The sequence below is a fragment of the Trichoplusia ni genome, chromosome 26 (genome assembly GCF_003590095.1).
Source record: "Trichoplusia ni isolate ovarian cell line Hi5 chromosome 26, tn1, whole genome shotgun sequence".
Taxonomy (NCBI): domain Eukaryota; kingdom Metazoa; phylum Arthropoda; class Insecta; order Lepidoptera; family Noctuidae; genus Trichoplusia; species Trichoplusia ni.
In genome coordinates, this window is record NC_039503.1 from 3,103,953 (window position 1) to 3,176,041 (window position 72,089).

At 37.1% G+C, this 72,089-nt stretch overlaps 4 protein-coding genes across 5 annotated transcripts; 1 reads left to right on the forward strand and 3 right to left on the reverse strand.

Moving 5' to 3' along the window:
• The first annotated feature begins 1,206 nt into the window (after positions 1-1,206).
• On the forward strand, positions 1,207-9,623 carry LOC113505546 (serine protease persephone-like). Its single transcript, XM_026888318.1, has 10 exons — positions 1,207-1,367; positions 2,591-2,697; positions 3,750-3,820; positions 4,047-4,144; positions 5,006-5,139; positions 5,860-5,972; positions 6,563-6,715; positions 7,300-7,429; positions 8,508-8,642; positions 9,415-9,623. The coding sequence occupies exons 1-10, from the start codon at positions 1,313-1,315 to the stop codon at positions 9,583-9,585; spliced, it is 1,167 nt and encodes a 388-aa protein (XP_026744119.1). The 5' UTR covers positions 1,207-1,312; the 3' UTR covers positions 9,586-9,623.
• A 3,028-nt stretch (positions 9,624-12,651) lies between these two features.
• LOC113505599 (serine protease persephone-like) lies at positions 12,652-25,952 on the reverse strand. The gene is made up of 10 exons (XM_026888383.1): positions 25,651-25,952; positions 19,530-19,633; positions 18,845-18,924; positions 17,472-17,578; positions 16,828-16,931; positions 16,348-16,460; positions 15,697-15,849; positions 14,920-15,049; positions 14,029-14,163; positions 12,652-12,936 (listed from the first exon to the last, which is right to left on the reverse strand). The coding sequence occupies exons 1-10, from the start codon at positions 25,781-25,783 to the stop codon at positions 12,766-12,768; spliced, it is 1,230 nt and encodes a 409-aa protein (XP_026744184.1). The 5' UTR covers positions 25,784-25,952; the 3' UTR covers positions 12,652-12,765.
• A 3,551-nt stretch (positions 25,953-29,503) lies between these two features.
• On the reverse strand, positions 29,504-53,928 carry LOC113505601 (serine protease persephone-like). 2 transcript variants are annotated; one of them, XM_026888386.1, is made up of 9 exons: positions 53,826-53,928; positions 52,636-52,706; positions 51,921-52,021; positions 50,841-51,037; positions 50,020-50,132; positions 49,510-49,662; positions 48,961-49,090; positions 47,806-47,940; positions 29,504-29,813 (listed from the first exon to the last, which is right to left on the reverse strand). In XM_026888386.1, exons 1-9 carry the CDS (start codon positions 53,916-53,918, stop codon positions 29,643-29,645), a joined length of 1,164 nt encoding a protein of 387 aa, XP_026744187.1. In that variant the 5' UTR covers positions 53,919-53,928; the 3' UTR covers positions 29,504-29,642. The 2 variants fall into 2 exon arrangements, with proteins under 2 accessions (XP_026744187.1, XP_026744186.1); XM_026888385.1 differs by lacking the exon at positions 29,504-29,813 and adding an exon at positions 46,952-47,195.
• LOC113505600 (serine protease snake-like) lies at positions 34,645-45,934 on the reverse strand. Its single transcript, XM_026888384.1, has 10 exons — positions 45,842-45,934; positions 42,649-42,791; positions 41,018-41,091; positions 40,370-40,476; positions 39,709-39,818; positions 38,845-38,957; positions 38,197-38,349; positions 37,290-37,419; positions 36,597-36,731; positions 34,645-35,131 (listed from the first exon to the last, which is right to left on the reverse strand). The coding sequence occupies exons 1-10, from the start codon at positions 45,894-45,896 to the stop codon at positions 34,961-34,963; spliced, it is 1,191 nt and encodes a 396-aa protein (XP_026744185.1). The 5' UTR covers positions 45,897-45,934; the 3' UTR covers positions 34,645-34,960.
• Positions 53,929-72,089: the final 18,161 nt, after the last annotated feature.

The following is a 72,089-nucleotide window of genomic DNA, read 5'->3' on the forward strand; positions in this document are numbered from 1 at the left end:
TTACAAATAAATAAATAAATGCGGACAACATCACATACATTGTTCTGAACCCAAAGTAAGTTGCTAAAGCACTTGTGTTATGGAATTCAGATACAACGAAGGTACCACAAACACCCAGACCCGAGACAATGTATAAATGTGAATTTTTACATTTACCCGACCGGGGATCGAACCCGGGACCTCAGAGCTAGCGACACCTTGAAACCGGTGAGTACGCCACTCGACCACGGAGGTCGTCGATTCGGTAAAATATATCTTTATTATTCTTTATCTTAAAAAAAGATACACCGGCTTGTAAGTCACAAGGCGAGCATTAGTCCCCAAGCTATCTCACAGCTGGTTGGCGCTTTCAGATACAGACTAAGACAAACTACAAAAAAAAAAGAATTTTCAACTCTGTCTTAACGCTGTCCTGGACATATTTCTTTCCTCAGTTGTAACACAACACTCAGCGCAAGACAAAACAAAATATGGAAAAATCAGTGCCGGCGTTAGGGGCGTGATGGGGCGATGTCCCAGGGCGACAAATTCTGGGGGGCGCCATGGTCTGAAGTTGGAGTCTCTTGCCTCTCCTGGCGCAAATCCTCAGAACTGTGCTCTACGCTAGAGGTGGAATACTTCCACCGCCAAACGTAACGCTAAAGGAAAGATGAAATTCTTAATATAATTTTACTTGGGATCAGCATAAAACTAACACTTGATATTGCTTCCGTTAAGTGGGCGCCACAATATTTTGGATCGGGGTGTCAGTGGCCCTTACGGCACTGGGAAAAATAAACATTAAGAAAAACCGTATGACTATAAAATAATAAGTAAGTATGTCAATTTAAAATAATAATACAACCTTAAAATGTCTCAGCAGAGACCACGTTTAGGCAAACGTAGTGTAGGACGCCCTGCGGCACGATGGACCGATGATTTGAAGAAGGTGGCTGGCAGCGGATGGATGCAGGCTGCCCTGGACCGAGATGATTGGCACTCTTTGGGGGAGGCCTACGTTCAGCAGTGGACGGCAATAGGCTGAGATGATGATGATGATGAGAGGCAATACATACTTAGAGTAGGTGTAAACATTGATCATCAGGCTAGCTCATTCTGGCTAATCTAGACTCCCATATACATATAAGAAAAATCCATTTTTCCTCACGAAATTTTAATTCAATTCATTTTTATAATCTTGTTTACACTGTAGTTTGCAATCACCTTTACAAGTAAGTATGAGTCATTTTATAAGTGCTAAGGAGAGTTAGTTTGACTCACAATATTATGTACGACGCTTGTGTTCGGTTTTAATATAAATAAATAAAGTAAAATGCTTGTTTTTGTGTTAATATTTGGACTTTTTGCTGTGTACGTGAATTCTCAAGGTAATGGTATTATGAACTATTTTTATAAGCTTTTAATTTAGATTCATTTATCCTGTTGTGTGTATTAAAACAAGTTTTATTTGACCTACAGAGTATTTGCTTAAGGCCCGATTTTTCAATCGCCAGATAACTTTTATCTGAGGAATAAATATGGCCGTTTGACATATCTATATACTAATATATAAAGCTGACGAGTTTGTTTGTTTGTTTGAACGCGCTAATCTCAGGAACTACTGGTCCAAATTGAAAAATTCTTTTTGTGTTGAGTAGACCATTCATCGAGGAAAGCTTTAGGCTATAAACCATCACGCTGCGACTATTAGGAGCGAAGATACAATGGAAAATGTGAAAAAAACAGGGCAAGTGTAAATCATAACTTAAATATTCTACCCACGGGGACGAAGTCGCGGGCAACAGCTAGTTTTCTATACAAAATCTGTCAAAACGTCAAACATATTCGTCGAATAAAAGTTATCTGGCGATTGAAAAATCGGTCCTTAATCTAATAATTCCAAAAAATATTGATAGTTTGATTTTATATTTTAACATATCATAAAAAAGTTAGGTTAGGTTACATTAAAAGCACTTAAGATGATGGGATGTATAGTGGGGTCTAGTAACATCACTTGCAAGTAAAAAGCGTACTGGTAAGTGACGTCACACGAGATTTTAAATCACTGCATCCAGTCCATTTTTTGTTTTCGATATAAAGAAAAATTACTTATCCAATATTTTTTGAAAGTCTGTGTGACGGACTAGCCAGATAGTTTTAGTAAATAACCTATTTCTCTATTACTGATGGTGCTTATATTAGACAATGGAATATTATGATCATTATAGAGTTTGAGAATAGGAGAAAGACTCCTTAATAGAACTTCTCCAAACCGAGAAAATCAGTTTTACTTTTTTAATTTCTATTTTTGTTTTAATCTCGAGGTCGAATTTTGCACGCATAATTAAACATGCATGCACAAAACACCCAAACTCAGGACAAGCATTCGTGGATCAAACAAATACTTGTCCTGCGCGGGAATCGAACCGAAACACCTCGCATAGTATATTTGGTGGTGACTATTTTCCCACGTTCATGGTAACTTCGAACTGGACGACAATGCAATTTACAACTATAAAAACGGCTGGAACGATTCCGATAAAATTTTAATGGAGTGTCATTAAAAACCGTGGGTATTTCATTTTTTTCTAATTTTTTTTTATTTGTTTAGATCCTGAAGCATGTGTGCACCATGGAAACGGTCAGTCTGGGAAATGTCTTCCAGTTGAGAAGTGTCCTTCAGCCAAACGTGATGAGCGGTTCCATATCAAAAAACAGGTAAGAATACATTATTCTATAGGGATAGTCGTAGTACTGTACATGATTAGCCCGTGGCTAAGCTATAACCGAATAAGTGAATCGATCACAGGTTTAGCTATGCTTGACGCGTTTGGTCCGTAGATGGGTGACCATCTTTGTCATAACGAGTTCCTTCGTGTTTCGGAAGGAACGTTAAATTGTGGGTCCCGGCTGTTATTCTTACATCTTTGACAGTCGTTACAGGTAGCCAAAAGCTTGAAGAGTCTGACAACCAGTCTAACTAAGGGGTATCGTGTTGTTCAGGTAACTGAGGTTGAGGAGGTCAGATAGACAGTCGCTCCTTGTAAAACACTGGTACTTAGCTGAATCTGGTTAGATTGGAAGCCGACCCCAACATAGTTGGGAAAAGGCTAGGCCGATGATGAGTCGTAGTTCTGCTTGGGGAGCTTGTTGTGACGTTTCCTCTAAATGCAAAAATACCTAGGATGTGGTAAAGTTTGGGCTAATATAGGCGTTGTCTCTTATACTTCGACGGTAAGAAGTTATATCTAATATTCTAATTTGAATATATTTGACTGGTTTGTTGTCCTAGTGGTAAGTGGCCTTGACTGCTATACCGGTGGACGTGGGTTCGATTCCCACCCAGGTGAAATGTGTGATGAGCACGATCTTTTGTTCCTTGTCTGGGTGTAATTTATCTATATTAAGTGTGTATTTAGAAATATGTATGCATGTTTATCAGTTGTATTGTGTCCACTTGTATTATGAGTGCAAGACTCATAATACAAGCTTTGCTTAGTTTGATACCTATTTATGTTGATATATATTTGATACCTATTTAGATACCTATATATGCTACGTGGATGTTTATTATATGAGTTTTAATTACGCGCAAAAAACATTTGAATCGGCTGTATTGTATTTGAAGAAGGTGTCTGGCAGCGGATGGATGCGAGCTGCCTAGGACCGGGATGGTTGGCGCTCTTTGGGGGAGGCCTACGTTCAGCAGTGGACGGCGATAGGCTGAGATGATGATGATGATGATAGTGTATTTAATTATTTATTTACAGTTTTGCTCAACCAATGGCACATCAGATATTAAAAGAGTTTGCTGCCTTGACGAAGAAGAATACGGAACTGAGTGAGTCATATTTTAGAAACTAAATAATTTGTAATTCTATTTTTTTTAAAAAAACGTCATTTAACCCATACAAATAATTCAACAATGCTTGTTCTGAGTCTGGATGTCATTGTGCATGTGACTTGAATGTTTGTGAAGCCCCCGCGACACAAAAAGAAAACATCCATACATACAAACTGTCGCGTTTATAATAATAATTGGATTAAATAATTGTCTTTCCTTACAGTTTGATAAAGTTTATAGATTCAGACGAAGAGTGTATGAATCTGAAAGTTCTTAATCGGGAACCAAAAGTGCCATCACAGGGGAGGAAGGCTTTGGAGAGTAAGTTTTAATTTTTTTTGGTATCAATGCTCGTTCTCTATATAAGAGGCCTGCTGTGGTACAGTAACAAGCTGGAATTATTAACAGCTTCAGTAATGGCGCCCAACGTGGGACTCACAAGCGTGGTGATCAATGCTCGTTCTATGTATGAGAGGCCTGCAGTGGGACATTTACAAGCTAGTAAATTGACTGGCCTGTTGGTCTAGTTGTTTGTGGCCCTGACTACTATACCGGAGGTCTCAACTCGATTCCATTTAATCCCTGGGCTAATGTTAGTGTGATGATTGCGACATTGCGCGCTATTTGTTCTACTTAAAGCAGCCCAGTTCGTGTATCCAATGACTAGAACACGTTCATGATAAAAAAATAGGTATTTATGAGATTTGAATAAATTTAAAATGCAATTTTTATTCAATATTATGATGCAATTCGTAATTTTTTAGAAACACCGCTCTGTTGCGAGCGCGGTGTGAGCCTTGTAACAATGTTGAGGGGCGCGGGGCGGCGGCGTTTTTATCATTTTTAAGAGTATATTTCAGATTTTCTCTTGTTTAATTTTTCTTCGTACTCAGTATCTTAGTTGATGATAAAAAATAATAATCGCGCCTAGGGGTATTTTACGTCGGATACATGAACTGGGCTGCTTTTGTAAGACGACTAAAAATCACCGTGTATATCTGGATGTAATTATCTATATTATGTATGTATTTAGAAATATATAAGTATGTTTATCAGTTGTCTAGTACTGATTATACAAGTTGTGCGTAGTTTGACACTAGATGGCGTAGTGTGAAAGTTGTGTCATATTAGTTTTAAATAGTAATTGTATAGAACTGAAACAATCGTTTTGTTTGATTTCAGAATGCCTCTTATACCAAAGGACCGTGATCAAGTGTAATGCAACAAGCGTAAAAACTCCTTGTTATTTCGAACCTGAAATTCATACTGTAGGCGGAGGAGGCGTTAATGCTTTCGAAGGAGAATTTCCTCACATGGTAAAAGGGTAATACCATATACGTGTATACTTATAAGTGTGGTGATAGAACGAACATTTATCACCTCACTTATAAGTCCCACGGTGGGCGCCATTACCGCAGCAATTAATAACACCAGCCTGTAACTGTCTCACTACAGGTTTATCATATACTGAGAATCAGCATTGATCACCAGTTCCCCACTATGAGACTCTAAAGCGTGGGTGAACTATGTACGTCCTGTTTTCCGGGGTGAAATGCTAAAAACTTCAACCAACGTTGACGGTGGGATATTTCGGACTTTTGACGACTGAAAACTACCCGAGCCCCTTCAGCCACCCAAGCTAGAGTCACGCGAAGTCTTGCTCATGCTATACGCGAGTCCCTCGGGCCTAGTACTTTGGAGTCCTTAACGGATGGCTGTAAAAACCCCACCCCTCACTCTTCACAAGACGAGAGATGCAGGAATGTATGTTAGCTGATCGGGTGACAGGGGTATGTGGCCTGCAGTAGTAGCAGGTTGGTGTCATTAACAGCTTCGGTAATGACGCCCAACGTGGGACGCAAAAGCGTGGTGATTAATGCTCGTTCTCTGAATGAGAGGTCTGCAGTGGGACAGTTACAGGCTGGGGTTATTAACAGCTTCGCTAATGGCGCCCTGGTGTGGGGCCACTTACATGCGTGGTGATTAATTCTCCGTCTCCGAATAATCTAAGAATGCTAAAATTATACTTTTTTCAGGCACTATTGGGTTACGGGAAGATTTTTTCTGAAACCGAGTTCAATTGTGGTGGGTCTCTGATCAGCGATCGGTTTGTGTTAACTGCTGGTCACTGCACGCGAGCTTTAAACGTGTAAGTTATCTATACTAATATATAAAGCTGAAGAGTTTGTTTGTTTGTTTATTTGAACGCGCTAATCTCAGGAACTACTGGTCCAAATTGAAAAATTATTTTTGTGTTAAATAGACCACTTATCGAGGAAGGCTTTAGGCTATAAACCATCACGCTGCGACTAATAGGAGCGAAGATACAATGAAAAATGTGAAAAAAAAAACAGGGCAGGTATAAATCATAATTTATATCTTCTACCCACGGGGACGAAGTCGCGGGCAACAGCTAGTATAAAATAAGAATATTGTAAACTGCATGTTTTCCACTCCATCCCATTCCAAACCTATCCAACCCAGTAACCTGGGCAACACGACACCCCTAAGTAGCACAGGTTGTCAGACTTTATAGTTTCTGACTACTCTTAACGACTGTCAAAGATGTGCAAATAACAGCTGAACCCACAATTTTACGTGCCATCCGAAACACGGAGGAACCCATTCATTATGACATTGATGGTCACCCATCCACGGACCGACAGTGTCAAGTATAGTTTACTGATAGTGTTTAGCTGAGCCACAAGCTTTAATGATAATATAATACTTTAATTTCAGGGGAAATGTAACAATCGCCGTTTTTGGACTCCTATCTTTAAAACAGACACCTTCAAAGAGAAATATCTACGGAGTCAAGAATATCATAAAACATCCGATGTACAAGCCCCCGAAAAAGTACCACGACATCGCATTATTGGAAATGGATAGACTGTAAGTGTGTTTACTTTTAGCCACCCAGTTATCGTCTCACTGTGTTTTTCTTCGCCATGTTTTCGGATGCTAAGTAGTTTTAGAATCTACGACCTTTTGACTTGGCAGGCCAATAGTCATGTGTATGAAGGATTTCAACGCATTGCCATATACCGACACCAAAACGCGGATGACATAGCACGGCTTTTCAGGTTTAGACAGTAACAGTTTGACACTACCCATTTCTTCCCCCGAGGGAGTGGGTGTCCATGAGGATTACCGGGCCTTACCAAAAAGAAAGGCCAATGGTCATACCTATGATCAGCTAACAGGCCAAGAAGGAGACGGGCGTGACAAGTGAGGGATGGGTTCCAAAGTCGAAAGCATGCCTGAGCGATCCTGTGACTCTGGTTCAAGCAGTCGAAGAGGCTTGGGGTGTTTTTAGTCAGTCGAGGTTCGATATAATATCCCCTCCCTGCTTTCAACGTAGGAAGCCATTAGCGTTTTATCCCGAAAAACAAAGAAAGGCTATCACAGCTAATATATGATACATCGATTGCTTTCATTTATCTGATTGAACAGTGTCTCAAATTTTATCTTTCCAGGGTCACGTTGGACAAGTTTGTGGTCCCCGCGTGTCTACACGTAGGGGACCTGGTGGACGACAGCAGAGCGTACGCGACAGGCTGGGGCTACCTCGGATATAATCAGGATCGTGCTGCGGTATTACAAAACGTAAATATATTAAAACATCTAAATATTTGCCTCAATGTTCATAATAATGTGTAGAAAATTCTATTAAAATTTACATTCATTAAAATATTTTACAGTTAATAACATAAATAATATTATCTATATACAAAAAAAAACATAAACAATAATTAAATCCTAGTATGTCCTGTCCTAGTATAATGATGCTTTATCAAAAAATTCATCGGCATCGCTGCCGGCTCGGAGTGTGCCCAAAAGGCTGGCAGCATTGCCACGTTGAATGACAATGCTCTGAGCGAGGTAAAAGCCAGCCTTTGGGTCACGAGAAGTGTCAACGAGACGCTTTGCTCGGTCTTTAAAAAGCGTTTTGGCACTCGGCCCCCACGGACCAAAAGTTTCAACCCCAAACGGCTCAAAGAAGTAACTACTAACTAGATTACCATATTTGCGCCGTTTGAGATTTTCAGCAGCCGCGGCAGCAGAGCCAGCGCAGCTCGAAGAGCCGGGAAGGTGAGATGGCGCAAGAGTATCGACACAAGTGGTGCCCACACTAAAGGCCAACATCTAAATCAAAATGGGCTACTAGGATCACTTTTTGAATGTCAAACTCAAAAAATTCAATGGTCATTCAAAAAGTATTCCTTAGTAGACTATTTTGATTATTAAATACCCTGATTCGTCATCTACCACATCACCCTGTTATACGGCGTCCCTATCTTATATGCTAACATACTTCCTGCTCGGCCAGAAGGATTATTCGAAAGGCATATCGCGGCCCCGGTACACAAGGCCAAAAGAAGAAAAATAGATAGGGTTTAGGCAGGTAAAGTCACTCCCTTCTGCTCAACCATTTCTACTTCAACAATTTTCTCTTCTGGAAAAGGGCATATGATATTCTGGGATGATGCGAGATAGTCGAATGCATACTGCCAGCATGAAAAGCTATGCTTAGTTTGCAATGAGACGGCGTTGTTTAAAAGTTGTGGGATATTATGATATTAAATTCCAGTTCAAGACACTTTGAACGATCCATTAGCTCTCGGAGAAATAGAACTTGTCTCATAAATATTTTTGAATTGTAATTTTTGCATTACATTTCCAGATCCCCCTGTGGAAGGTTCCTCATGACACTTGCAGTCTGAAGTTCTCTCCTTACAAACGTCATCTACCTGACGGTATTGTTGACGCGTCGCAGATGTGTTACGGAGACGACGGGACGCCCAGAGATACTTGTCAGGTATCTATTACCCTCTTATTTACGAGTTAAATTCTAAGATACATACTCAAAATCTTGTTAATCCAAAGAAGTCCGTGATTCGTACTATAAATACTTAAATAAATGAAATATATTGGATTCCAGATTAAATTAAATTTAAAAAAGGTGTTATGAAAATTTTCACACGGTTTAAATATACTGCTAAGGTCACTGATTGAGAATTCAAATCTTTCTATTAAACAGGCTTTCTTCGTTTTTCTACTATCCTACTACTATTATAAAGGCGAAAGTTTGTAAGTATGGATGTATGGATGTTTGTTACGCTTTCACGTAAAAACTACTGAATGGATTTGAATGAAACTTTACCACAATATAGCTTATACATCAGAATAACACATAGGCTACAATTTTTGAGGTTTCTAATGTGAGGTCGTAAAAAAACACATTTTTTGCGCTTCCATTGAAAACGCTGACTGAATCCTACAAGATAGATAGAAGACAGATAGATAGATAGAAGGCAGGTATAAATTATAACTTATATCTTCTGACCACGCGGACGAAGTCGCGGGCAACAGCTAGTATAATAATACTTTTCTTTAAATATCTTCTTGTATAACAGTTTTGTCACTACTTTACACGGTGTTCAATCCCCGCGTAGGACAAGCATTTGTGTGATCCACGAATGCTTGTCCTGAGTCTGAGTGTCTTTGTGCTTGTGACCTGAATGTTTGTGAAACCGCGACACAAGGATTAAATTGCGAAGTCGTTTAAAAAAATACACTTAATTCCACAGGGAGACAGCGGTGGTCCAATTCAAATTAAAAGCAAAAACATCTACTGCATGTACATCATCCTCGGCGTGACGTCCTTCGGGTATACAACCTGTGCCACAGTGGGCTACCCCGGAGTGTACACCAGGGTGTCTAACTATGTACCCTGGATAGAGAGCATCGTGTGGCCTTGAGATGGAGACTTGGATTGTGTAGCAAGAAGTCAATGATGAAATAATGTAATTTTTTTAATGAAATAAACCTTCAACTTATGTCTGGAATTTTATTCCTCCATCGCGGTAGCTTTACAAATATTTAAATTACATGCCCAAATACACACACACACAATATGCCACGAATCCACGATACGTAGCTCCATGACCAATACTTTTAGGCTATCCAAACAGTTGAATATTATTTCAATTTCAAGCTAACTGGATGGATAGTGCAACAATTGGGATGACGACTGGGTATAAAAGGAAAAAATCTAATTAGTCCCTCAGTTAGATAATTGAAAAGTATGAGACACATATTTTTTCCCCTTTCAGAAAAACTAGAATTGACAAAGATTCACTGCTTTGAAGTTTAGGAGAGGGGGCTTGTGACGTAACGATATGGTAAAATTTATACACAATCGTGACGTCACGCGTAGGTTTCATTCACTGTAATTTGGTCAATTTATGTTTGCGGGACAAATAAAAAAATACGTATTCATTATTATACAGAAAACTACGAGACGGACACTGCAAAAAAAAATTGTCGTCATTGATCTGTCGTATTACCTTTGTCCTGTACTATCACAGTATCAGCTAAAGAACAATGACACCAGACAATACGAAGCGAAATCACCACACAGAGAGTTTCGTAAGTACACAACATTTATTAATTCGATTCTAAAAAATAAAACCTGTATTTCTACGTCTAAGTCCCGAGTCATATAGACTATATGCTTGTTGTACTTATTGTAGTGAACTACACGTAGAATGTACATGGTGACATGTTGGTCATTTGTGATATCGTGTGTGATATCATCACTCATATCTGAAGTCACTTCGTCATGTGTGACTTCATACGTAAAGTCATATCGGTCATGTGTGACCTCATATGCGACGTCACGTCAGTCACGTGTGACCGCATACTTGATGTCGTGTGGGTCACGTGTGACCTCATATGTGAAGTCACTTCGTCATGTGTGACTTCATACGTAAAGTCATATCGGTCACGTGTGACCTCATATGTGGTATCTGTCAGACAAGTGTAACCTCATATGTGAAGTCAATTCGTCATGAGTGACCTCATACGAAAGGTCTCTGGGTCATGTGTGAATTCATATGTGATGCCCCGTCAGTCACGTGTGACCTCATATGTGGTGATATTTCGGTCATGTCTCACCTCATATGTGTTGTCGTGTCGGTCATGTGTGATGACAACAAGTCATGTCAGTCACGTGTCAACCTCATATGTGAAGTCATTTAGTCATGTGTGACCTCACACGTAAAGTCGTATTGTCATGTGTGACCTCATATGTGGTATCTGTCAGACAAGTGTAACCTCATATGTGATATCCCGTCAGTCACGTGTGACCTCATATGTAATGACATGTCAATCATGTGTGATTTTATATATTATGTGATTTCACGTCAGTCACGTGTGATGTCATGTCGGTAACATGTTACCTGAAATGTGCTAACATGTCAGTCACATGTGATGTCTTATGTGATGTCATTTCGGTAATGTGTCATGTGATGTCATGCCATTTCGGACATTTTTGATGTCAGGTCCTCATAATTGTGTGGAGTCATGTCGGCTATGTGTGAAGTCATGTCAGTCACGTGTGGTGTCATGTCGGTCACATGTGATGTCATGTCAGTCACGTGTGAAGTCATGTCGGTCTCGTGTTAAGTCATGTCAGTCAGATGTGAAGTCATGTCGGCTATGTGTGAAGTCATGTCGGTCACGTGTGATGTCATCTCGGTCATGTGTGAAGTCATGTCGGTCACGTGTGAAGTCATGTCGGTCTCGTGTGGTGTCATGTCGGTCACGTGTGAAGTCACGTTAGGTGTCATGTCGGTCACGTATAGTGTCATGTTGGTCACGTGTGATGTCATGTCGGTCACGCTTGATGCCATGTCAGTCACGTGTGAAGTCACGGCTGAAGACATATCGGTCACGTGTGAAGTCATGTCGGTCACATGTGAAGTCATGTCGGTCACGTGTGAAGTCATGTCGGTCACGTGTGATGTCATCTCAGTCACGTGTGAAGCCATGTCGGTCACGTGTGAAGTCACGTGTGGTGTCATGTCGGTCACTTGTGGTGTCATGTTGGTCACGTGTGATGTCATATGTAATGTCACGTCAGTCACGTGTGACCTCATATCTGATGTTTTTTTAGTCACGTGTGGCCTCATATGTGAAGTCACTTTGGCACGTGTGACCTCATATGTGATGTCTTGTTGGTCATGTGTGATGTCATCTCGGTCACGTGTAAAGGCATGTCGGTCACGTGTGGTGTCATGTCGGTCACGCTTGATGTCATGTCGGTCACGTGTGATATCATATGTAATGTCACGTCAGTCACGTGTGACCTCATATCTCATGGTTTTTCGGTCACGTGTGGCCTCATATGTGAAGTCACTTTGGCACGTGTGACCTCATATGTGATGTCTTGTTGATCTTGTCGGTCACGCCTGATGTCATGTCGGTCACTTGTGATGTCATTTCGGTCATGTGTGATGTCATCTCGGTCACGTGTAATGTCATGTCAGTCACGTGTGATGTCATTTCGGTCATGTGTGATGTCATCTCGGTCACGTGTAATGTCATGTCAGTCACGTGTGATGTTATGTCGGTCACGTGTGAAGTCTCGGGTGAAGACATGTTGGTCACGTGTGAAGTCATGTTGGTCATGTGTGAAGTCATGTTGGTCATGTGTGACCTCATATCTGATGTCATCGCACTCACGTGTTAAGTCACGTCAGTCACGTGTGGTGTCATGTCGGTGCAGGTGTATTTAGCCATTATTCGCCGGTTTCAACGTTCAGCATTTTAATAACTCATCTGTATCTAATTAATGCATTTTGAAAATACAGTAACAAAAGGTTGGTTTATTGTATTCAAATATATCACGAGAATTTTTTTTTACTTAAACTCATGTTTTTTGTTCAGTTTTGAAAAGAAACTAACAGCTACAGTACCATGAATAAATATTGTATACATACCATAAAGAAAATCACAGGTTTTCACGAATAGAAAAAGCAATGTCTTCACCAATATCATTTATTATTTAACAATTGAAATGCATCTTTTCATGATTGTCATTGATATAAAATACACTTCAATTGCATCAGCAGTTTTGCTCCTAAGGTGAGTCGACCTCAAGGCCATACGATGCTCTCAATCCAGGGTACATAGTTCGACACCCTGGTGTACACTCCAGGGTATCCCACTTCGCCGCAGGTTGTGAACCCGAATGACGTCACGCCGATGATGACGTACATGCAATAGATACTTGTGCTTTTTATTTGGAGTGGGCCTCCGCTGTCTCCCTGTAAAATAAAGATTTTATTTATGTTCAAGAACAAAAATAGTATAGGATTCCGTTCAATAATCCATTTTACGCCTAATAAATAATCAGATATAGTTGTGGCCTGTGGAAAATACTCACTCGTTTACTACTTATCAAGTTAAAGAAACTGGTCCTATTGTACAGCAAAAGTACTAGGTCCTTTATAACTATGTTGGGGTCGGCTACCAGTCTAACCGGTTTCAGCTAAGTACCAGTGTTTTACAAGGAGCGACTGCGTATCTGACCTCCTCAACCCAGTTACCTGGGCGACACGATACCCCTTGGTTAGACTGGTTGTCAGACTTTTCAAACTTCTGACTACCTGTAACGACTGTCAAAGATGTAGGAATAACAGCCGGGACCCACAATTTAACGTGCCTTCCGAAAGACGGAGGAACTCCTTATGACAAAGATGGTCACCCATCTACGGACCAAAAGTACTATTTCTTCTATGAGGTAAATACAAATAATCTAAATGATTGTCAACCTTCGGAAGGAAAAAGCACTTAATGAAGAAGTACACTAGATGTTAAATAAGTCGCCGTAAGATACGCAACAAATGAAATGGAGAGATTTGAACTCCCGGTCAATGACTTTAGTAACGTAATTTATAATGATGTGTCTTTTTCCCCATATATTACTATAATATAATATATATAATATAATATTGAACAACATTCACACAACGCCATCTAGTCTCAAACTAAGCAGAGCTTGTGTTATGAGTACTAGACAACTGATAAACATACTTATATAGTTCTAAATACATACATATTATAGATAAATTACACCCAGACACGGAACAAATGATCGTGCTCATCACACAAACATTTTTCCTGGGTGGGAATCGAATCCACGACCTCCGGTATAGCAGTCAGGTTCAGTAACCATTAAACCAACAGGCCAGTATTGTTTTTGATTTAATCTGGAAACCGTTGCAGTTCATTCCTCTATTTATTTAACAATCTATTGTATCACGGACTTTCTTGGATTACTAAGATTTTGAGTGTCTTACAGTGTAAGTGGTACGTAAGTGGAGAAAAAAAGAAAAATATGTAGTTGAGATAGTTACCTCACATGTATCTCTGGGGGTCCCGTCGTCTCCGTAACACATCTGCGACGAGTCATCAATGCCGTCAGGTAGAAGACGTTTGTAAGGCGCAAATTTTAGTCTGCAAGTATCATTGGCAATTTTCCATAAGGGTATCTGAAAATATAACTAGAATTATGAAGTATTCTGGGTTTCCTTTACCGAAAGTTACGAAAGGATCTATAAGTACTGAGTCCGTCTGGAAACCACAACTGCATGACTTCGTTGATAGCCTAGTAGGTATGACCATTGGATTGCTAAGTCAAAGGTTGTAGGTTCATATCTCTGCAAAACGCCTTTTTGAACCCATGTGTATATTATAAAGTAGCTTTCACTTGCTAAAGATGGTCAAAGAAAACATTGCAAGCGATCAAAAACCTGACCAATTTAAAGAGTATCTAAAGCGACATCACAAGCCTACAATCGGCTTTGAATTTGATATCATGCTTTATATCAATCATACGACAACACAGAAGCCCACAATAGGGATCATGACTGGGTATAAAAATAAAAAATCTCATTGGTCCCTCAGTTAGATAATTGAAAAGTGTGAGACACGTATTTTTTCCTATTTCAGAAAAACTAGAATTGACAAAGATTAATTGCTTTAAAGTTTAGGAGAGGGGACTTGTGACGTAACGATAGAGTAAAATTTATGCTCAATCGTGACGTCACGCGTAAGTTTCCTTCACTGTAATTTGGTCAATTTATGTTTGCGGGACAAATTAAAAAATACGTATCCATTATTATAAAAAAAAATACAAGACGGACAATGCAAAAAAATATTGTCATCATCCCTATTACAGCCTTAAACAAAAGAGGTTGCATAGTCATCTTTACTCACTTATTTACCAAAACAAAAGACATGTTTACCGTTTGAAGTTCCTGAGCAAGTACCATTGATTGTCCAAGGTAACCCCATCCGGTTCCGTACGCTCTGCCATCGTCCACCCGGTCCCCTACGTGTAGACACCCGGGCATGACCAGGAAGTCAAAAATAACCCTATGGATATTAAAAACATAGGTAAGGAAACATAATTCTAATTGTGGAAGAAAGATCTAAGCACTGTGTTGTGCGTTATCACTTTTTGACATGTGGCTGTAAGTTTCCAGGTCTTCAACAATTAAAATGAATCTAAAGACATGCATACAAAAGGTTTTAAAACCCAAATTAGCAGAATCAGTCCAGTTTTGCTCGAAATTTTGCAAGATTAAAAGGCAATATTTTTTTATAATACTTTCAAAGAGAATAAAATAAAATTTGTAATTAAACCTAGTCTTTTTTGTACACGAGAATACTCATAGCTGTGCCTGAAGGCCAAGTAACACCGAGTTAAAATAGAAAACTTCAGGAGTACCAATTGACATTCCTTTTCGACGAGTGATGTGATTTTGACTTGTCAGTTCAATATATTTGAGTGATTCGTCAGCGTTTGCGAGGAGACATGTAACTTGCCGAAACGGTGGATAAAACTGGGTGCTCTACAATGTAATTTGACCTTCAAAAAGTGCTACTTAGCAGCCTAATTTAAATATTTATGACTTTTTTTTTTATTTTGATAGTTTTGGGAATCATTAGGTGTATCAGAAATTACTTCATCGACAAAATACCTATAAATATTAGCTGTTTAAACAAGCATTCACACTTACCGTCTATCCATTTCTAATAAGGCGATATCGTTGTACTTTTTAGGGGGCTTATACATTGGGTGTTTTATAATTTTCTTTACTCCATATATATATTTTTCTTCTGCCGTCTCGTTTCTATAATGTATTCCAAAAACTGCAATTGTTACATATCCTCTGAAAATAATAAAAATACTCAATGTCATTAAAATCAATAAAAGAAGAAACAAGTGCTATTAAAGAAACAAGATAGTATTTGGTACATGATATTTTTAAAATTAAAAACCCATGTTTTTAAATGTCACTCCATTCAAATTTTATCAAAATCGGTGCAGCTGTTTTTTTAGTTTGCAGCTGCCCTGAAAATTTCAGTCTGCTAGCTTATCGGTAAGTACCTCAAAATTGAGTTACAAAAATCCAACCGAAACGACAAACAAACAAGAAAAGTGAGTGTGTAAAAACGTGGGACGAAATAGTCCGTTAGATACCATGTAAAACCTTATTTCTGGCAATAAATTATTATTATTAGGTAGTACTATAGAAAATATCAGATACATTTTTTTATAAATATCATATTGGTCTTTCTGACTTTACACCAATCTAAAATTTTTCTTTGTATTTAAATGCAAATCGTCAATTCGTAAAGCTTTTTGATTATTAAAATAATAAACTTACAGTCCAGCAGAATATCTACAGTGGGCAGCGGTTAGCACAAACCGTTCACTGATTAAAGATCCACCACAATTGAACTCGGCTTCAGAGAAGATTTTCCCATAGCCTAATAGGGCCTGAAAAATATTAGTCTATTTAACAAATGAAGTGGGAAATGTAGCCGCTAGCTGTCCTACTGCAGGCCTCTCATACAGAGAACGAGCATTGATCACCACGCTTGTGAGCTGCCCCGCGGTGGGCGCCATTACCGAAGCTGTTAATAACACCAGCCTGAAACTGTCCCACTGCAGGCCTCTCGTACAGAGAACGAGCATTGATCACCCACGCTTGTGAGGCCCACGTATTAATATAATATTTAGGATATAGTGCATGTGTTTTGTAAGTTTGTTTCTGCCGATTTTGTTAAGAGTCGTATGTTTAAACAAAAAAGGTTTTGAGTAGATTTAATGAGCGACATTTAAAGTAATATTTTAATTATCTCACCATGTGAGGGAATTCTCCTCTTTGCGCAAACACTCCTCCAGTTCCGATTGAGATAGAATCATTGAGTCTGCGTGAGAAAAAGTCTTCTTGATACTTTATGCACACTGTAATGTTAATACAATACAATTATAATATTACTTAACCAACTAACCACGAATGGCGAAAATGGCAGCTATTTTACGATAAATAAAAAAGAATAAACAAAATTAGTTCATACAGTCAATTCTGGAGTAACAAAAAAAAACAAACAGATGAATTCAGAAACTCCTTTTTTTGAGATTCGGTTTAAAACATTATCGTCCTTCTGATAGTGAGGTTATATATTTTGATAGTATCTAACGTGAGAATGATTTATTACTAAATGATGTAACGGTTTACTCACGCGTATGTATCGGGATCGCCCGACAAGTTTCGGACCCAACCGGAGTCCTTTATCATGAGCTGACGCGGCGGGCGAGCGAGTCGAACTCAGTACAATAAATACGCGTGAGTAAACCGTTACATCATTAAATAAGGTTATAAGTAGCTTAGGTATTAACCCTGAGCTTTCGCTTACTACATACAGACATCTACAAAAATCCGTCAAAGTGTTTAAACATTATGACGTAAAAAAATACAAGCAAACTCATAAATTGTCTACTTACTATCCCAAGCCTTTTTTCCTTGCTTAAGGGGTTCTTCCGGATCACGATGAATTGGTTGAAAAAGTAAACAAAGGCTATCTGAACCCAGAATACTTAGTAGAGTAGAACTGAAAGATAATAAAATATTATACAACGCCATCTAGTGGCAAACTAAGCAAAACTTGTATTTTGAGTACAAGAAAAATTAAATAGTGTCGTGTGATCTGTCAGAGTCTGTGCCTCTAGTGGAAGGCAGACAATCCCCTTGCCCACCTCTTGGTTTGGTGGAGTGATTGAAACACTTCCTTTTGACTTTACGAACACCATCACCTTTGTTTTAAAAGGGCACTAAAAACTGTTACTGTTTCTATTCGGCGAGAGACCGAAATATCCCTACGCCGTGCTCTCAATAGATCATAGGCTTTTCAACCCGGAAAAAAAAGAAAAAATTGAACTACCAGGACTCTTTTTCTGTACGTTATACGAATGTTTCTTTTACCAAATTTGCGCATGTCAATACTATATTTATGTTATGTACTATGATTATGACGACCTCCGTGGTCGAGTGGCGTACGCACCGGTTTCAAGGTGTCGCTAGCTCTGAGGTCCCGGGTTCGATCCCCGGTGGGGTAAATGTAAAAAAATCTAATTTCTACATTGTCTCGGGTCTGGGTGTTTGTGGTACCTTCGTTGTGTCTGAATTCCATAACACAAGTGCTTTAGCAACTTACTTTGGGTTCAGAACAATGTGTGTGATGTTGTCCGCATTTATTATTATTATGATTATAAGACAAACATACATCGAACAGCAAAATCCTGCTACCGCAAACTAATCGCAAGTTGCTTTACTAACTAATCTACCAGGTTCATTAAACGAGAGTTCAATTTTTTCCATTAAATTTGTTAAGCGATTCAACAGATCAACTGGAATAGTATGAAACCGAACAGAAGAAATTAAGAAATACTAAATTAATTATGTTGTAAAGATTTTGATTCTGTCTAACTTAATGTAAATTATTGGCTTTCCAAAATTCGTTCAGTTACTCATAAATACGTTATTTATTAAGAAGGTAATAGGGATGATGACAAATTTTTGTAGTTTTTTGTATAATAATGGATACGTATTTTTTAATTTGTTCCGCAAACATAAATTGACCAAATTACAGTGAATGAAACTTACGCATGACGACACGATTGAGTATAAATTTTACTCTATCGTTACGTCACAAGCCCCCTCTCCTAAACTTTAAAGCAGTTAATCTTTGTCAATTCTAGTTTTTCTGAAAAAGGAAAAAATACGTGTCTCATACTTTTCAATTATCTAACTGAGGGACTAATGAGATTTTTTCTTTTTATACCCAGTCATCATCCCTATTCAATTATTTTCTACTTACTCTAGTTTTGATATTATGTCACCTTGAAGACAGCAAACTTCTTGTGATTTTAAATCCGATGTTCCATTGTTTGTGCAGAACTGAAAGATATTTTTAAGGTGATTTTTAAGTTCTTTATGGTCCTGTGACTTGACTTCTCAAGTCGTGAAGTGACGGCAGGTGGACTAAGGTGGTGACAGAATGGTGGCCAAGACAAAAGAAGCGTCGGTCGTCCGGGAGCAAGAAGGGTCGATGACATAATAAAGGTCTGGGGTCGAGTCTGGATGAGGCTAGCACAGGACCTCTACGGTCGTAATTGGCACGAGAAAGGGGAGGCCTTTGCCCAGCAGTGGGAGGACAAAGGCTGTGGATAATGATGATAATGATACGGCATCACGGATATAAATTTATATTTAATGACTAGCTGTTGCCCGCGACTCCGTCCGCGTGGTTAGAAGATATAAGTTAGGAATTTTTGAACGGAAGGCCTCGAAGACAAATAATTTTCCCTGTTTTTTCCACATTTTCCGTTGTATCTTCGTTGCAGCGTGATGGTATATAGCCTAAAACCTTCCTCGATGAATGGTCTATTCAACACAAAAAGAATTTTTCAATTTAAACTAGTAGTTCCTGAGATTAGCGCGTTCAAACAAACAAATAGGCTCTTCAGCTTTATATATTAAGTATAGATAAAGATTATCTTTACCTCTGGTTTAATATGGTATCTCTGATCATGTTTAGCTGACTGGCATTTGTCCAATGGCTTGCACTTTCCTTTCTCCCCAGAGTACTTGTTTACACAGTCACGTTCTGAAAGGAAAACAAAATACAAATTTCCCAATGCTTCAAGATTAGTTACAAACCTCCTCGCTAACGGTCTAAACAGACGGACCGCATTTCAACTGCAATCCAACTGCAAATTTGCAGTTCGGATGCAGTTTGAACTGCACGCCGAGTGCGATTGGACAGTATGGTTGGTTTGCAGTTCTATTGCACTCCTGTCAACTGCATTAAAACTCCATCCGAACTGCAAATTTGCAGTTGAAATGTCGTCCGTCTGTTTAGACCCTAACGCTGACGAATCCCTCAAATGTATTGAACTGACAAGTAAAGTCACGTCACTTGTCGACAATCTCGTTCAATGTGTCTAGATTTTCCGTTATTTTGAAAATAGGTGTAAAAAGAGAAGCCAAAATATGAACCATTTTTGGTTTTTTCATTCATTTTAAGATGTGTGGTAAATTAGACACTAATATTTGTGGAAAAGTTTTATAAGTCTTAATCACACAAACTCTTGTCCTACGCGGGGATCGAACCCGCGACACGTCGGGCACAGTGGGTTTGGCGTGGTGACTACAATAACTCGGCTATCCGTGCATAATTGCAGACGTGCATGAGAAAACGCTGTGAATACAAATAAACTCATTATTAAAGTATACAACGGTTTACCCACACGTATCAGGATAATCCGACTAGTTTCGGACCTGACCGGAATCCTTAATCATGAGCTGAGCTGTGACATCGTTTCAACTATGGTTAGCTTTGTTAGCTCTTCAACGTCATAAATGTTATCTCATCATCATTACCCTAGCCTTTTCCCAACTATGTTGCGGTCGGCTTCCAGTCTAACCGGATTCAGCTAAATACCAGTGTTTTAGAGAGCGACTGCCTATCTGACCTCCTCAACCCAGTTACCTGAACAGCACAATATCCTTCAGTTATACAGCTTCTGACTACCTGTAACGACTGTCAAAGATGTAGGAATAACAGCCGGGACCCACAATATAACGTGCCTTCCGAAACATGGAGGATCTCGTTATGACAAAGATGGTCACCCATCTACGGACTGATACGAACTTGTGATAGATCAACTTATATTAACCGTTGTAGTGATCCAAGCAACCGGTGGGATAGCTACGTCACCACGGCGCGTGAGCGAGACCGCACTAGTACGCCGTCGAGCTCACGCACGCTTGGCAACGACTGTCTCATCGGTTGGTTGTCATGGAGAAGTAAAAAATAACAGATGTGTCAATTACAGTACAATACGAATAAAAGATTTTAATCCGCTCGCAATATTATTTTAAACCTTTACACCGTGTTACCGTAGTTAATTTTGCATGCTGTAGTCTTAAGCAAAACATGTATGATCTCAATCTATTGTAACATCTTTATATACCATGTTTTATGCAAATAAATATTATTATTCCCTTATGCAGTTGCGTTTAGCCACGAGCTCCTCCACATATTTTAGTAGTCTGTTTATAATCTATCTATATCTTCTATACTTATAATAAATCTGTAGAGAGGTCAATTCTGTACATAAAATATATTTAAAAAATAACTATCAAGGGGTGGTTAGGGATCGCTACTGATGCCAAAAATGCAATCAGTAAAATTTTTGTCTGTCTGTCTGTCTGTCTGTCTGTATATTCGTTATAGAAACAAAAACTACTCGACGGATTTTAACGAAATTTGGCACAATTATTCTTCATACTCTTGGGCAGGTTATAGTATACTTTTCATTACGCTACGACCAATAGGAGCAGAGCAGTGAAGGGAAATATTGGGAAAACGGGATAAGTTACTCCATTTTTTAAGCTTCCGTCACGTGTGCAGGCTTATAGGTTAAAGCTACATAGAAATCATGTATGACGGAAATATTCTCCCTAAAATTATATAAAAAATATTCCTCGACAGCATATGTCTAACTTTTATGGTTGACTCACAATAACACGTGAAACTCCCGATAGCTTAGCAATTCGGAGATTTCTGATTGTATTTGTCTACTCTAACGTTTACAACACTATCACTCATCCCCAATAGTCAGGCAGATATATAAGTTCTTCAGAAGCTGTGTGGCGGATCTTAAGTTTCAACATTCACGAAAGATATCCACCTGTGACTCATCTGGATGTTCATCTTGAAGGCGGCCAACGTATATATTTCAACGCCGAAAATGTCACAGAACGGTTAGAGAACCCTAGACAAACAAGTTTATTAGCATTCTTTCGACTTTGCCAAACTGATGATTTTGCAAAATCTCTTTTGTATGAGGAAGTTCCATCGTATTATACCTACGATAAGCAACGGGGTGTCTTTAATCGAAGACGCCGTGGCAGGCCTATAGATGGCGAGTCAGGTATTTTTAAAGAACATGTTCTTGGTAGAGTGTACACCGTTCATCCTAACAACGCTGAGTGTTTCTATTTGCGATTATTATTACATACCGTGCGAGGACCAACCTCATTTATATATTTGAGAAAAGTAGACGATGTTGTTTATCCCACTTATCAAGCAGCTTGCCAAGCGCGTCATTTGCTTGAAAATGATCAGCATTGGGATGACGCTTTAGCAGAATCCTGTGTTAGTGATAATCCACGACGGTTACGCCATTTATTTGTAACATTACTCACATTTTGTAATTTGTCAGATGCTGTAACATTATGGGAAAAATATAAAGAAAAATTTTCAGAAGACTTTCTTAGAAATATACCTAACAATGATGAAGGCACAACTAATGATAATTTCCGTGATCTTGCCATAAATCAGTGCTTATTAGCTCTTCAGGATGACTTAACAGCAGTAGGCGGTAAATCACTCTGTGAATATGGTTTGCCAACACCAACCTCAGTCGGAGAGGTAACTAATAGGGAATATTCCGCAGAGATTGGTTACAATTTAACGGAACTGCTGACAACATTAGAAAACGGTGTCCCAATGATGACTGCAGAACAACGTTCAGTTTATGACCGCGTGTGCAATAGTGTTCAAAATAATTTGGGAACAATATGGTTTTTAGATGCACCTGGAGGAACTGGAAAAACCTTTTTGACTAAATTAATATTGGCTTATGTTCGAAATCAGCGTAAAATTGCTCTTGCCGTAGCTTCATCAGGGATAGCTGCAACATTGCTACCAGGAGGTAAAACTGCTCACAGTATGTTTAAAATACCAATTGATTTAGATCGCACGGAAAATCCAACCTGTAGTATTTCAAGAAATAGCGACAAAGCTAAGGTATTACGCGAGTGTAGTTTAATCATATGGGATGAATGTACGATGGCCCATCGAAAAGGAGTAGAAGCGGTAGACAGAACTTTAAGGGATATAAGACAAAATGATCGACCAATGGGCGGTATCACGGTTTTATTTTGTGGTGATTTCCGACAAACCTTACCGGTAATACCACGGGGAACCCGAGCTGATGAGGTTAGGGCTTGCCTGAAAAGCTCTTATTTATGGCGAGATATACAATCGGTGCATTTGACTATAAATATGCGAGTGAGAACTGGAGATAACCCGGATGATAGTCAATTTTCTGTCACATTATTAAAGATTGGTGAAGGTACCTATCCACAACTACACCAAGGAAAACTTATACTGACGCCTGAATTATGTTGTATGGTGCAATCTCAACCACATCTTATATCGTCGGTTTACGGTGACGTAACAAATATATTAAATAGGGACAATTCTTGGCTATGCGAAAGATCTATTTTAACTCCTCGCAATGACCAGGCATCTGAGATCAATAACAAAATACTGTCGAATATACAGGGGGAAAGCAAAGTTTATAGATCAATAAATAGAATGGTCGATGAACAAGAAGCCACTAATTACCCGATAGAATTTTTAAATTCTTTAAATATGCCCGGACTTCCCTTTCATGAAATTTGTTTAAAAATTGGGATACCGATTATTATGCTCCGAAATTTAAAACCACCACAACTTTGCAATGGAACTCGACTAAAAGTAACCCAGTTGCAACAAAATATAATCGAGGCTCAAATTTTAACAGGTTGCGGTGCAGGAGAAACCGTCTTTATTCCCAGAATACCCTTAATACCAAATAATTTTCCATTCCAATTTAAAAGGACGCAATTCCCAGTATCGGTGTGTTATGCAATGACAATTAACAAGGCTCAAGGGCAGACTTTTCGTGTTGCTGGAGTAGATCTCAGTGTCAGTTGTTTCTCACATGGTCAGTTGTATGTTGCTCTTTCCCGTGTTAGCAGTTCTAAAAGTCTTTATGTTCACGTGCCGGACGGGTCAACTTTCAATATAGTTTACCCGGAAGCTTTGCACTAAAGTATTTTCGTTTTATAGGTACCTTTACCTTACCTTTATAAGGCAGTGGTACTTATATTGCCACCAGAATTTGAACCTTAACACATTATTATAAAGTTTAAAAGCTATAAATATTTTTAAGTTCTGTGTCTTATAAAGGGTTAAGCCTTATGTGAACGTGATCTAAACAATATTACCAATATAAATAATAATAATAAATATTACCAATACATTAACTTAATACACAAGGAGTTACACGCTGACGGAGTCGCGGACACAGCTATCTATACTTTTCTGCCGGAAGTCACTATTCCACGCGGACGAAGTCGCGGGCACAAGCTAGTATTAAATAAATAAATGCGGACAACATCACATACATTGTTCTGAACCCAAAGTAAGTTGCTAAAGCACTTGGGTTATGGAATTCAGATACAACGAAGGTACCACAAACACCCAGACCCGAGACAGTGTAGAAATGTGAACTTTTACATTGACCCGGCCGGGGATCGAACCCGGGACCTCAGAGCTAGCGACACCTTGAAACCGGTGCGTGCGCCACTCGATTACGGAGGTCGTCAATATTAGTATGTAATTTTTTTTAATTTCATATGTCATTTTCCTTGTGTATGATAATGTACAATGTAAATTTTGTTGGTTAAGGAAATTGTGCATTATAAAGTCTATCCATATTACAAAATTGGATTCCCCGACCTATCATAACATAATATTTTATGGATTTTACCTCAATGGAATGATGCCAACATTGACACTGAATTTGTCACTGAGTTTGACACGGCACTTTAGGGTTCAAATCAAATCTTTATTGCATACCATAATGTTACATAGGTGGTAAATTATAACTAGGTTCACAGCTCATTATGGACCCTGAAGGGCACAGCAAAGGCAGGAGAGAGGAGGAAAGTGATATTTATTAAGTAAATTCATAATATATGTATTATATTTTAATATTTCATAATACATATATTATAAATTAGTATGGTTCCTAAATATAGGCTAAAGGAAAACCTGTCACCTAGCAAATTTATGACCGTAACTATCGTTGTTTAACTTGGATGTTTATTGCTAGTACCTATCAAGGGTCATGAGATACAGCCTGGTGAAGGCCAGATAAACGTGCGTCTCCCTTTGGATACAAGAGACAATCAAGAAGAGATCGATAAAGACAGAAGAGGTAAGAAGTGATTGTCAATTTGACAAAGTTTAACCTAGAAACACTTTTATGCAATAAATTAGTAAATGTTAAGACGAAATATTTCATTATAAATAAAAAAAAAAAGACATGAGAAAATTTCAAACGAAGAATTATTTAAAATGCTTTCTTTGGAATTAAAGTATTTGTCAATATGAAACAACAGATTCCTAACTCGGTTAGGTGTGATGTTTTAAAGCGCTGCTGCTGCTGTCTTTGAGCTCCATCATCAGGTCAGCACCATACAGTATTGTCATGCAATATTGCACACGCATGAGAAATGTGAAAGTTGGTCGACTTTGGGAGCTCTCCAACGTAATTGGACCTTAAAAACCTCCTAGCGCATTTTGCATAAATGAATTTCGACTTTGCTTTTAAATTTTGAGCTAAATTACAACCGGTAACCGGGAAAATGGACGAATTTAATTTAGCTAGTTTTGATTACAGACAAAGGGACAGGTGAAACTATTAAAAGCTTGTAGAAATGCCCTCACAATCGAATGTTAAGTTGCAATATTTAGCCTCAATTTATTAAAAAGAGCCTTACCTTGAGAATTCACAAGCACTGTCAAAAATCCACAGATTATTACGAAAACCAGCATTATAATGTTATTATTGAAACTTAAACACAACCGTCTTTTGGCATATTGTGGGCAAGACTGACTCATCTGTATATGCATGTAATAACTGACCGAGCAAGAATAAGTTAACGTTGCGAACTCAAGTATAAATAAGTTACATTAAGTGTAGACAAACGATCAAAAAGGTTTGACTCAAACTATTTTGGTTTGACTTCATACTCATACTAGCTGTTGCCCGCGACTTCGTCCCCGTGGGTAGAAGATGTAAGTTATGATTTATACCTGCCCTGTTTTTTCACATTTTCAATTGTATCTTCGCTCCTATTAGTCGCAGCATGATGGTTTATAGCCTAGAGCCTTCCTTGATGAATGGTCTATTCAACACAAAAATATTTTTTCAATTTGGAAAAGTAGTTCCTGAGATTAGCGCGTTCAAACAAACAAACAAACAAACTCTTCAGCTTTATATATTAGTATATATAGATAGATATAGATTAGACTTTTCTTGGGTCCCGATTCTGCTATTGTTAATGGCCGAGGAATGAATGAAAACTGGCTTAAAATGACATCTTTCGTATTCTCTTTAGCATTTTTCATACACAATAATTGGAAATTCAGTACAGGACGGTAGACTCAAGATCAATACAATGACATTATCCGTCGAGCTCTTGTTGCCGTCGGCGTACCTGCTGTATTAGAACCTAATGCTTTGGTACGCGATGATGGCAAGAGACCGGACGGAATGTCTTTGTTCCCTTGGAAGATGGGTAGGCCTTTAGTGTGGGACGCCACTTGTGTCGATACTCTTGCGCCATCTCACCTTCCCGGTTCTTCGAGCTGCGCTGGCTCTGCTGCCGCGGCTGCTGAAAACCTCAAACGGCGCAAATATGGTAATCAAGTTGGTAGTTACTTCTTTGAGCCGTTTGGGGTTGAAACTTTTGGGCCGTGGGGGCCGAGTGCCAAAACGCTTTTTAAAGACCTAGCAAAGCGTCTCGTTGACACTTCTCGTGACCCAAAGGCTGGCTTTTACCTCGCTCAGAGGATTAGCATTGCCATTCAACGTGGCAATGCTGCCAGCCTTTTGGGCACACTCCCAGCCGGCAGCGACGCCGATGAATTTTTTGATGCTTTAATTTAATTTAATATTTTTTTGTTTTTTAACTTGTAAATATTTAACTCTGTAAAATTGTAAATACAAAAATAAATATTCCATCTACTAGCCTATAATACAATGAATTTACAATTATTGTGCTAGAAAAATGCTTAAGATTTCTACCCACGTCGAAGGCACGGCGTGGGGATAATGTCGAACTTCCACCGACTAAAAACACCCCAGGTTCTAATGCTTTAGCCAGGGTCACGGGATCGCTCGCGCATGCTCTGCGCGACTCTGGCTGGCTCTCTTTTGGAATCCTTCTCAAGGGATGGCTACGCTTTTTACTATCAAGTGACGTAACTAGCAAATTGCCATACATTTCATCATCTAAGTGCTTTTTAATCTTCGTCACTTTTTTAATGATGTGATGAAATGAAAAATTACGTTAACAATTTTTTTCGTTTTTATTCGTACGCATGAGGCCCACAATAGAGAATCGTGGAAGGATTTGGGGGAGTCCTTTGCCCAGGAGTGGGACACCGTGGGCTAGAGAAAAAAAATATATGCGCTTTGATTTTTGCTGCACTTCCCGATAATCTGGCTGAAATTTTCAGAGTAGCTTCAAACTCGAGAACAATGGAAGTTAAAAATGGCGAGACTGATTTCTTGGTTTAATGCTATTATTTTTTTTATTTGGAAATCCATCTTAGGACTTAAGAGATTTATTATTACATTTAATTCTACTCTATTCGATTGATACAGAACTGTATTTTGTCGGTATGTAGACAGCCTTATTTACTTACACGATTTTCCTTATAAAATCTACATTAAGGATTCACAGGCAAGTATGTAGATTTGGTTTAAGCGTTCTAGAGACACTCACAACTTACTTTCAATTGTTTTTATTTGTACCCAGAATTTAATATACTGCTAATTATGGTAGACTGAATCCGGTGAGACTGGAAGCCTACCCAAACATAATAGGGATGATGACTATTTTTTTTTTGCAGTGTCCCTCTTGTAGTTTTTTGTTTAATAATGGATACTTATTTTTTAATTTGTCCCGCAAACATAAATTGACCAAATGACAGTGAATGAAACTTACGCGTGACGTCACGATTGAGTATAAATTTTACTCTATCGTTACGTCACAAGCCCCCTCTCCTAAACTTTAAAGCAGTTAATCTTTGTCAATTCTAGTTTTTCTGAAAAAGGAAAAAATATCTGTCTCATACTTTTCAATTATCTAACTGAGGGACTAATGAGATTTTTTCTTTTTATACCCAGTCATCATCCCTATTGGGAAAAGGCTAGGAAGACGATGATGACCCAGAATATACGCAGAAAGAGTGACACCATTTTGTAACTTATTCCTTTTTTTTGCGTCATTGGTGTCTCTTTCTATCTCTAAGTACCTTTTTGGATTCACGGGATAACTTCCTGTGAAGAGACCCGGTCCTTTTTAAAGGCGTGCACGGGGACACAGGTCTAACATGCATAGGCCTTGTTGAGAAATTTAATCTAAAATCTGATGGGGTATCTACCAGGGGCCGTCCAACCTTGCTCAATAAGAAAACAGACGTGAACAGCCTAAGGTACAAAATATACCTACAAACCTTGTAAATTGTGGAGGTAAAACTAATAATGACAATTTGACTAATATACATAATATATTATTAAATGATTTAACGGTTTACTCACGCGTATTTATCGGGGTAGCCCGACTAGTTTCGGACCCAACCGGAGTCCTTAATCATGAGCAGACGCGGCGGGATCGCGAGTCGAACTGGTTCGATCAATCATTTAATAATGGATCAGTCTCACGATAGTTATTATAAAAATACATTATATATTGTTGTACATGCTATCTGCTTTTGAATATAATAATATGAGATGATATTAGATGGCGTTGTGTGAAAGTTGTAAAAAAGAAAAAGTTAATGATTTTCCATTCGGTAAAAGGACAAAAAGGCAAAAGCAAAGTAAAAGTTAAGATTTGTTTCTTTGTTTTTTTATTATAATACTAGCTGTTGCCCGCGACTTCGTCCGCATGGTTAGAAGATATAAGTTATGATTTATGTCTACGCTGTTTTGTCCACATTTTCCATTATATCTTCGCTCCTAATAGTCGCAGGGTGATGGTTTATAGCCTATAACCTTCCTCGTTGAACGGTCTATTCAATATTTTTCAATTTGAACCGGTAGTTCCTGAGATTAGCGCGTTCAAACAAACAAACTCTTCAGCTTTATATATTAGTATAGAAGTATAGATTAAATTTGGGTGCGAAAGCAAAGAAAAATATGAGATTTGTTTTTTGTTTGTTTTATTTTGCTATAACATTTATATCATCTAGATGTACATGTGTACTTTAACATTGACCTGTTTATGATGGTATTTCGATTTGTACAAATAAATTCATCATTGACAGTTAAGCTCGTATTTTATTATTTTCTCTACAACGGATTGTGCCCAGAATTAAATTAGAATAGAAAACTTCCGTGGTCGAGTGGCGTACGCACCGGTTTCAAGGTGTCGCTAGCTCTGAGGTCCCGGGTTCGATCCCCGGTCGAGTCAATGTAAAAATTCACATTTCTACATTGTCTCGGGTCTGGGTAGTTGTGGTACCTTCGTTGTATCTAAATTCCATAACCCAAGTGCTTTAGCAACTTACTGTGGGTTCAGAACAATGTATGTGATGTTGTCCGCATTTATTTATATTTATTTATTTATTTAATCTATAAATGGCATTTCTTTTCGATAAGTAACGTGACCTTGAAATGTCAGTTTAATGCATTTGAGGGATGCAATCAGCGTTCATGCTTCGAGAAACAATTCTTGTCTGTAGGCTGGGTGAGTCGGTCTTAAGGCCACACGATGCTCTCAATCCATGGTACATAGTTCGACACCCTGGTGTACACTCCAGGGTAACCGACTTCACCACAGGCTGTGATGCCGAATGACGTCACGCCGAGGATGATGTACATGCAGTGGATATCATTACTCTCAATTTGAAGAGGGCCTCCGCTGTCTCCCTGTGGAATAGAAAGGATTAATTTTATGTTGAATAGCTTTTCGCCCGCGGCTTCGCTCGCGTCGAGGTCGGTTGTATCGCGTTTTCAGGAGAACTCTTCAAAAGTCCGGGACAAAAACTGGTTCTTCCTCAAGGATTCTTTCTCAAGGTCAACTCGATCTCTGTACCAAATTTCATTAAAATCAGTTCAGTTGTCAGCGGTTTATACGTGAAAGCCTAAACGAAAGCGTAACAGACAGACAGACAGAGTTACTTTCGCATTTATAATATTAGTAGGGAAGCAGGGATTGATCTTAATATACATTAAAGTCATTTTATTTGTCCACGATGGACTACACTACTGAAGACATCGTTAATAATTTTTGCACACTGAACGTGGTTTCATCCAACGGATAGTTGAGTGGTTGAGGTCAACACGTTCTATTCGATTCATGAGTAGGACAAGCATTTGTGTGATCCACGAATGCTTGTCCTGAGTCTCATGCTGACAAAGACACCCTTGTGCATGTGACTTGAATGTTCGTGAAACCCCCGCGACAAAACTATTCAATTCCTGAAAAATAGAACGAGTCCCCAAGATATAAAATTTGTAACTGCCCGCTAGCGTGGTGATCAATGCTCAAAACCTTCCCTGTACGGGAAGAATCCTGTGCCCAGCAGTGGGACGTATAATATAGGCTGGTAGTTGGTATTATTTGTAGGGACCGTGGAACTAGCTTCAGACACAAAAAGACCTTAATCACGAGCTGACCAAACAGTTACCTCACAAGTATCTCTGGGTGTTCCGTCGTCTCCGTAACACATTTGCGACGCGTCAACAATACCGTCAGGTAGATGACGTTTGTAAGGTGCAAACTTTAATCTGCAATATTCTTTTGATACCTTCCACAGAGGAACCTGAAAATTTTATTCAAATTAAGCAAAAGTAGGAATTATAAAAGAGTCCTTAATCATAAGCTGAAATGGTATTACGGGTCAAAATTTTGAACCTAGCCTGGATGGAGAAATATGCTTGATTTATTTGTAATGTTTATTGAAAATCTTACCATTTTGCATTTAATTTACGCTGATTTTCAAACATAAATAACAATGTTCAAGATACTGTGATATTTTATTTTAAAAATAGTAACTTATGGAGTTTGTTGTCGTTTTTTCTGTATAAGCATGGCACTTGAATAACAATAAACACAATTTACCTTATTCACAAAATAAACTAAATTAAAATCGTGCAATCCGTTTCAATCAAATCAGACAGACACAGTGATAGAAAAACTGACAGAGCATTCCCTAACGGACAAAGTAATTCGATTTTACTGTCAGATACTCTGCTAGGAAAATTGTTACGTACCTGACTGTAGTCACTGAATCGTAATCAAGATTATAATATGTACAAATGTTTACCGTTTGTAGTATTGTGGCGCGTTTTCTCGATCGTCCAAGGATGCCCCAGCCTGTCGCGTAAGCCCTCGTATCATCCACTGGATCCCCTACGTGCAGACACGCGGGGACCACCAGGTCGCTAAATCTAACCCTGAAGAAAAAATCTGATGTAGAAGGAGGGAAAGATATTTTGATGTTTCGAAGAAAATTTTTGCTTGTCTTTGTGTTTTTTCTCCAAGCGATTGACATAGAACCAATACTGTAACATTCTGAAAGTGCCTGGAAAACGGCCTATTTGACGTAAAAGTTTTGATTTTGATTTTGTTCCATGGACAGATTTGTAGCATATCTTTACACATTTGAATCCCACTCAGGCATAAATCCTATAAAGTCTTGATGGCATTGAGGTCAGGTAGTAATAAGGTGATTTTTTGGAGTTATATGTCAGTACTTCGTGGCGAAGCTATAACCGCATAAGTGATTCGATCACAGGTTAAGCTATGCTTGACGCGGTTGGTCCGTAGATGGGTGACCATCTTTGTCATAACGAGTTCCTTCGTGTTTCGGAAGGCACGTTAAATTGTGGGTCCCGGCTGTTATTCCTACATCTTTGACAGCCGTTACAGCTAGTCAGAAGCTTGAAAAAGTCTGACAGCCAGTCTAACCAAGGGGTATCATGTTGCCCAGGTAACTGGGTTGAGGAGGTCAGATAGGCAGTCGCTCCTTGTAAAACACTGGTACTTAGCTGAAACCGGTTGGACTGGTAGCCGACCCCAACATAGTTGGGAAAAGGCTAGGCCGATGATGATGTCAGTACTTTCTTATTACTAGTATCTTTACGACTTTAAGGGGTTGTAGCGTAGGGCTTCATGTTCAATAAATATAAGGAAAGATACTTCAAGTGTCAAGCTGCTGAATTTTTTTTGATTTTGCGTTTCAAGATGCCTCAACTTACAGTCTATCCATTTCCAGTAACGCGATGTCGTGATATTTTATAGGAGGCTTGTACATTGGATGCTTCATAATATTCTTGACTCCATAAACATTATTCTTTAAAGGTCTTTCTTGGGTGGATAATATTCCAAAAACAGCGAACGTTACATTTCCTCTGAAACCAAAAAACACATGATCTCTTGATATGTCCTTGGTATATAATAATAATATTCCACAACTTTCACACAGCGCCATCTAGTCTCTAATTAAGCAAAGCTTGTATTATGAATACTAGATAACTGATAAACATACTTATATAGTTCTAAATACATACATAATATAGATAAATCACACCCAGACACAGAACAAATGATCATGCTCATCACACAAACATTTGTCCTGGGTAAGGATCGAACACACAGCCTCCGGTATAGAAGTCAGGGCCACTAACCACTAGACCAACAGGCCAGTCATCAAATGGACTGGAGAGGCCAAGAATGGAACTTACACGCCTGCATAAGATGTGCAATGACCAGCAGTTAGCACAAATATTTCACTGATTAGGGATCCACCGCAAATAAACTCGGCTTCAGAAAAGAACTTGCCGTAAGCCAATAGTGCCTGAAAAATAAGCAACATTATCATAAGGAAAGAAATATATTCACCAGCCTGTAACTGTCCCACTGCAGGCCTCTCATACAGAGAACGAGCATTGATCACCACGCTTGTGAGCCCCACGTTGGGCGCCATTATCGAAGCTGTTACCAGCCGGTAACGGTCCCACAGCAGGCCTATTTACTACATTTTGAACGATATATTATTACCATATGTAGGAATTCTTTCTCCTCAGCATTAGCGCCTCCTGTGCCAAGTGAGCTGCTTCCATAACGTCGTAAGCAACGCTTCCAACGGGACCTCTGGTATTTCAAACACACTGAAATGTTATTATCATCATTATATTTGATATATTTTCAAAGTTATTAAGAATGGCTTTTCCCGCTTGCTTTCTACTCGCGTGAATTTCAATTGAAAATGATTTTTCTCTTTAATATCAATGACACAGCAATGAGGAAAGGCTCTACCTCAGGGATCAGATTTTGGCCCCTTTCTTTTACCTAGGGCGGGTTCAAGCATATATGCAAGATAATAGGAGTGCCATGAGTAAAATTAGACTAGGCTGCTTATTTTTAACATTGTGTAAAATTAAAGTTATGTAATTTGACATGATGTTGAGTGAAAGTGATATATCAGGAAAGAAGATTTATTTCATACTCTCCCAAGCCTTGTTGCCTTGCTTCAAATGTTGAAGAGGTTTTCGACTCCTACAGCATTCGTCATCTATGAATCCTAAGATTTCCAACCATCTGCAACAAAGACAGGCAGTTTTAGCTTTATATTTAAAACTAGATTTTCGCCCGCGGCTTCGCCCGCGTCGAGGTCGGTTATATAGCTTTTCCAAGAGAACTCTTCAAAAGTCCGGGATAAAAAATATCCTATGTTTTTTATCAAGGTCAACTCTATCTCTGTACCAAATTGCATTAAAATCGGTTCGGTGGTTTAGACGTGAAGTACTTGGATAGAACCAGATGTATAGAAGTAATTTAAATGTATTTTTGAAAATGCTATGTTTCTCTACAAATTTATTCAAAAACTTGTTACATGGATACCTGTTTGCCGATATGCATCGTGTATTTAACAAAACAGCTGATTTGTTACTCATCGTGATATCTTCTAAGTTTATTATGACACCTTCCGTATGTCAAGGTAAAACAAGCTCGTAGAAATCATTACCTACCTTGAGAATTCACAAACACTATCGAAAAACTAATTATTATTACGAGAAACAACATTTTAATATTATATTTATTAGAAAAACTCGTATTTTTAATTAAATATGGAAACACACGAGTGTTTTATACTACATTTTGAGTTAGACTGTATGTGATTGAAATTTATGTACGAAACTTGTTCAATATCGAGAAATACTGGTTTACTAAAGAACGTTCAACTAATGGCGGTTGTGAATGAATCTCGTAAGACGTGTAATAGTCCTGGTCTCGTAAACAAGATATATTTGTCTCCTCGCTAACGCTGACGAATCACTCAAATGTATTGTACCTAAAAGTCAAAATGATAGTGGTTTCTTAGGTTTACGCGAATGTTAGACATTGAAATGAAACTACTTTTACGGATTTTATCGCAGTTTAATTTTTGATTTTAGTTCCCGACGTTTCGACACCTTTGCAGGTATCATGGTCGCGGGCAGACTGATGAAATTAAACCGCGATAAAATCCGTAAAAGTAGTTTCATTTCAAGTCAAAATGATGTTACTTGTAGATGTCATTGTAAATTTTTAACAGATTTCTATTCCAATATTATGTAAAGAGGGCTTCGCCCTGAGGGAAAACATCCGGAAAGGTATTTGGTATTTTATGACTTATCTAAAGCATTTGATTATGTTCATCACGAAAAAAATCTTCGTTAACACGGATTTGTTAAATAAAACGTAAGTTGTAACTTAATTTTATACATTTATTTTATGATTTAAAGATTCCAATAACAACGGTAAATTTAGTGTTTGCTGTAATACGTTCACCAGACTGTTTTTTAAACTCGGTGTCCCCCAAGGCTCAATTCTGAGCCCGCGTTTTGTTTTAAGTTAAGAAAACGTTTTCACGTTCTTCTAAGAGGTATATTTGATGCAAGGTGATGATATGCATATAATTGTGAAATCAATACTCGACTGGTATTTCTATTTATACTCTGCTCTTCCATATTAATCAACATAGCATCACCAGGTCCTTTCTACTTATGTCACTCAGAGAGCGAAGGTTTTACGGCCACACAATGCTCTCTATCCAGGGTACATAGTTCGACACCCTGGTGTACACTCCAGGGTAACCTATTTCACCGCAGGCTGTGATGCCGAATGACGTCACGCCGAGTATAACATACATGCAGTAGATCTTTTTGCTCATTATTTGGAGCGGGCCACCGCTGTCTCCCTGTAAAATAAATAAAACTGGTCAAATGCGAGACTGATGTTTCCGTTTTTATCACTTCATTCAAATTTTATCAAAATCTGCCCAACCGTTTTATAAATTAAATTAAATTAAAAATTAAAATACGTTTATTTTCAGGTATACACCCATATTTACACAAAATGACAGACATACTCATACAGACAAATAAAACATTAAAAACAGAACAAAAACAACTTTTATAACTATTTAACATTATTAAGTAAACATTTATTTAATGTTTTTACTCAGGTAAACAGTCTTATACACGACTTCTACCAAGGTGTTACTTGTAGTACTCACTCTATTAAAGAATGAGTTTTTAAGCCTCGTCATTACGGTAAAGAAGTCAGCTACCCCGCTCTCAGCAAACATATTAGTCGCACTACACCGCCAGGGCGGGTGGAGCATGGCCCTAAACGCGTTGTTGTATTGAACACGAAGAGTGTTATAAGCACTCTTCGTGTGCTTGCACCAGAGTTGGCTGGTGTAGAACGACTGACAGTAGGCCTTGAACAGGGTAATCTTTACCTGTTTTGAGCAATGGTAGAAGCGACGAGCCAGCATATTGCTACGACTAGCAATACTACGTCTCTGCCTTTCAAGGTCATCATCGTCGACTAGATTTTCTTTTATTATATGGCCTAAGTATTTAAATTGACTAACTATCTTAATCGGTAACCCACAGAGATTAATAGGCAGTACGGTATCGGGACCTTTTCCACTTTTAAATATTACTATTTCCGTTTTAGCCACATTATGCGACAATTGGTGTTCAGCAGCATATTTCTCGCATATTGAGCATATTGATTATAGTTATACATAGCATTGTGATCAGGTTTGAAGCTACTCTGAAGATTTAAGATCTTGCTATGCTAGCTTATCGGAAAAATTGTGTTGCAAAATTCCAAGCAGAACGGAAAACAAACAAACATGAAAGTGAGTGTATAAAAGAGAAGGGTTGGAAAAATAAACTAAATGTAAACATTTACACACGCCTACGATTAAAGACTCCGACTAGGTCCGAAACTAGTCAGGCAATGACCATAAATAGGAGTGAATTAACATTTGCATCATTTAATGATAAATCAGTCTCACGATAGTTACTATAAAAATAATTATTTGAGTTGTTTTTGACTTTGAAATCCTTTGAAAATCGTGAAGTGTCATTGGGGACTGCAAATATAATATTCAGTTACATCTTTAGAGGTAGTCAGAAGCTTGAAAAGTCTGACAACCAGTCTAACCAAGGAATATCGTGTTTCCCAGGCAACCGGGTTGAGGAGGTCAGATAGGCAGTCGCTCCTTGTAAAACACTGGTACATAACTGAAACCGGTTAGACTGGTAGCCAACCCCAACATAGTTGGGAAAAATGCTAGGCCAATGATGATCCAAAGAGACTGGAAGCCGATTACAACAAAGCTGAAGAAACTCTCATAAGATAGTTACCTCACAAGTGTCTCTCGGTTCACCGTCGTCTCCGTAACACATCTGCGACGCGTCATCAATACCGTTTGGTAGATGGCGTCTGTAAGGCGAGAACTTTTGTATGCAAGTGTCGTTGGAAACCTGCCACAAGGGAATCTGAAAATTTTAATAATGTGATATCGTTCAGAACGATTTTTGACAAGGTGACTAGAAGTAGCAGATAGCAGACAAGTACAGGGGCACTATTTGTACGAGAAGGTGATGAGGTGCAGTGCCTACACAAATTTAATTATAGACGTGATGTTGTGTTTTAATTCAAAGTTATTATTTATTGTTTTCATTTAAGTCCATAACTTCTCCCTCAATTAAGACTTTCATAATGCCGGTTCTTCTCCATAAGAATGACACTTTGGAACCGTGCATCTAGAGTCAGTAATTATGTAACGTTTTAAAAGTGCCTGAGAAACGGCCTATTTGAAATAAAAACTTTTTGATTTTGATTTTAATCCTTGTGTCGCGGGGCGTTTCACAAATATTCAAGTCACATGCGCAAACACACCCAGACTCAGAACAAGCATTCGTGGATCACACAAATGCTTGGTCTACGCAGGGATGACACCAGCACGTCGCTCTCAGAGGGTTTGGCGTGGTGACCTCAAGCACTCGGCTATCCCGCACATCGAAGTAACCTTGGAAGCTGACAGATTTGACTACCTTTTGAAGGACTGTAGCCAACTCCTTGGCTTGCCCGAGATAACCCCAGCCGGTGGCGTACGCCTCGCTGTCATCTACTGGGTCACCAACGTGCAAACACGCAGGCATCACGTGAATGTCAAATATCACCCTAAAAACATAAATACTTAATAATTATTTAATAAAGTTACATTTAAAATAGAAAACTGTGTGCCAATCAGTTCACCCGCACAGGAGCTAACTTATCACAGATAGATATACATACTGTTTAAGCTTATAGCATTTTGATTTTTGTGGTTAAAAATAATCTAATGATAAATCACACAAGCAAACATGTTTGAAATCAAAAAATTTTTTACTCTTTAAATTATTAAATCCATCTTTGCGATTTAGGTTTTCGTACCCCTTTTAGTTCAAACAGAACTCTATTACCTCGCTGCAGATCATGTTCAGTTAGACAGTTAATTAGTTAATTTAACAGATTGCCGCTTTAAGGCCAAATTATAAAAAAATAGCAATCGAGTAGTACGATCGAAAATGCGATGAAAGACAAACTTTTTTGCAAAATGATATTTATCTATACTCTATATACTAATATATAAAGCTAAGAGTTTGTTTGTTTGTTTGTTTGTTTGAACGCGCTAATCTCAGGAACTACAGGTTCGAATTGAAAAATTCTTTTTGTGTTGAATAGACCATTAATCGAGGAAGGCTTTAGGCTATAAACCATCACGCTGCGACTAATAGGAGCGAAGATACAATGGAAAATGTGAAAAAAATAGGGCAGCTATAAATCATAACTTATATCTTCTACCCACGGGGACGAAGTCGCGGGCAACAGCTAGTTACAGATATGTGTACGGTTGCCCCTTTGCTGTGATCCCTACTCATTATTAACCGGTTTCCAGGTGGTTACAAAGAGTCTTACCGTCTATCCATCTCCAATAATGCTATATCATGGTATTTCTTAGGGGGCTTGTACATTGGATGTTTTATGATTTTCTTCACCCCATATATGTCCTGTTCCGCTGGAGTTTCATATCTGTCTAGTATTCCAATTACAGCAAATGTTACGAATCCTCTGAAAATATAAAATGAGAAATATAATTTAATCATTGAACGAATCATTAACAATTGCGTTAGTGTGAATAACAGCGTTTTCTGAGTTCTTTAACAACCACATTGCGATCGCCAACCCGCCTGCCAAGCGTGGCGACTATGGCAAAGCCCCCCTTCTTGGGGGAGGCCTATGTCCTGCAGTGGACGGCTGAATGATTACATCAACAATGAAAATAACTCTTCCCATACACCCAAGGTTATGGGAACCCAGGTTTCCTCATAATGTTTTCTCCATTTCTTAGTGTCTTAATTACAGAAATCTACAATAACTTTGAAAGTCTTAGGAATGCCTGCACTGGATCGAACTTGCTTACAAATGATATCATAGAATGGTCAAACCACAATTAATATTTTTGGATGGTGGCCGTGCAATACATACTTATTGTCGACAATATAAGTGTTGTTAATGATTGTGGCATTTTAGACTTTAACCCTAGGTAAATAAGATAAAACTCACACGCCAGGAGAATATCTGCAATGGGCAGCAGTCAGCACATATCGATCGCTGATAACAGATCCACCACAATTGAACTCGGCTTTAGAAAAGTTCTTCCCGTAGCCTAGTAGTACCTGAAAAAGATGTTACTTAAATAAAATGACAAATACACCAGCCTGTAACTGTCCTACTGCAGGCCTCACATACAGAGAACTAGCATTGATCACCAAGCTTGCGTGCTGCCCCACGGTGGGGTGCCATTTTCAGGGTTCGTTTAAAACCCAAAAGGTAAAAACTGATCTTATTACTAAGGTTCTGCTATCTGCACTTCTGTTCGTCAGACAGTCACTGTATTGAGTCTCCTGAACTATAACAGCTGTTGAAATTTTTACAAGTGAGAAAAAGTAAAATCGGTATCAAGCAATGGTTGATACATCTATGTTCTCATAAATTTGAGGGTGTAGGGTGTACGTAACCAACTTTTAGGATACGTAATTCTCAGTTTTGCATTTTCAACTCGGGACCACTGCCACCGCGTCAGCTAATGATTAAGGACTGCGGTTGGATCCGTTGGTTGAGTAAACAGTTAATTCTGCATTTAAAAAATTGTATAGAATACCAGCTGTGCGAACTATGTTCCGCCTAACCATCGATTATAATAATGCAGGCAATAATTCATTTTTTTTCAACTTTTCCATAATTTATCACCGTTTAACCAGTCCCTGGCTAATATGGGCACCTTCCCTGGACTTTCACAAATATTTCAAGACTAAAAAAAGCCGTATCGGTTCAGCTGTTCTCGAGTTTTAGCAATACTAACGAACAGCAATTCATTTTTATATATAAAAAAGAAAGAAGAAGATTTATACTGCATAATATATTTACCATATGTGGAAACTCCCTCAATCTAGCATTGACGCCTCCCACACCAGCTAAAACCTTCAACTCATGCAACTGTCTCGCTTTAATGCTAACTTCTTGATACTCTAAACACACTGTAAAAACAAAGCAAGAATTCTATAATCATATATTTCATAATGAGAAAATCCGTAATTGATCAGGAATAAGGTACTATATATTATGTATACTATGTATATTTCTGTTAACAGCAATCAAAATGCTTTGAAAGCTTAGGAAAGGTGTTATTTTGAGTAGAAAGCGGGAGATGTTATAGAAATTTTGGAGTCCGACAGGTAAGTCTTACATTTTTGAGTTTGGGAACTGACCAAAGCGTTTGATTGCTTCGATCATTACACTTTAATCTTTGTATTAAAGTAATACGTATTATGAGCTCAATTAATATTATTTGTAATGTTGTGTTCGACAAGCAAAAGTAAGAAAATGTAAAATCAAAATTAACTTCACCGAAGTAGTTTTGAGTTTTATTCGGGATGCCACAGGGTTCAATTCTTGGACCTTTATGTTTAGAGTCATATTGATTTCAGTATATACAAGATGATACGAGAATTTTTATCACTTTTCGTCTCGCAACTCAATCTCCCACCATCTTTTACATGAACCTTAAGAAGAAAATTAAGCTACTTACTCTCCCAAGCGCGTTTTCCTCTCGGTATTGGTTCTTTAGGCTCCCGATAAATAGGTTGAGAAATGAAACAGATGTCGACATCTGTGTAATTATCTAACAAACTGTAACTGAAAAAATTAATAACATTAATAACTGTATCTCTTAAAAAAGACTCCCGCGCTAAGGAATTAAGCTTTCGTGGACCACAGAAATGCTTGGCCTACGGGGAGATTGAACTTGTGATCTCAACCAATATATCCTTTCCACCCAATAGACCTTGTTGAGGACTTTAATTTGAAATCTATGCAGCTTCATCATTTTTCCTCTGTCTAGGTGCAATTCATCTATAGTACTTGTATGACTGTATAGTACTTGTATAGTACTTGTATGACTTGTATGGCCTGTCGGTCTAGTGGTTTGAGACCCTGACTGCTATAACGGAGGTCGTAGATTCGATTCCCACCAGGATGTTTTTGTGGTGAGCACGATCATTTGTTCTGCGTCTGGGTTTAATTTATCTATAATATGTATGTTTCTTGAAATATATTTCTTTATCAGTCGTCTAGTACTCATAATACAAGTTTTGTTTAGTAAGACACTAGATGGCGTTGAGTAAACAAAAATGAAATCTTATTACAGATAGGCAAACATATTTAATTTACTACTTACTCGATTTTGGCGTGTATGGGTTTTTCATGACAACATACTAAATTTAATCCCAATGTTTCATTGGTCGGACAAATCTGTAAGTTTAAAAAACATTATTGTTAAAAAGTTAGGCTATAAGGTGTAGCTAGATTTTATAATATTTTTATAATAATGATTGACTGATTCATGATTAAATAATGTAACGGTTTACTCACGCGTATTAATCGGGGGTGCCAAGGCGGGATCGCTACTTCGACCCGCGATCCCGCCGCGTCAGCTCATGATTAAGGACTCCGGTTGGGTCCGAAACTAGTCGGGCGATCCCGATACATACGCGTGAGTAAACCGTTACATCATTTAATAAGATTTCATAATGTCAGTCCGTTGTTGGTCCATCTGAAATGCACATTGAAGTATGGGTCTCTGTTCTTCATACATCTTTGACAGTCGTTACAGGTAGTCAGAAGCTTGCAAGTCTGACAACCAGTCCTCTGACCTCACTCTCAACCCAGTTACCTGGGTTGAGGAGGTCAGATAGGCAGTGGTTCCTTTAAGAACACTGGTATTCATCAAGCTCATTTAGTCTAGACGATAAATTGTGATAGGTACTCTTAATTTCTGGAGTTTGTTGTGAGGTTTTTTTCTCCCGAAGCGAAAGTTTCGAAAATAAAACAGGCCTGTTGGTCTAGTGGTTAGTGACCCTGACTGCTATACCGGAGGTCGTGGATTCGATTCCCACCCAGGACATATGTTTGTGTGATGAGCACGATCATTTGTTCTGTGTCTGGGTGTGATTTGTCTTTATTATGTATGTATTTAGAAATATATAAGTAGATATGTTTATCAGTTGTCTAGTACTCATAATACAAGCTCTGCTTAGTTTGAGACTAGATGGCGTTGTGTTCAACACAACAAAATTAAAACTAACATATTTACAAACTAGTTTAAACATAATATATACTTAAAATAAAAACAGTAATTAAAATAAGTCATCAAAATTCGGACAACATCACATACATTGTTCTGACTCCAAAGTACGTTGCTGAAGCACTTGTGTTGTGGAATTCAGATACAACGAAGGTACCACAAACACCCAGACCCGAGACAATGTAGAAAATGTGAGTTTTTACATTGACCTCAGAGCTAGCGACACATTGAAACCGGTGGCATGTTGAATGGCTATGCTAATCCTACGCGAGGTAAAAACCAGCCTTTGGGTCACGGGAAGAGTGAACAAGACGCAACATATACAATTTTATTTCTTGAATATTTTTCTTACCTCATTGACCTAGGCCTAGCCTTTTCCCAACTATGTTGCGGTTGGCTACCAGTCTAACCGGTTTCTGATAAGTACCAGTGTTTTACAAGTGACTGCCTATCTGACCTCCTCAACCCAGTTACCTTGGCAACACGATACCTCTTAGTCAGACTGGCAGTCAGACTTTTCAAGCTTCTGACTACCTGTAACAACTGTCAATGATGTAGGAATAATAGCCGGGAACGACAAATTAACGTGCGTTCCGAAACACAAAGGAACTAGTTATAACAAAGATGGTCATCCATCTACGGACAATCCGTGTCAAGCTTAGCTTAACCTGTGATCGATTCACTTATGCGGTTATAGCTGAGCCACTAGCTAATATTTTTCTTACCTGTGGTTTAATATTGAATTTCTCGTCAACCTTCACCGTTTCACATTCCTCATATTTTAAACACACTCCTGGTTCCGCAATCAGATAGTTTACACAGTTGGAGCCATATTCACTAAAATAATCCAGATTCAAACCTGGTACCACTGGAAAATAATTCAATGGTATAAAATAGCAGTCACAATCAAAAGTTTTCATTTCAAATAGGCCGTTTCTCAGGCACCTTTAAAGCGTTACATTACTGACTCTAGTTGCGCGGTTCCAAAGTGTCATTCTGATGGAGAAGAACCGGCAAGAAACTCCATAAGTTACTCTTTTCAAAACAAATGAAATGAAATCATTTTATTCTGTACATAGGATATATCATCACTTTTACATGTTTTTTATGAGAACGCTGGAGTCGACATTTCCTATCTGACTACCCTGAGAAGAAATGTCGAAACAAACTCAGGGGTCACAGTCTCTTTCGAAGTCCAGACAATTTCAATGCGAATAACATAAACCAATGCACGGTATTTCTTTGGACTGGCCTTTTGAAGAAAGTACCGATCTGAGCAAGAGAAAAAAATAAACTCTGTCAAATAAAAACTAAATAAAATATTATATTATCATTCTACATTATAATTAATGTATGCAAAAACAGCGTAAATTAGCAAAACATGTATCAAATAGCAAAATGTTAAGATTTTCAATATCTACTGCTCTACCATAACATTAAATTAAGAAATCCCTACTAATATTATAAATTGCGAAAGTAACTCTGTCTGTCTGTCTTTCACGTCTAAACCACTGAACTGATTTTAATGAAATTTGGTACAGAGATAGAGTTGACCTTGAGAAAGAACATAGGATAGTTTTTATCCCGGACTTTTTAAGAGTTCTTTTGGAAACGCGATATAACCGACCTCGACGCGGGCAAAAAGCTAGTTAATTATAATTCGCAGTGAGTCCAACTTAATTTATTCAGATTTGTTGTTACATAATTTGTGCATGTTTTTCCTGGTATAAGATAAAACTTTAAAACGTTAAGAACCTCTATAGTGCAAATTATTTATTTACTAGCTTTCCCGCGTCTTTGTCTGCGTGGATGTCTGTTATTGCCGCAAAAAATTACGACCCAATTTTTTTTAAACTCCTCCCTCAGTTACGTATTTAATCCTTGTATCGCGGGGGTTTCATAAACATACAAATCACATGCACAAAGACACCCAGACTCAGAACAATCATTCGTGGATCACACAAATGCTTGTTCTACGCGGGGATCGAACCCCACACATGACGGGTACAGCTAGTTTGTCGTGGTGACCTCAACCACTCGGCTATCCGTGCAGTTTGGATCGGAATAGTCTTATAAACACTGGGTTGACTGGACCAAAACGGATAAGTCATAGAAAACCCTATCCAAGATAACTTTATGATAAAACTAGCCGTTGTCTGCGGGCCCGCCCGCAACCAATCAAAAATGATCCCAAACTGGTTACCAAATCTATACTTCTATACTAATATATAAAGCAGAAGAGTTTGTTTGTTTGATTGTTTGAACGCGCTAATCTCAGGAACTACTGGTCCAAATTTGAAAAAATCTTTTTGTGCTGAATAGACCATTCAGCGAGGAAGGTTTTAGGCCAAAAACCATAACGCTGCGACTAATAGGAGCGAAGATACAATGGAAAATGTGGAAAAAACAGGTTAGATATAAATCATAACTTATATCTTCTAACCACGCGGACTAAGTCGCAGGCAACAGCTAGTTTTGTATAAATAAATTCAGTGGTTTTTGCGTGACAGAGGAACAAACATCCATACATACATCCTTTCGTGTTTATAATATTAGTATAACGGAGGATTTTAATTAACAAGAATAAAATAATAGAAAACCTTAGACAGGACTTGAACCTGTGACTCCTGGTTAAACACACTATAAGACGTTACAAGATACCATTAACAAAATCCCATCGACAACAAAACATCTACAACTACGACAAATTTCATCAAAATTTGTCCAGACGTTTACGCGTAAGAGTAACAAAGATTCATTCACATCATCACAAACTTTCGCGGCTTTATTACGAACCATATACTGGAAAACACACCACATTATGTTTGATTCCAGGACGATCTTGCAACATCAACAAATAAATGCAATCTTTGTCACGGTAATTTAAACCTTAGCTCAAATAGTTGTGATCAAAATATGGTGTAATTTATCTACAATATGTATGTATTTAGAAATATATAAGTAAGTTTATCAGTTGTCTGGTTACCATAACACAAGCACTGCTTAGCTTGGGATCAGATAACCGTGTGTGAGTTGTCCCAGGATATATTATATAAAATACTAGCTGTTGCCCGCGACTTCGTCCCCGTGGGTGGAAGATATAAGTTATGATTTATTCCTGCCCTGTTTTTTTCACATTTTCAATTGTATATTTGCTCCTATTAGTCGCAGCGTGATGGTTTATAGCCTAAAGCCTTCCTCGATGAATGGTGTAATCAACAGAAAATTAATTATTCAATTTAAGAAAATTTGAAAAAAAAATTTTTCAAATTGGACCAGTAGTTCCTGAGATTAGCGCGTTCAAACAAACAAACTTTTCAGCTTTATATATTAGTATAGATATAGATTTATTGAAATTAATTGTAAGAGTGACTGTAAGGCAGGTAATAATAATAAGCAAGTTTAGATATATCCTAATTACCTAAACGCAAAACTTGGTATGTATAAATGTTTGACACTATTTAACGCAAAAAGTACTTAACGGATTTGAACGAAACTTGGTACACAGATAGTTTATAATCTGGGTCCCAATTCTGCTATTTACAATGAATGAATAATGAAAGAATGAGAATTGGCTTCAAACAGTTTCGTATTCTCTTAAGCATTTTTCGTACACAATAATTGGAAATTAAGTATGGGACGGTACACTCAAGGTCAATACAATACATTCTCAATTATTATATTGGCATAATGCTTAAGCAAAAAGGAATTATTTCAAATTTAATCCAATTGCCTTTCATTCATCGGAATTTGTAAATCGAGGCCCTGGATTAGCACACATTTTATCCCGATTTTATCTGCCCGTGGGATCATTTTTGACTTATAATGAGCCGAGCGAGCAGGCTGCAGCTAGGTAATTATACATATAATATGAAAAATAACATGTTAATAGTATTTTATAAATTAAAATATTGTTACCTCGACAGTCCACAGACACAGCCAAAAATACACAAAAGAACATGAAAAACAACATCTTAATTACGTAAACAAAAAACTGCAATAAATAATTGTATTAAAAATCTTGCTCACGACTGTCTTATAGACCATCTTGCTCTAGACTGATACGTATGTTCATAATTAAATGAATAATTATGTTAATTTGAAAAACCAGTTACGTAGCAAGCTAAAGGACTCTTCAATTATAAAATTAAATATTTAGTGAGTCATATCTATACTCTATACTAATATATAAAGCTGAAGAGTTTGTTTGTTTGAACGCGCTAATCTCAGGAACTACTGGTCCAAATTGAAAAAATCTTTTTGTGTTGAATAGACCACTCATCGAGGAAGGTTTTAGGCTATATAACATCACGCTGCAACTAATAGGAGCGAAGATACAATGGAAAATATGAACAAAACAGGGCAATTATAAATCATAACTTATATCTTCTACCCACGGGGACGAAGTCGCGGGCAACAGCTAGTATAATATATGTAGAGAGATGCAGATAAGTAAAATACTTATATGTAGGATAGCAGGATTACAGACCAAGGTCGCGAGATGGCGTTGCAAGCACGTTTACACACATCACTTTACAACTCGGCTGACCGCGTGGTCAAAATTTTTATTTTTGGTTCTCAGTATATCCTACTTATGTTATAAACACAAAAGTTTTTATGCTTAGATGTATGGATGTTTGTTCAAAAGATACTTGATTTATCTATACTAATATATAAAGCTGAAGAGTTAGTTTGTTTGTTTGAACGCGCTAATGTCAGGAACTACAGGTTCAAATTGAAAATTATTATTGTGTTCAATAGACCGTTTATCGAGGAAGGTTTTAGGCTATATAACATCACGCTGCAACTAATACGAGCGAAGATACAATGGAAAATGTGCCAAAAACGGAGAAAAATATTCATCTTCGAGGGCTTCCGTTCAAAAATTCCTAACTTATATCTTCGTACCACGCGGACGAAGTCGCGGGCAACAGCTAGTATTAGATACTTTGATTGCAAATTCGTTTTCCTTCTCTCTATATGTAAGAAACTCGTATCAGTTATTAATAATAATAACATATGCAATTAAAGACAGATCAGTAAAAAGAATCACATATTTATTTCATCATTGGCTTCTTGCTACACAATCCAAGTCTCCATCTTAAGGCCACACGATGCTCTCTATCCAGGGTACATAGTTCGACACCCTGGTGTACACTCCGGGGTAGCCCACTGTGGCACAGGTTGTATACCCGAATGACGTCACGCCGAGGATGATGTACATGCAGTAGATGTTTTTGCTTTTAATTTGTATTGGACCACCGCTGTCTCCCTGTGGAATAATTTGACTTTAGACGTAATATAATATTACCACAACTAACCTAACCTAACCCAACCGGAGTCCTTAATCATGAGCACCCCGATAAATACGCGTGAGTAAACCTTTACATCATTTAATAATGAATCAGTCTCACGATAGTTATTATAAAAATTAAACAACTTGCACACAACGCCATCTAGTCTCAAACTAAGCTAAGATTGTATTATGAGTACCTACTAGACAACTGATAAAGTTATTACGTATTTCTAAATATAAACAAATATTATAGATAAAATAAGCAAATGCAATTATAGACACAGAAAAAAAATATCGTGATTATCACATAAACTTTTGTCCTGGATGGGATTCGAACCCACGATCTGTACAGCAGTCAGATTCACTAACCACTAAACGAACAGGTCAGTGTAATAAAATGCAGCTAAGTACCAGTGTTTCACAAGGAGCGACTGCCTATCTGACCTCCTCAACCCAGTTACCTGGGCGACACGATACCCCTTAGTTAGACTGGTTGTCAGAATTTTTTTATAAAAAAAGCTAACGTAAAGTATTCAGTAGAATTCTCCATCAACACAGTATTAGAAAGTCTAAGAAGATAGTTTACCTCACAAGTATCTCTGGGCGTCCCGTCGTCTCCGTAACACATCTGCGACGCGGCAACAATACCGTCAGGTAGATGACGTTTGTAAGGAGAGAACTTCAGACTGCAAGTGTCCTGAGGAACCTTCCACAGGGGAATCTGAAAGTCAGAGCTGATATAAACGCAAAAGTTTGTATGCATGGATGTTAGTTCGTCTGTCACGCAAAAACCACTGAACGGATTTAGACGAAACTTGGTACACTGATGGTTTATAACCAGGATTAACACATAGGATAGTTTTTATTCCGATTTTATGTATCAGTGCCAACATTGGGATCATTTTTAATTTGTAGCTTCCGAACCCATTAAATATAGTCTTCAAGTGGCAACCTGAACAGAGTCCAAGCTACCGGTGGTTAGGGGTCCAATTATTATTATTATAAACCTATGTTGTCCCACGGCATAGGCCTTCTTCTCTATCTTTGATTTTGAAAAATTGTGGTATTAGCTATCAGACTACCTATTGTGGCAATATGACACTATTTATTCGTATTTTGATAGTAACTATCGTGAGAATGATTCATTATTAAATGATGTAACGGTTTACTCACGCGTATTTATCAGGGTTGCCCGAATAGTTTTCTAACGGCGGTTCGACTCGCGATCTGCTCATGATTAAAGACTCCGGTTGGGTCCGAAACTAGTCGGGCTACCCCGATAAATACGCGTGAGTAAACCGTTCCATCATTTTATATTTATTTTAATTCAATACTTATTATTATTAATTATTAAAAAGAAGCAGAAGATAGAAATAGGAGAGGAAGTTGAAAGACGAAGAAGGAAATTCTATCTATCAATCTCAGAATTTTGTAAAAAATATAACCAGTAAAATCTATATCTATTCTTCTATTCTAATATATAAAGCTGAAGTGTTTATTTGTTTGAACGCGCTAATCTCAGGACCTACTTGAATACACCATTCATTGAGGAAGGCTTTAGGCTATAAACCATCACGCTGCGACTAATAGGAGCAAAAATACAATAGAAAATGTGAAAAAAACAGGGCCGGTATAAATCATAACTTATATCTTCTACCCACGGGGATGAAGTCGCGGGCAACAGCTAGTGCAAGATAAAAACTTAATCGACTATAACAGTATGTTAAAAATATATGTTTACGTTTTGCAGCAGTTTAGGGCGCTTTTTATTATTTCCGAGGATGCCCCATCCAGTTCCGTATACCCTGCTGTCTTCCACCTCATCTCCGACGTGCAGACAAGCGGGGATCACCAGGGAATCAAACGTCACCCTGTAAAGGACTCCCGCATTAAGGAATTTAATTGTTTCCCCTGGGACACACTGATCTTAAGTGTTTCGGTGGTTTTCGTTGGTTTCATTGTAGATCCTGGCTTACAGGAGTTGCAATGACGGGCATGTGTGGCAGGCTAGTCTCATTTTGAATTTAATCCTTGTATCGCGTCCGTTTCACAAACATGTATTACACCCCGACTCAGGACAAACATTCGTGGGTTACACAAACATGTCCTACGCGGGGATCGAACCCCACAGTTCACACTTATTGGGTTTGGCATTGGCATCAACCACTCGGCTATCCGCGCAGCCACCGCACACAACATTCAGAAATGAACTTTCTGGGATTGAACTTGAGACATTCAGATGGTAGTTTTGCTGTCTTACCGCTAGGCCATAATAGGGACACACACTTACCGTCTATTCATTTCCAATAACGCTATGTCGTGGTACTTCTTAGGGGGCTTGTACATCGGATGCTTTAAAATAGTCTTAACCAAATATATGTATTTTTCTTGAGGTTTGGTTTCTCTATTATATGTCCCAAGAACAGCGAAAGATACATTTCCTCTGAAAACAAAGAAAATAGTCAGTGAAATTATTTGAAAATTTTATTTCAAATGTTTTAGAGTCCGTAATATATGAGTCCGTATTTTAGAGTCCATAATGGGTAAAAATGGAACCCTGTCACTACGGCTTCGCTGTCTCTAAGTCCGTTACTACGTTGTACCACATGAACGTTTTTAACATTGAAATATTAAAAATAAACTTCAAGGTAAAGCAACGATAGCTACGGTTACAAATTAGAAGGATGTCAAGTTTATATAATTGTAATTGTAAGTACCTATGTACCTTTCTTTTTTTACTATTTTTACAGAAGCCCCGGTGTCGTATTTTTTTTATTTTATGTAAAATTTTAAAACTCACAATCCTGTGGCATATGTGCAGTGAGCAGCTGTCAGCAGAAAACGATCACTGATTAAAGAACCACCACAATTGAATTCTGCTTCAGAAAAGTTCTTCCCGTAACCCAATAGCGCCTGAAACATAATTCTATTACTAAATGAAATCAAATGCATATATACACCAGCCTGTAAATGTCCCACTGCAGGCCTCTCATACAGAGAACGAGCATTGATCACCACGCTTGTGAGCCCCACGGTGGGGCGCCATTACTGAGCTGGAAAACGGCCTTTTTGAAATAAAAACTCTTGATTTTGATCTCCTCACAAAAGTTCTAATAGTCAAATTCGACGATCTCCGTGGACGAGTGGCGTACGCACCGGTTTCAAGGTGTCGCTAACTCTGAGCCCGGGTTCGATCCCCGATCGGGTCAATGTAAAAATTCATACTACATTGTTTCGTGTCTGGGTGCTTGTGGTACCTTCGTTGTATCTGAATTCCATAACACAAGTGCTTCAGCAACTTACTTTGGGTTCAGAACAATGTATGTGATGTTGTCCGCATTTATCTATTCTCAATACTTATTAATTAATCTATACTAATATATAAAGCTGAAGAGTTTGTTTGTTTATTTGAACGCACTAATCTCAGGAACTACTGGTTCAAATTGATTTTTTTTTGTATTGAATAGACATCACGCTGCGACTACGAAAAAACAGGGAAAATTATTCATCTTTGAGGGCTTCCGTTGCGAAAACTGCTCAAGGTATTCTAACCACGTGGACGAAGTCGCGGGCAACAGCTAGTTATAAAAAAAGTCTAATTAAATATCTGTCTTATATTACCATGTGAGGGAATTCTCTCCTTTTCGCGTCGACTCCACCCCCTCCTAGAGTCTTGTCTTCATGACCGTGATAATAAGAACAGAAGTCCAGTCTTGTTATATCAGATACTATGTCATATTGCATATAGTCTTCGAGTTCCCTGTGATGCCAATGTATACCGCAGGGAAACAGCGCCTCGTTTTGATACTTTAGACACACTGAAACAGGGATTACAGGGTAAGACAGACTTACTGTAATAGCTGATTCTGCCTGTACGTTTATTCTAGCTGAAAATAAATTATCTTCCTAACGAAATTGGCTAAAAGGAGGCTTCATATCGATTCATAGTGTCAGCTACTTCCATAGAAAATTTCATCAAAATTGTTCCAGCTGTTTGGGAAGGTAAGAAACATACACACATGCTCACATGCTTTCCCATTAAAGCTTACAAAGTCAATAATTTATAATATTATTTTCAAAAATTGTATTCCTTGCTACATTACAGAAAAATGAGGTTTTAATTTCATTAGTAAGTATAGTTTAATAAAATAAAATATATAGTAAGTGAATATCTGTTGTATAATATAATATTCCACAACCGTCACACAGCGCCATCTAGTGTCAAACTAAGCAAAGCTTGTATTATGAGTACTAGACAACTGATAAATCTATATATTTCTAAATACATACATAATATAGACAAATTACACCCAAATACAGGGCAAATGATCATGATCATCACAAAAAACATTTGGCCGTAGTTTTGCAAACTAGAACCAACCCACACTTTGAGTGAAATTGAGTTATATATGTAGATAGGCTGTTTATGGTGTATCATCATCTCAGAAAAAAATCCTGGCCGATATAGCAAGCCACAAAGCAAAAAAACAGGATCCGTTTAAGGTACTAACCCGAGTTTGAGGAACATTTTATACGCAAAACGGAACGCACCTTTAAAACTAAAACCTGATTATCTCAAAACTGATATATTGTGGGTTGGTTCTAGTTTGCATAACTACATATTTTGTCCTGGGAATCGAACCCACGACCTGTTTTACAGCAGTCAGGGCCCCCAACCACTAGACCAATGAAACCACTTACTTTTCCAAGCCTTCTGTCCTTGTTTCAATGGCTTTTCAGGATACCTATTTACGGGGTGAAGGGATAGGCACTCATCTGGAGTGTCTAATATCCTTAACATTCTGAAATACAAAGAAAATATTAAAACTTCAAAGAGGTTTAATTTACAAGCTGACCCCACTGCATTTGGCAGTAAATTTTGAGTTATTAAATGGCTATGGTAGTCATAGAGGTCTTTCAGAAAAAGGGGTAGGCCTTTGCCCAACTGTGGGATTTAAAACAGGAAATATAAAAACAAATAGCTTGTCTTTCTCGTTATAATGTTAATAATATTTTACAACAGTCACACAACGCCATCTAGTCTCAAACTAAGCAAAGCTTGTATTATGAGTACTAGACAACTGATATAATACCCAGACTCAGAACAAATGATTGTGCTCATCACATAAACATTAACATTTTGTCCTGGGTGTTAACCGAACCCACAATCTCCGGTATAGCATTCAGGGTCACTAAACACTGGACCAACAGCATCACAGCGCGGTGTGCGTAATTGAACTCCGAAACAGCTCGACCGATACTTGTGACATTTTGTGTATTTGGTAGGTATGAGAATTGGACAACATCAATTTACTTCTTTTTTCATTTGTATGTTATGTTTTTGTGAAACCCCCGTGACAAAAGAATGAAATTCCTTAGGGCGATGTTTCTGATAAAATTATATTTTTTTACTTACTCATTTCTTCCATATATCTTTTCTTCAAGGCAACACACTTTTTTAATTTCTGATGTATTTGTGGGACAGTGCTATAAAGGAAAACTTATTATATAACTAATGCGACTGTTAACGCATAATTAATGTTATTCACTACTTTTTGTTCCAATAAATGTTTTTGATTGATTTTTTTTTGATTATATCTTCTGCATTAAGGCATTTTTTTCTAGAAAGCAATCCTCAATTCTTATAGTCGAAACTGTGGACTTACTAAAAGTATTTATGATATTATTATTCTTAAACATTCCGTAATAAACTTCAAATATATGGCATTCCTTTTTCGACTGCTGACGGCTTTAACATATATTGTAATCCCATTGTATAGATGCCCCACAACTGGGCATAAGACTCCTCCCATAGGGGTACGTTTGAGCATTAATCACCACGCTAGCTCTGCGGGCGATTTTAGATTCCAATATTTGGATTCCAGGTTTCCTCAATTAGGTAAACGATATCGCTTTAATATGTAATTTTTCGTCATCTAACCGAAGACAGGGCGCTATGGCGCACATTGGGGGAGGCCTATGTCCAGCAGTGGACTACTAAAGGCTGATGATGATGTAATTTTTTAGGCTAAGCTAGGCTAGGCTAAACTTTTTTAAACTGAAGTAGACATTTCTTAGCTGGTTCGGTTACATCTTAACAAATATTTTTGAATAATTTTTAGTGTTTGGAAAAACATAGGTTATGCACAAGACCTGGTATAACTCTTCATTCATTGGCCTAGCCTCTTCCCAACTATGTTGGGGTCGGCTACCAGTCTAACCGGATTCAGCTAAGTATCAGTGTTTTACAAGGAGCGACTGCCTATCTGACCTCCTCAACCCAGTTACCTGGACAACACGATACCTCTTAGTCAGACTGGTAGTCAGAATTTCAAGCTTCTGACTACCTGTAACGACTGTAAAAGATGTAGGAATAACAGCGGGGACCCACAATTTAACGTGCCTTCCGAAACAGAGGAACTCGTTATGACAAAGATGGTTACCGATCCGCGTCAAGCGTAGCTTAACCTGTGATCGATTCACTTATGCGGTTATAGCTTAGCCAGGAGCTCCTCTAGAAAACCTGGTATAACTGCGGTATTGAAAACAAGTCCTGGGTTTCCCAAATTAAATGTACCTACTACCTTTTACAAGTATATTGCCTACCTGTATGAATATACTGAATCTTAAATCATCTTCAGCTGCAGGGCAGTCTTCCAACGGCTTGCAAATTCCATCTTGGCCGTTTATGAAATTCATACATTTTTTGGGATCTACAAAAATATATTTTTTATGGTTATTATAGTATACTTTAAAGATGTTGCAAAACGTCTTGTTGACACCTCCCGGGACCCAAGGGCTGGCTTTTACCTCGCTCAGAGGATTAGCATTGCCATTCAACGTGGCAATGCTGCCAGCCGGCAGCGATGCCGATGATTTGTATGCCCTATTTTACAAAGGAATTCTGTAATTAATAACAACATACTTGAGTTCGTCTTTAACCTTGATACCACTATTTTGAAAGCTTCGTTAAACTCCCATAGTCACCCCAAAAATGTATGCCTACCTATATTTACCAAATGCCACTACGCTAAAACACCTTTAATATAAGATACCGAGACTAATAAACATACATACATACATCCACAGTCAATTTATAAACATCTTGAGGAAAGTCACACACTTTAGAATGAGTCAAGGGTGTATGACGCTGTGTCAGAGTACTACGGGCGGGTTAAGCTCTTATAAATATACGATACTTCTAAAAGAAGAGAGAAGAAGGAGAAGAAGAAGAGAACCAGGTTGTGCAACAAATATACGAAAACATAAAGATACACACTTATTAACCTAGCTGTAGCCCGCGGGTTTGCCCGCTACAAATCGAAAATGATTCCACGGAAATATAAAATCAGGGTAAAAACTACCCTATGTGTTAATCCTGGTTATAAACTGTCTGTGTACGAAGTTTCGTCTAAATCCGTTCAGTTGTTTTTGAGTGAAAGAGGAACAAACATCATTACATACAAACTTTCGCGTTTATAATATTAGTAGCAAAATTTAATGTAGTAATTCAAAATCAAATCATTACCTTGAGAATTCACAAACACTGACAAAAAATCACATATCAATGTGAAAAACAAGATTATTTCATTCGATTTTTTAAAAAACGAGTTCATTTTAATTTAAATGTGTGATACGTGCGTTCTGTAAAGCACTCTGAGACAGACTGGATTCTAGTGACGTAATTTATTAATTAAATCTACTTATTACAAGTTTGCAGCTTCGTTTGTATGTAGCGAGAAACGTCGTGCAAAGTTGGTATACATTGATATCTATACTAATATATAATAAAGCTGAAGGGTTTGTTTGTTTGTTTGAACGCGCTAATCTCAGGAACCACTGGTTCAAATTGATTTTTTTTTGTGTTCAATCGACCATTCGTCGAGGAAGGTTTTAGGCTATAAACCATCACGCTGCGACTGTATAAAGCTGAAGAGTTTGTTTGTTTGTTTGAACGAGCTAATCTCAGGAACTACTGGTTCAAATTGATTTTTTTTTGTGTTCAATAGACCATTCATCGAGGAAGGTTTTAAGCTATATACCATCACGCTGCGACTGTATAAAGCTGAAGAGTTTGTTTGTTTGTTTGAACGCGCTAATCTCAGGAACTACTGGTTAAAATTGATTTTTTTTTGTGTTCAATAGACCATTCATCGAGGAAGGCTTTAGGCTATAAACCATCACGCTACGACTAATAGGAGCGAAGATTCAATGGAAAATGTGGAAAAAAACAGGGAAAATTATTTATTTTTGAGGGCTTCCGTTCCTAAAAATTCTTAACTTATATCTTTTAACAACGCGGACAAAGTCGCTAGTAGTAAATATAATTCTTGTAACCAAACATATGAAATAAAAAATCAAGAATGGAATTTGTACTTTATTAATTATACACGTTATATTATTAGATACCATTGACAAACGGTGAAGGAAAACATCGTGAGGAATGGAATTACAAATATTGGAATCTGACATCGCCCGCAGTGAGCCAGCGTGGTGATCAATGCTCAAACCTTCTCTATACGGGAAGAGGCCTGTGCCCAGCAGTGGGACGTATATAGGCTGGTATTATAAGAGTCATTATTCCCCTGCCCTTATGCCAATTTTGAATTATATTATAATTTGGGGTCGGCGCATCATGTCATCGTCTTCCACACCTTTCTATCTGACGTCATCTCACAAGAAACACTCTTTGCAGCCATATCGTCTTTCACACAAACCATCGATCGTTTCTTTGGTCTTCCTCTCCCCTATATAGATCCATTAGATTATAAGAGTATACAATTAATATTTATGTTCTACAAGTGACGTGACTTTGACTTGTCAGTTCAAGCGTCAGTGCTCTAAATAATATATCCTATACTCCAAGTATGGTGCTTTCGTCTTCTACTCGCACCTCAAAGAGAAGATAGCCAACTCTGTGGAGCCGATTAAGGCTGATGCCTGCTGGGGTAGCGGGATCGTCCGTGGTCCCGGTACACGAAGGAAAAGAGAAGATAACCAACTCTGTGGAGCCGATTAGGGCTGATGCCTGCCGGGGTAGCGGGATCGTCCGAAAGGGTTACTATGGGTCGGTTTTATTGAGTAGAAGTCTGACACTCCCTTCCCTTCTGTTCCACTTGAAAAGGATAAAAATGAAGTCCTAATACTAAGGCAATATAGTCGGTCACTTTGTACATTCTACAGTTACCTTCCTCGATGAATGGTCTATTGAACATAAAAAAAAAATCAATTTGAACCAGTAGTTCCTGATATTAGCGCGTTCAAATTAACAAACAAACTCTTCAGCTTTATATATAAGTATAAAGATAGCAAGTTTCGACGACGTTTCTCGTTACAATGTGAAAATTTCTGTCTAGCTATCACAGTTCATGAGATAGAGCCTCGTAGCGGACCGACGGACAAACGAATCGAATTGATCAACTAATTATGGAAACTCACTATAAAATTTCGTTTCATAGAGGTCCCTTTTCTGCAAAACCATAAAAAATCAATTTAAAAAGGCACCATTATCGAAAAATAATTAAATCTCCGCTATTTTCATGAAAATATAATATTTCACTCAGTTTTATTTACTTACTAAGCTATAAATTTCCACAAAATGGCCGCCATCTGTCAAACGTCATCGCCATTCCCGCCACATTTATGATGAAAAAACAAAATGGCTGTTTTATCGCGCTGTGCTGGAAATGCTATAAGAATTTATCGTATTTTTTTAATATTAAAATAGTTTTAGGGTAGTTTTTTAGGTGTAATAAATGTCAGTATTTTTGAATGATGTTATTTGTAATAAATTTAATGTTAAAGTGCTAATTTGTAACTGAAAGCTTTTCAAGAATAACAATAGATTTTGATATAATTATACAAGAAATCTTATACGCTATTATTTGTATACTAGATTTTTGCCCGCGGCTTCGCCCGCGTCGATGTCGGTTATGTCGCGTTTCCACTCTTCAAAAGTCCGGGAAAAAACTATCCTATGTTCTTTCTCTGGGTCAAGTCTATCTCTGCACCAAATTTCATTAAAGTCAGTTCAGTGGTTTAGACGTGAAAGCGTAACAGACAGACAGAGTTACTTTCGCATTTATAATATTAGTAGGGATGGAAGTACAGTATAAAATAGCAAAATAGTAAAAAATATGGGTAAAAAGAAAAACAAGAAATTAAGTTTTATTGGGGCATCAATTCTTGATACATACAAAGCAATATTAATACTGGCCTGAATATTAATTTATCCTTAAACCAAGCCCAACCATAGCAATAAAGATTAAAACAATTGTCTAGCATTTCCTTTTTTTTGTTTTTTGTCTGCACGGATAGCCGAATCGTTGAGGTCACCACGCCAAACTCACTGCGCGCGATGTGTTGCGATTTCGATCCCCGCGTAGGACAAGCGTTTGTGTGATCGACGAATGCTTGTCCTGAGTCTTTGTGCATGTGACTTGAATGTTTGTGAAACACTCCGCGAATGAATTACTTTTTTAAAGAGCGAGGCGTTTAATTCTAGTCTCGCTATAATGTTTTGCTAGTAGCACAATTATAGCACAGCGGTAATAGGGATGATGACTGGGTATAAAAAGAAAAAATCTCATTAGTCCCTCAGTTAGATAATTGAAAAGTATGAGACACGTATTTTTTCCTTTTTCAGAAAAACTAGAATTGACAAAGATTAACTGCTTTAAAGTTTAGGAGAGGGGGCTTGTGACGTAACGATAGAGTAAAATTTATACTCAATCGTGACGTCACGCGTAAGTTTCATTCACTGTAATTTGTTCAATTTATGTTTGCGGGACAAATTAAAAAATACGTATCCATTATTATACAGAAAACTACAAGACGGAGACTGCAAAAAAAGAATTGTCGTCATCCTTATTACTGGGTTCAATTATTGTCATACTTGCAATTTCGGAATTACTTACCTACACTTAATGGCCAAGACCATGAAATATTTTAGCCAAACAAAACATTTTACAATAAATCAAAAATCAAAAATGGCGCTTTTATACTATCTATGTATATTTTACAAAATAAATACCTATGAGATCTGTAAAAATAATTTTATGTTAAATTAATAATTTCTTTCAGTTTTTTCTTTGTTGGTTTTTTAACTGCTGTCCTTGAGAATTTTACTTATTAAGCCTCAAATTAAACTAGTCGGTTTGAACCGTTTCATTATCTGTCTCACCAAACTTTCAAACTTTTACAAAATATTATACCATCACATAACAAAAAAGTAATATTTGTCAAAAGAAGCAATTGCGTCAAACCAACAAGTTTGACCAAAACCGTTTGATTCAAACCCCAACTGGTTTTCATTCACTCTTTTATCCCATTCAATAATGGCCTCTTATCAAAAGAGAGGCCTCGGACCATTCCGGTCATCGTTCAAATATCATATAAACCACGTTCCCTGTTCACCCCTCCAAAACATTCATTAAAATCCAGTATTTCCGTCCTTTTCTAACCTATACAATTGAATATGCCTTCTCTCTTATGTTTTGTCTATGTGTGAGTGACGCCCTAACGTGTGTATACGAAGCGTGTGAAAGCTTTTTGCCTGTGTGTGTGTTACAGGTAGTCAGTGCGGTGTTGGAGGTGAGAAAATTTACCCTGATTTGTGGGTATTTTTTGGGAGTTTCTTTTTCTAATTTTCTTGTTTGATGTGTTATGAAACAATATATATAAGAGGCAGTTATAGTCCTACTAAAGGAAATCTCCTTGTAATTTTTTTAAAAAATACATTTTTTAAAAATTTTACAAACGCATGGTATTTTTTTTAACTTCTAATACTAATACTTATAATTAAATTATTTAATTAAATCACTTTTTAAATTATAAATCAACGTCTAAAAATAATAAAACAAGAACTTGCTAAAAAGATAATTTTCCAAGTTATGGACAAAGAAGTTAAAAAAGAAATCATGATTTGTTTTTTTTTACATGTCTTTTCTATAAATATTTAAGTTGCAGGGCAAACTATAATATAACAAAAAAAACTAAACAAACTTACAACAAAAAAGAAACAGACTATAATAAACCACGAAATTACCCCTAAACCTATCACCCGCGCTTTCAGGGAGCTTTTATTCACAACACGACAACACTCTGTTACGGCCGGTCTGCGCTCAGTAATCGTGCACCCTCGGATCGCTCCTGACGCGTGTTTAGTGCTCACCCTGTGTTTCTGTGTCCAACATAAATAAAAACATAGTGTTTTGTGCTAAAAGTGAATTTTTGGCCGTTATCTCACCAAGGTACGTCAAATTTGAACTAAAAATATTTGTAAGGTAAAGGGTACCGCTATCGGCTGCAGGTATTTCTGATGGATTGCCGATGTGAAATTATTTAGGTTGTAAACAAGTTTTCTTGGTTTGTAATGTCAAAGTAAAATTATTATGTTAAGTAATATTGAAGAAATTGTGTTTATTTTAGTGTTTTTTTTAGTTAAAGATTGAAAGAATGTAGGAATATGATTTCAAAGCAAGTTTAGTATACATACTCGTTTTAGTAAGTAAGGCAGTGTTTTTTATACATTTCTTGTAGATGTTATATCCGATATTCTGATCTCAAGTATTCATAATATAAACGTAGAATAATCTAAATATTTAGATTAGACTTCTTCAATAAAAAAACTTCACACTTTTCACTTAGGAATATTTTTAATCACAAAATCATCCCATAAAAACTACCGAGCTAAACTTGATGATAATTCTACCAAATGACAGATATTTCACTTTAAATGAAAAAAAACAACGAAATCGGTGTCTGGTTCAAACCTCTACGTCTTCAATTAAATACTATAATTCATAGAGTGACTGTCTATCTGACCTCCACAGTAATATTACTAAATAAAACTGGTCAAATACGCGTCGGACTCTTGGCAAAGAGGGTTCCGTACAAATCAGATAAATAAGTACAAATTAGAGAAATAAATTGAGACAGTCTTAAATGTGAGTGTAACTACTAGTGCTCAAACACGACGTGTATTTTAACTTATTTTTTTACTGGCAAAAATACATTGCCAGTGAATATTTCAACTTCCTAGCTATCACGGTTTATGAGATATAGTCTGGTGACAGACGGACGAACAAACAGCCCTTCAAATAGAACCTTAGTAATATTTTCTATTTTATCATTTGGATACGTGATAAAAAATATAATATAGTATTGGAGAAAAGGTTTTTTGGAGAAAACACAGTATCACATAGACAGATAACTACTTAAAACTCATAAAACAAGTGATTGATTATATTTATTAATCATTACTTTATTATAATTGCAAATAGAAATAGACATTGATCAATATTAAAAAGTTACAAGGTATTATTCATATTATGAGTTAAAATCTTATAAGATTTCGTAATTGAACGCAACTATAATCCTGATAAATTATAAAAATAAATGTTTTTTTTTTATAATACACAAACTGATTAAAACTTTAATTTGTAATCATGTCATCTATACTCTATACTAATATATAAAGCTGAAGAGTTTGTTTGTTTGTTTGAACGCGCTAATCTCAGGAACTACTGGTCCAAATTGAAAAATTCTTTTTGTGTTGAATAGACCATTCATCGAGGAAGGCTTTAGGCTATAAACCATCACGCTGCGACTAATAGGAGCGAAGATACAATGGAAAATGTGAAAAAAACAGGGCAGGTAGGCAGATATAAATCATAACTTATATCTTCTACCCACGGGGACGAAGTCGCGGGCAACAGCTAGTAAGACTATATTTACTAAAAGAAACTTGAAGAAATTACGAATGAAAAATATATTTTATCCTATCTACCTCTCTCCTACAAATCTGCTGTGCCCAACAGGGTCCAGAAATGTGTCTATACCTATATATTATAACCTACCAACTTCTTATGTATATGGAAGCAAAAAAATTGAGTAGGTATTGAGCTTTGAGCACTTATGCTATAAAAAGGTAAAAGGTAGGGTAAGTTTGTGACGTTGTGAAGTCTAATCTCATGATGTACTGAACCGAGTTTAAAAATTATTTTACCAATAGAAAAACACGTTTATTGTTATTGTATTAGAGTATACACGGTGATTTTTTAGTCGTCTTACAAAAGTAGACCAGTTCATGTATCCGACGTAAAATACCCCTAGGCGCGATTATTATTTTTTTATCATCAACTAAGACAATAAGTACGAAGAAAAATTAAACAAGAGAAATCTGAAAATACTCTTAAAAATGATAAAAACGCCGCCGCCCGCGCCCCTCACCATTGTTACAAGGCTCGGACCGCGCTCGCAACAGAGCTGTGTTTCTAAAAAACTACGAATTGCATCATAATTTTGAAAAAAAAACTGCATTAAATTTATTCAAATCTCTTAAATACCTATTTTTTATCGTGAACGTGTTCTAGTCATTGGATACATGAACTGCGCTGCTTTTGTAAGACGACTAAAATATCACGGTGTATATTTACCCCAAAAAATACCTCTCAACGAAATAAACCTGTGATCATTCAACCCGCACTTGTAGCTTTGCCACGAGCTCCTCTGTTTAGCTAAACATATCAATACATTTTCCACAGTTACACGTCTTAAGCGGATATGCAAAAAAAACAATCGGAACATTTTACTTTCTTCTAAGTTTACCTGTCAATCTGATAAATTATCTCAACGATTGATAAAATAAGAAGTCAATGCCCTATTTTATCTAGAAAGATTGATTTAAGATAAATACTAGGGCATGTAAACAACATCTCTTAAAGACAGATAGACAGATAGGTAGACTAAAAGACTAAATACTTTACACTTAAAGATTTACGTCAATGGCCAACGTTATTTATTTTTCGTTTAAAAAGGTAGATAAACTTATGAACTTGATCATTGCTTTTTAGAATAGACACAGATTGCTTTACTGAGAATTTAGAAGAGATTTTCTTTTATTTATGTTACTAAATACCTGCCTGAAAACGCACCTGAAAACGCACGCCTCTTCTGGTATAACGCAGGATTTGAGCATTCATTACCATGCTAGCTCACTGCGGGTTATTTTAGATAACAATATTTGTAATCCAAGTTTACGATGTTTTCTGCAGAGATAGCCGAGTGGTAGCGGGTTTGATCCCTGCGTCAGACAGTATTTGTGTGATCCACGAATGCTTGTTCTGAGTCTGGATGTCTTTGTGCCTGTGATTTGTATGTTTATGAAAACCCCCGCGACACAATGATTAAAATAGTTAATTCGGGAGTCGTTTATAAAAAAAAATCATTAGAATCGGTCGAGTCGTTTTAGAGGAGTTTAATTACGTACACCGCGACAAGAGGATTTTATATATTAGATTACTAAGTCAACAGTATAAATAAAAAGAAAGTTTCTCAAATATCTAGCAAGCAAATATTCAATAAATAAATATTAGATCAGGTCGTAAGATGGTCGTTTTCACACAGCCTTGTTAATTGCGGGTCGATATCTATCGGGCACGTAGACAAATATAGTAAAACTTATATTATCCTGTGGTTTTGACTGTATTTGTATAGATTATTGGTTTAAAATTTGCTTTTATTAAAAAAAAAATTTTTTTGATGGCTTACAGGAATTTTGGATAATAAATATCATTTTTTTTTCATTATTAATAACTACTAATAAATACTATAAAATATGCAACGGTCTGTTAGTTTGTCCTTAGATAACACTTTTGATAATCAATATCTAAATTGATTTAGAAAACGGACACTATTCTGTTTTTGCCATAATCGCCAATCCCGATAAAAAGAAAATAATACAAATTGCTAAAACTACAACCAAATCATAAAAAAACGTATTTTACGTGTTCCTAGCCAAAAAGGACAAGCAAAGCCCTACACAAAAACTTAACCTAAACTTAACCTAAACCTAACTAAATACCAATTTTTAACAAATCTTACATTTCTGATTGTTACCACAACTAGTAACACAATAACATAACAAAACAGCGAAAACAAATATCTTATGTTAAAAATATTTACGCGAAAGCCGACAACGGTTCGCGTCACCCTGCAATATTTACTAAGAACTAAATGTAATCACTAATTATTTCATTATTATGACATACTATCAAGCATTCTTTATACAGTGACGTCAGATTAATAAACAAACTGCTAATTAGTAGCAATATGCAATTACATGTCTCCTCGCTAACGCTGACGAATCACTCAAATGTATTGAACTGACAAGTCAAAGTCACGTCACTTGTCGACTAGAAATATTTCGTGATTAGACAATAGAAATTTTCATAGATTATGTATATTTATTGTGGTTTAAAATAAGAATCGAGGTTAAGCAACCGTTGGTTCAGTCATAAATTTGATGGGTGACCATTTTTTCTGCAAAAATGTTAGTCTCGATTCGACCTAGTTATCGCGAGTCCGACTTGCACTTGTTCGACTTTTTTTTCTAAATAGTAAATTAATATTTAATTAAATATAATTATTTTATTTTATTTTTAAGGATCTACATACATATGTACACTTAAAATAAGTGCTAAAACAAAAACAATAATTAAAATAATGCAATAATTAGTCAAATTAATCGTTATCTTTTATCACTAGATATATTCTGAAGATATCTGCTATCTCTTTTTATACATAACCGTGATATATTTTAAGTTAACCTTCATATTTAAACTGACAGTTATGTCGTATTGATAACAACCAAATATTTGATTTATCAAAGATCTACCAATATTGACATTCCCACGCATAAATTTTGATGTTACGGTACAGATGCGAACGTCATTAATTTCTAGAAAATACTAAATAATAAATAATATTACGTACTTTTTTATTCATTTTAAGATATCATTTTTTTTACAACTCCTGCTTAAGAGTATTCAATCCTTGTGTCGCATTTTTCACAAAAAATTAAGTCAGATGCACAAAGACACCCAGACTCAGAACAAGCATTCGTGGATCACACAAACGCTTGTCCTACGCGGGGCAATCTATATAAATCTATAGCAATCGGTTATGAGGATAAGGTTGCTACGTCGTAATATTTTATTTAAGGAAACTATTACACTACAATATTTTGACGACCTCCGTGGTCGTGTGGCGTACGCACCGGTTTCAAGGTGTCGCTAGCTCTGAGGTCCCGGGTTCCATCCCCGGTCGGGTCAATGTAAAAATTCACATTTCTACTTCGTCTCGGGTCTGGGTGTTTGTGGCACCTTCGTTGTATCTGAATTCCATAACACAAGTGCTTTAGCAACTTACTTTGGGTTCAGAACAATGCATGTGATGAAAAAAAAAACCTGGATTCCAGCGTGGCAATGGTAAGAGGCCTATTTCTATGTCCAGAAGTCGGACGTTTTTTATTCTTCTATAATGATTTATGTTTGGTTTCTAACTGCTTTTCCCAAGCTATATAGTACCCAGCTCCCAGCCTCCCCGACAGCTGAGCCCCAGTATCACATCGCGCCTGTCTCTCTGACCTCCACAGTTACTGTGACACAGTATCACATAGTAAGACTGCGTCAGAGTGCCGACTTTACTACAGCCAGTTTTTTTTTATGATTAGCTATTTTGAGAATTGACTTGAATTTAAGTTTCGATGTAACCTAATATTTGTTCAATGAATTTCAATAGAATTATTTAGCACGTCATTTAAAGAATACCGAGAATAGTATAGTGTGTGTCCGAAATATATTTTAATGCCTTCGTTTTTGGAAAAGTGACTTTATTGAGTTTATTGCTTGTATGATTAATACGTAATAATTATTAACTATTGCCCGTGGGGACACATAATCGGGATAAAAACTATCCAATCCTGGTTATAAATTGTATATAAACGTTGTGGTTTCTTAGGTTTAAACGAATGTTAGACATTGAAATAAAACTACTTTTACGGATTTACGGATTTTATAGCGGTTTAATTTATATATGTATACTAGCTGTTCTTCGTCCTTCTGGCGACTTCGTCTGCCTGGTTAGAAGATATAAGTTATGATTTATACCTGCCCTGTTTTTTCCACATTTTCCATTGTATCTTCAGTCTTATTAGTCGCAGCGTGATAGTTTGGTTAGCCTAAAACCTTCCTGAATGAATAGTCTATTCAACACAAAAAGAATTTCTCAATTTGACCCAGTAGTTCCTGAGATAAGCGCGTTCAAACAAACAAACAAACTCTTCAGCTTTATATATTAGTATATACATATAGGTAGATGTTATATGTAAGTTTGCTTCACGTATTTTTATTATCTCTGGTTTTCAGTTCAATTCATTTGTAGCTAATATATTGCGTTACTGTTGTCTATATTGAAAACAAAATCGAATTTTCGTATCGATAAAATAAATTGTTTCCACAGAGGAAATTGGATGTGATCATGCAAAAGTCAATTTTCGTGTCTAGACGAAAGAAATTGCTAAGACGTCGGTTTTGTTAAGGGATGCATAGATTCTCAAATGTATTTATTACAAATTTAACTTATTTATTTTGGAAATTATAATCGAAGAGTATTAATTTCAAAAAGGTTTTTTAGGGTCCCGTAACCAAAAAGATAAAAATAGAACCTTATTCCTGAATCTCCGTTATAGATCCGTTTGTTACCAGGCTGTATCTTATAAACCGTGTTAGCTAGACAGTTAAAACTTTCAGAAATGATGTGTCCCTGTTGCCGATATTTTAACAAAGTTAAGGAACGTTTGTTAAGGTCAATATTTTGACGAGTGTCGCCATTTGACTTGCATGTGATTTTTTGAAACTCGGGGGCTTTAAGGAATCAAATCTTTTTGTCGCGGGGGTTTCACAAACACACAAGCCACATGCACAAAGACACCCAGAATCAGGACAAGTATTCGTCGATCACACAAATGTTTGTCCTTCGCGGGGATCGAACCTGCGACACGTCGTGCTCATCGGGTTTGGCATGATGACCTCACCCACTCGGCTAACCGTGCAGTCAAGTGTTTGCGAACCACTGCAATATAAGGATTAGGTAACCTTCTTAGTCTGGGAGAAAAGGAAAAATTTAGAATAGAATTATTCCCAAGCTATACACGGTGATTTTTTAGTCGTCTTACAAAAGCAGCCCAGTTCATGTATCCGACGTAAAATACCCCTAGGCGGAATTTTTTTTTATCATCAACTAAGTTAGTAAGTACGAAGAAAATTAAACAAGAGAAATCTGAAATATACTCTTAAAAATGATAAAAACGCTGCCGCCCGCGCCCCTCACCATTGTTACAAGGCTCGGACCGCGCTCGCAACAGAGCTGTGTTTCTAAAAAACTACGAATTGCATCATAATATTGAATAAAAATTGCATTTAATTTTTTTTTAAATCTCATAAATACCTATTTTTTTATCATGAACGTGTTCTAGTCATTGGATACATGAACAGGGCTGCTTTTGTAAGACGACAAAAAAATCACGGTGTATAGTACCCAGCTCCCAGTTTCCCCGACAGCTGAGCCCCAGTATCACAGCGCGCCTGTCTCTCTGACCTCCACAGTTACTGTGACAATCAACTTTAAGAATGCTGTGTCGCAAAACATACATTGTTATAAATTCTCCGAACATATGGAGGAATTTGTATTTGTAGATTATTATTATAGTATACTACTTGTTTCATGCGACTTCCCCCGCATGGCATTTTAATTTTTTTGTAAACATTTTTATTCTGCACGCATCTTCTCAAATACTTTATTATATTTTCGTAAATTCTGTACCCTTATTGGGTGATACTGAGGTTTTCGTAAAAATATGCTAAAGGAAAACAAATCGACGAATAAATAATGTTTTTTTTGTCGCACAACAAATTTATCACCCTGACAATAGGGATGATGACTGGGTATAAAAAGAAAAAATCTCATTAGTCCCTCAGTTAGATAATTGAAAAGTATGAGACACGTATTTTTCTTTTACAGAAAAACTAGAATTGACAAAGATTATCTGCTTTAAAGTTTAGGAGAGTTAAGTTTCATTCACTGTAATTTGGTCAATTTATGTTTGCGGGACAAATACGTGTCCATTATTATACAAAAAAAACTACAAGACGGACACTGCAAAAAAAAATTGTCATCATCCCTATTGTTGCTGAACTTCAATCTTTATTTTAAGTATTCTTCGTTATAACAGCTAGAGAAAAATATACACTGTAGAAAAAAACAACTTTCTAGCTATCACTGTTCTAGAGATACAGCCTGGTGACAAACAGACGGATAGTCACTGGTGATTCAGTGATGAGGTTACATTTTTGCAATTTAGGAAACGGTGCACCAAACTTCACTCACAATAATAACAAAAATTATATTTAAACTAAATAAATAACTATTTGAATAGTTTTTACGTAATAAATAACATTCGACGACCTCCGTGGTGGAGTGGCGTACGCACCGGTTTCAAGGTGTCGCTAACAATGAGGTCCCGGGTTCGATCCCCGGTCGGGTCAATGTAAAAAATCACCTTTCTACATTGTCTCGGGTCTGGGTGTTTGTGGTACCTTCGTTGTATCTGAATTCCATAACACAAGTGCTTTAACAACTTACTTTGGGTTCAGAACAATGTGTGTGATGTTCTCCGCATTTATTATTATTCATCCATCCTTCCATACAATATTAATCAAATTTAAAGCTTCACTTAATTTACATTAGCCGGTAATCAAACCCCCGATACAAGACGCCCGTAACGCTGTCTGTCGACTTGTAATTATGCAGATTGTATGCACATCACTATTTGCACGCGTTATCGGCGCACTGCAGTGTTGCTACTCGATTTTAGGGATGGGACATGTGCGTCGTCGATGAAATTAACGTCTTTTATTTTACATGACAAAAGAAATTTGGAATTGATGTGTTTTTAATTTTGTCGTTTTTCTCGGGGTTGTATGTGTAAAATAGTTTCTTAGTGCAATGGTTTAGAGTCTACTGATATTGATGTTGTATTATTTTAGTGTGATTAATTTAAAAGTATATGGAATAATATATAAAAAAAAATATTTGTTGTTTTTTTTTAAATAATCCCGAATCCTATAATTAATGAACAAAAAAGAAAGGACTAATTATTTAATTAACATTTGCCTCTAAATTTATACCAAGTTTCGTGAATCTAATTCCAAATTATTTATTCAATAAATATTACATGTCACAGTATTTTATCGATAAGTTTTCATCAATTATCGACTACACCCCCTCACTAGACATGTCGCTACGACCGTATAATTAGGCGATGCCTACTAAACCGGAGCGTGTTTGTCTGTTTGTCCGTAAGACAGATTTGCCGTATAAATCATATTGTTTGTTTGTCACAAATATAACAAGATTTATTGCTATAAGACGGTAAACAAAATAAATCTATACTACATCACAGCTCGGATAGCCAAGTATGCAATGTGCCGCGGGTTCGGCCCAAGCGTTTGTGTGATCCACGAATGCTTGTCCTGAGTCTGGGTGTCTTTGTGCATGTGATATGAATGGTTGTGAAACCCCTGCAACATAAGGCTTAAAAACCTATGAACGGAGTTTTAAAAACTGTGCTAAATGCAAGTATATAGCGGTAAAGTTTGTGAGTTGGTGTTGTAGAGGATAATCTCAGGATCTACTGGAGCAAGTTTGGTAATACATTGACCAATGGAAAGCACCGTTATTGTGAGTTTCATATATTTTATATTGCCCCAAATATACCTTCAGTTATATTTGTAAAACATTAGCACTCTGACTTAGTCGGTCGGTAAAAAGTAGCTAATATATTATTATTGTGTCAGCTAGCTTTGAGGCAACAAGAATACACACATACAAATTCACGAACTTCTTTATGAACGCAGAAACTTATAGAAATAAATTAATTTTTGGCTACTTCAATTTTTTTAACAACATTTAATATTGAGCGTAACATCGCCAGCTCCTTGAATTAATAATACATTATTATTGTATTTTAATTAACTCATTAAAATAATATAAACATATAAATATTAGCTGGTCATCTCATTAGCATTAATTAATTTGTCATTATTTATTGATCTGTTATTACCTACATGTTAATTATAATATAAATGGTAGACGTTTTTTTTTAAGAAAAAATGTTCTATAGTGTCATAAGTTGACATTTGTCAGTCGTTATGCCATTACAGTTGTGTCGCGCAGTCTTACTATGTGATACTGTGTCACAGTAACTGTGGAGGTCAGAGAGACAGTCGCTGTAATACTGGGGCTCAGCTGTCGGGGTGACTGGGAGCTGGATACTATATAGCTTGTTAAAACCTACAAGCGTCTTTAAATAAAAACTATCTAGAAAAACTAGATTTAATTATAGGTCTAAATGAAAGCTATTCCAAGGCTAAAAAAATCAAAAATTAAAGATGACCAATTTAAAAATTTATCGACAAATTGAGAATATCCTCTTTTTTGACGTTGGTTGAAAAGTGCAAACCAAAAATTGCCTTCGTTATAATAGTTCTTGACATAACATCATTCTAACTTGCCAACTACTTCATTTTTGATTGGCCTAGCCTTTTCCCAACTATGTTGGGGTCGGCTACCAGTCCAACCGGTTTCAGCTGAGTACCAGTGTTTTACAAGGAGCGACTGCCTATCTGACCTCCTCAACCCAGTTACCTGGGCAACACGATACCCCTTGGTTAGGCTGGTTGTCAGACTTTTCAAGCTTCTGACTACCTGTAAAGACCGTCAAAGATGTAGGAATAACAGCCGGGACCCACAATTTAACGTGCCTTCCGAAACACGGAGGAACTCGTTATGCCAAGGATGGTCACTAATCTGCGGACCAACCGCGTCAAGCGTCGCTTAACCTGTGATCGTTTCACTTATGCGGTTATAGCTTAGCCACGAGCTCCTCCTTGCCAATTACTTATTCAAGTTAATAATTTGGTTTAATTAAGACCCTCTTCAAAGGTACTTTTTTTGAAACTGTCAATCTATAATAACGTTTTTTTGGTCTTTTTTTACTCCACAATCATATCGAGTTAGTGGATGCTAACAAGGTGTAATATTACGGGCAGTGTGAGGCGGATTTTAAAGCTGTGGTTCCGTATTCGAAAAATTATGTTTTTTGTAAATCAAATTTGATCAAATGATATGTTGTAATTTTGCTTACCAAATCAACTTGATTTATAACCAACTAGCTGTTGCAAACAACTAAACAAACTCTTCAGATTTATATATTAGTATACATTTCAAACACAGCCATAGAATTACATTTTACAAACAAAGGTATATGTTTTAAAAAAAGCCAATTAATTTAAAAAATATATTAGTCATATACCAACATCTTTATTTCAAACGATTATCTATCCTCCATACGGATCCCTAAACCAAAGATATTCAATTAAAATATTCAAATGTGATATCACAATATACATGTGAATGATTCGAAATAACTTTTTATGAACAATTCTTATTCAAAACATACCGTAAAATGTCATTCACTCTTTGATGGAATGTTTACCTTAATCGATTAAAAAATGAGGTTATTATATATTACTAACTTATGTTGGAGTAGGAACTACGTAGTGGCGTTTAAAACTGGTCAAGTAGGGATTCTATTCAATATGCTGAAGAAAAATAATTTTCAAAAAAAAATTGGCACCTATGCAATTGTTGACTGTACCAATAGTTGCTTAACCTTGAATTTCGTTTTTAGTATTTGTTGTTATAGTAGCAACAGAAATACATTATCTGTATAAATTTCAAATGTCTAGCTTTCATGGTTATTGAGATACAGCCAGTGACAGACGGATAGACAACAGATTCTCAGTCATATGATTTTGTATGTATCCGTTACATATCTAACCTTAAATAAGAAGGAACTCCTTTTGATAAAAATGGTCACCTATCTACCGACCGACCTCGTCCAGCGTAGCTTAACCTGTGATCGACGTTCACAAGCTTCGATCCTACATTTTATGTCAAGCAATTTGACACAAACTAAAACTATGTTTATAGGCGTATCACAGAAATATTCATGTATAAAAACCAATTACATGGCTCTATAAGACGCCCAACAGCGACACATTTGCCCAGCGGTGGGCATAATGCCCAAATTAACAAGCAACTTTACATTTTTATGACTCATTTATGTAAAATTGATTATGGAATCAAATGGTTGCGCGAATCATCTACAGATATTTTAAAGGACGAGTTTGTGCGTGTGTTTGTGTGTTTGTCTTGCTATAACTCTTAAAACGCTTGACCGATTTTCATGAAATTTAGCATGGAGGTAGATTGTACCTTGTTTTAAGATATTGGCTAATATAAGTAACGCAAAATTGTAGTATATCTGTGTTATAGCCAAAGAACAGTATATCTAAGAAACAGCGAGTGACACCGCGGGGCGTAGCTAATCGGTTATAAAATTTAAATAGTATAATTGATTTTCGTTATTTATAAGTTTTTAACTTCAATATCGTAACGCCTACTTATTAAACGTGTGTCAATAAAATGCCGCGGGTTTACCTGTGTTTTATCAATCTTTTTATAATAGCAAAATTTCGGTAAATTGACAGATGACAAACATTTCGAAGATTATGTTAATCCAAAGCCTTTATGTTAATCCAAGGTGACAGCTACATCCATATCAAAGTTTCATCGAAATCACTTCAGCCGTTTGTGATTTAAGAGGTGTCAAACATCTATACACATACAAAAACACTCGCAATCTTTTGCATTTATAATATCAGTTTGATTACATAAATACAGGTGTTTAACGTTACCCTCCTTTTTGTAAAAGTCGGTTAACAAAAGAATGTCATTTCGTCCATTTTGAAAACTAACTGGATATGTCAATCGTGGCAGAGTAATTAGTATAGAGTTGTCAGCCCAAAAAAATAATAAAAAGCTCTCACGGCCGTAGTGTAGTGCTGTGCGGCGTTAATGTGACTGTCATGGACGCTTATTGGCTCTTGTGTGATAGTGATGTGC

Bases quoted from the DNA above. Each gene is read 5' to 3' on its own strand.
- LOC113505546 (XM_026888318.1), top strand. From the start codon at position 1,313: ATGCTTGTTTTTGTGTTAATATTTGGACTTTTTGCTGTGTACGTGAAT. The intron at 6,716-7,299 runs GTAAGTGTGTTT...TTATCTTTCCAG, and splicing joins TTATTGGAAATGGATAGACT to GGTCACGTTGGACAAGTTTG. The intron at 7,430-8,507 runs GTAAATATATTA...TTACATTTCCAG, and splicing joins GTGCTGCGGTATTACAAAAC to ATCCCCCTGTGGAAGGTTCC.
- LOC113505599 (XM_026888383.1), bottom strand. From the start codon at position 25,783: ATGCATATACAGATGAGTCAGTCTTGCCCACAATATGCCAAAAGACGG. The intron at 15,050-15,696 runs GTAAGTGTGAAT...TAATATCCATAG, and splicing joins TTATTAGAAATGGATAGACG to GGTTATTTTTGACTTCCTGG. The intron at 12,937-14,028 runs GTAACTATCTCA...TTTATTTTACAG, and splicing joins CCCCCAGAGATACATGTGAG to GGAGACAGCGGAGGCCCACT.
- LOC113505600 (XM_026888384.1), bottom strand. From the start codon at position 45,896: ATGTTGTTTTTCATGTTCTTTTGTGTATTTTTGGCTGTGTCTGTGGAC. The intron at 40,477-41,017 runs GTAAGTAGTAAA...TAATTTTTTCAG, and splicing joins CCCATACACGCCAAAATCGA to TTACAGTTTGTTAGATAATT. The intron at 38,958-39,708 runs GTAAATATATTA...CATCTTTTTCAG, and splicing joins TGAGGGAGTTTCCACATATG to GTACTACTAGGCTACGGGAA.
- LOC113505601 (XM_026888386.1), bottom strand. From the start codon at position 53,918: ATGAATTTCATAAACGGCCAAGATGGAATTTGCAAGCCGTTGGAAGAC. The intron at 51,038-51,920 runs GTAAGTGGTTTC...TCCCTGTTTCAG, and splicing joins AGGACAGAAGGCTTGGAAAA to TGTGTCTAAAGTATCAAAAC. The intron at 49,663-50,019 runs GTGAGTTTTAAA...CTTTGTTTTCAG, and splicing joins TGCACATATGCCACAGGATT to AGGAAATGTATCTTTCGCTG.